The 71171-nt window shown below is 41.8% G+C and overlaps 4 protein-coding genes and 3 long non-coding RNA genes across 13 annotated transcripts; 5 read left to right on the plus strand and 2 right to left on the minus strand.

Moving 5' to 3' along the window:
• Positions 1–350: 350 nt before the first annotated feature.
• On the plus strand, positions 351–14679 carry meltf (melanotransferrin). 2 transcript variants are annotated; one of them, XM_086047436.1, is made up of 16 exons: positions 351–825; positions 3923–4077; positions 5302–5401; positions 5762–5947; positions 6047–6203; positions 6349–6416; positions 6516–6700; positions 8231–8396; positions 8613–8758; positions 8857–8953; positions 9033–9227; positions 9344–9497; positions 10978–11045; positions 11150–11310; positions 13560–13752; positions 13840–14679. In XM_086047436.1, the coding sequence occupies exons 1-16, from the start codon at positions 777–779 to the stop codon at positions 13899–13901; spliced, it is 2142 nt and encodes a 713-aa protein (XP_085903562.1). In that variant the 5' UTR covers positions 351–776; the 3' UTR covers positions 13902–14679. The 2 variants fall into 2 exon arrangements, with proteins under 2 accessions (XP_085903562.1, XP_085903561.1); XM_086047435.1 differs by having other exon boundaries at positions 11123–11310; positions 13840–14677.
• A 5070-nt stretch (positions 14680–19749) lies between these two features.
• LOC147138036 (melanotransferrin-like) lies at positions 19750–30606 on the plus strand. Of its 2 annotated transcripts, none has more exons than XM_086047438.1 (15): positions 19750–20005; positions 21230–21329; positions 21690–21875; positions 21975–22131; positions 22277–22344; positions 22444–22628; positions 24159–24324; positions 24541–24686; positions 24785–24881; positions 24961–25155; positions 25272–25425; positions 26906–26973; positions 27078–27238; positions 29488–29680; positions 29768–30606. In XM_086047438.1, exons 1-15 carry the CDS (start codon positions 19916–19918, stop codon positions 29827–29829), a joined length of 2028 nt encoding a protein of 675 aa, XP_085903564.1. In that variant the 5' UTR covers positions 19750–19915; the 3' UTR covers positions 29830–30606. The 2 variants fall into 2 exon arrangements, with proteins under 2 accessions (XP_085903564.1, XP_085903563.1); XM_086047437.1 differs by having other exon boundaries at positions 19751–20005; positions 27051–27238; positions 29768–30605.
• A 5519-nt stretch (positions 30607–36125) lies between these two features.
• On the plus strand, positions 36126–42035 carry LOC147138037 (uncharacterized). Its single transcript, XR_015088968.1, has 3 exons — positions 36126–37303; positions 39762–39860; positions 40009–42035. It is a non-coding gene; the product is annotated as an uncharacterized LOC147138037 (long non-coding RNA).
• LOC147138038 (protein NCBP2AS2-like) lies at positions 41179–42162 on the minus strand. Its single transcript, XM_086047234.1, has 2 exons — positions 42003–42162; positions 41179–41893 (listed from the first exon to the last, which is right to left on the minus strand). The coding sequence occupies exon 2, from the start codon at positions 41802–41804 to the stop codon at positions 41499–41501; it is 306 nt and encodes a 101-aa protein (XP_085903360.1). The 5' UTR covers positions 41805–41893; positions 42003–42162; the 3' UTR covers positions 41179–41498.
• A 1600-nt stretch (positions 42163–43762) lies between these two features.
• fkbp2 (FKBP prolyl isomerase 2) lies at positions 43763–57829 on the plus strand. Of its 5 annotated transcripts, none has more exons than XM_086047229.1 (3): positions 43763–43781; positions 45227–45705; positions 57466–57829. In XM_086047229.1, exon 2 carries the CDS (start codon positions 45263–45265, stop codon positions 45677–45679), a length of 417 nt encoding a protein of 138 aa, XP_085903355.1. In that variant the 5' UTR covers positions 43763–43781; positions 45227–45262; the 3' UTR covers positions 45680–45705; positions 57466–57829. The 5 variants fall into 5 exon arrangements, with proteins under 5 accessions (XP_085903355.1, XP_085903354.1, XP_085903358.1 ...); XM_086047228.1 differs by lacking the exon at positions 43763–43781 and adding an exon at positions 44075–44222; XM_086047232.1 differs by lacking the exon at positions 43763–43781 and having other exon boundaries at positions 45167–45699.
• On the minus strand, positions 51503–54499 carry LOC147138040 (uncharacterized). The gene is made up of 3 exons (XR_015088967.1): positions 54369–54499; positions 53551–53624; positions 51503–53200 (listed from the first exon to the last, which is right to left on the minus strand). It is a non-coding gene; the product is annotated as an uncharacterized LOC147138040 (long non-coding RNA).
• Positions 57830–66691: 8862 nt separating the features above from the next.
• On the plus strand, positions 66692–69631 carry LOC147138041 (uncharacterized). The gene is made up of 5 exons (XR_015089053.1): positions 66692–66764; positions 67193–67351; positions 67592–67741; positions 68296–68404; positions 68813–69631. It is a non-coding gene; the product is annotated as an uncharacterized LOC147138041 (long non-coding RNA).
• Positions 69632–71171: the final 1540 nt, after the last annotated feature.

Raw genomic sequence — 71171 nt, forward strand, 5'->3', positions numbered from 1 at the left:
ATGAGGCTATGAAGGCCCTTAACTTAATATTGACCTATAAGTGAAGCCCATGTACTATGTAGGTCACTCTACTGCTCTTTTGTGTGTAGTAAAGACAAAATGAAAATTTAGAAAGCAGGGTAAACAGTGTCAACAGTGTTGCCTATTCCCACACAGAGTGAGTCACAAATACATTTCCAGCCGTCAGTCTGTACGTTTATATGTGCTGCGTGAGTGGAAAAGCCCCACAGTCGCAGAGGTGAGGACTGTAAAAGACTTCTCTGTTCACACTCTGGTCTGCAGCTAGGCTACGCTGGCACTGTGAGGTGGCACATTTCTTGGAGTAATTTTGAGTCTGCTCATTTCTGATTAAGGGGAAAACGAACATCCATCATCAAGTCATTTTATTTAGGGGACCTTTCTATATTTCACTTGGCTTGTTATTGAACGTCCAGCGGACATCTTTCCATCCATCCATTGTCTGTGCCGCTTATCCTCATAGGGGTAGGTTGAAGGCAAAAAGTGAGGTTGTGAGCTACTGAATATTTGCCATGTTTGCCCCCGTCTGTAGTTAGTCAGCTTCAACTGCACAGCAGTAATAAACCAGACCTAGTGAGCTTGGCTGCCACTTATGTATCCTGCCTGTTACAACGCAGTGAAGTTGTGCAACATCATTTCAGAACATCATCTCAGGACTTTGACCAGGTTACAGATATATACCGAGATATAACTTGCACTTGGACTGAAGAGTCAGCACAGAAGACTTTGACACACTAAGAGGAAAGAAGTACGTGATCATGACCATGTGGAGCACAGCGGGAGCCTTCCTGTTAATTCTTCATGCTGGTAAGAGATACTGTATGTTTAGTTGCAGTAAATATACGTATATCCATTCAAATGACTCATATATCTGTTCACTAAGAATGCATCTGCATTTTTGATGAACTGGGGGGTAAAAACAACTTCTATCATGATAACAAAAAGTAACTTCATCCATGATTTGTTTTTGTGGTGGCCAAGACTCTGGGGGTCTGCATAACAAAAATTTGGAAATACATTATCAACAATCAAAATCCATTTTTATATTGGATAAAATTCACAGCTACTTATGCACACACACATTCACAGTTACTCATTTTCAGGATATGTTATTTCAAAGACTCAATGGCAATTCATTTGAAAGTTATGTAAAAAAAAAAAAAAAAAAAAGGAATGACAGAAATGGACAAATGTCCTATTACATTGACAATACAAGTGCACATTTAAATGTAAATATTGCTATTTTTTTGGTCTTAATGTCATTAAGCTTCTAATTTGTAAATTAGTCACACATTCAAAGAAAACTGAATGCGCATTTAAAATATTGGCAAGACCAATTACAAAAATTTGTTTTCAGTTTTAAACAGGTTTCAATAGCTGTAATTTCAAATAAACCGTAAAATACATCAAACTGTAATATATGTTGTTTCTCTTAAGAAGGCATTCTTCTTGAATGGTACAGAGGGCTCCATGAAATTGTGTTTTTTTCCCGCAAGATGCTCTGCATCCACTCTTGCCCTTTTTACTCATCTACTCCTTTTTTTTGTTACCTTTTAAATTTTTATATTGTCTATGGGTGGTGGTGGGGGGGATATTTTTCAAAATGTGAAGCACTTTGAGTTGCATGGTAATGTATGAATGCGTATCTCCCGAAAGGCGTAATGAATGTGGTTAACTCACTGCTTTGTGGATGGAGAGTTGTCTGCCAAAAACCTGAGGCCGCATCCAATGACGTAAACATGGTGGCGCCACACAGTTTTGCAGTGATTTCTTCAGCAGTTGGGAGGACATACCTCTCTCTCTTCACAGCCTCATTTAACTTTTTCAAATCCACACAGATGCGCACTTGGCCAGTTCGTCTCTGGACAGGCACCATAGGTGCGCACCAGTCTGTTGGTTTGGTTACTTTTTCAATAACCCCATTTTTCTCCATGCGCTGCAATTCCTCTTTTACTTTCTCCAAAAGAGGCAGGGGAATTCATCGAGCCGTATGGACTGCATATGGTTCTGCGTTATCTTTAAGTTGTATTTTGACTGGCTCTGTCTTGAGAGTTCCATGCTCACCAAATGCATTGTGCTCTTCCTCAATGTGTTTCACTAGTCCCATTGCACATGCTGTCTCTTTTTCTCGCAAGTTGTTCGATGTCTGGCTGTGGATCACATAGACTGGAAATGAATAGTACTTTTTCTTGTAATTTGCATTTGCTTGGAATTTTCCAACACAGTTTACCTAACCTCAAGGGCTGTTCATGGGCGGAATATTGGACTGCACAAATTTCTGCTCAGGGACTAACCTGCTGAATGTCTCTTCCTCCATGATGTTTAAATCTGCCCCGGTATCAATTTTAAATTTAACTGGTGTTGTGCCGATGACAATTTCTACAGTCCATTGATCATTCTCTCTGCTCGTGTCTGTGACAACCCCAAGGAAATATGGGCTCTGTGAAACAGTCTCTGCATCTGTCACTTCTCTGACAGATTTACTGTGGCACATTCTTTTTATTTTTCCACTGCTGTTTTCCTTTGTATTTGGTTTTAGCACTTGAGAACTCCTGCACCGCTGCGCACGCTTCTCCCTGCTCGTGCACTTGTCTTGTCACCTCCTCAGACTGGCATACTGCCTGAATAGTTTGGGCGAGTGTGAGCTGTGTCTCTAACTGCAGTTTACGAGACAACTCTTTGTCACTGATTCCCACCACTATGCGATCTCTGATGTGTTCCTCTCTGTGTGTTTCAAAGTCACAATGTTCTGATAGTTCATATAGAGCTCTAATAAACATTTAGACTTTCTCATCGGGTGTCCACTGATAGTGTAGTGGTACACACGCCTGAGTTGTGTGCGGGCAGCGTGGGATCAATTCCCGCTCAGTGACAGTGTCTATGTGTGCCCTGCGACTGGCTGGCGACCAGTTCGGGGTGTAGTCTGCCTTCGCCCATTGACGGCTGGGATAGGCTCCAGCAACTCCCCGCGACCCTGTATAGGATAAGCGGTTTGGAAGATGACATGACATGACTTTCTCATCGGGTAGCTGTACTCTCTGTTGGAAACACGCTCACTCGTGGATAACATTCCTTTTCGGGTAGAAGTATTCGTCCTATTTTCCTAACACGACGTCGAATTCCTCCTTGTCCGCCTTGTCCGCAAAAGTGAATGCTTTGAAAATATTTTCTGAAAATATTCCGGGCCCATGGCGTATATCAGAGAGCTTACTTGTACATCGCAATCCTCTTTATTCAGTTTCGTAGCCACTCGAAAACGCTGGAACCGCTGCTTCCAATCAGCCCAATCCGTCGGTCGGTCGAAGGGAAAGTTTCCCTTAAACTTTGCCATTTTCGCAAAGCTGCACGTCCGTTGCCAACGTCTGACACCACGTAAAGTAATTCAATGTCCGCACAAGTATTTCAAGCTGTCAACAAAGCTTTACGTGTCGCTTGGGAAAACAGTACAGTCCAGCATCAACGGTAACATCAAAAATAATAATGAGCCTGTTCGCGGGTGTTGCCCCGGTAACCCATTAGCATCTGTTTACGGCATGTCGTATTACTGTCGTACAGTCCAGTGCATATTGTCCTTATATGACAGATCTGAATTTCAAATTATTCAGTCATTTTATTTGAATATACGATGTGTCGGGACAGGAGGATTGTGCTCAGTGAGCAAAATCTTCAGGCCCACCCTGATTTTTCCAGGCCCACCCAATAGCCATGTCCTGATTCCGCCCCTGGATTGCAGTAGTTCAGTTTAATCACAATGTTGTTCCCATTCACCTCAAAATATTGCTTCTGTACCTTGTGACTTTTGATTTTGGTCAAACTCTTGACATTCCCTGCGAATTGGCAAAGGAAATGATGAGTGATATCCAATAAACGTGAGCAAAGCTGGTGTATATCTCTGTCTGCTCAGTGTGTGGTCAGAGCAGCATCAGGTGGTGCACCATCTCGGACGCTGAGCAGAAAAAATGTGAGGCCATGTCCTTGGCTTTTGCCGAATCCTCCATCCGACCATCGCTCAGCTGCGTTCGTGGAACCACAGTGGAAAACTGCGTGCAGAAGCTCCAGGTTGGATACTGACTTATCATCACGCTCAGGGCTTTAAATAACCCACTTAAGACAGAAGTCAACCCAAACATATTTTTTTCAATATGTTCCCAGCAGGCCCACTAGTTGGCATTCTGATTGATTTGGCATTTGTGGAATATGAGGTAAGCAGCAAAATGCACTCGTTTTTGCCATCTCTGGGGGCAGCCATTTTGTCTCCTGTTGACTGAAAATTACATCAAAACTGCTCACAACGACCAATCACGGCTGACCTGTTTTCTGAATCTGAGCCGTGATTGGTCATTGTGAGCAGTTGTGATGTCATTTTCAATCGACAGAAGACAAAATGGCCGTCCCCAGAGATAGCTAAAAACTAGTGGATTAACACTTATTCCACAAACGCAATATTTATCAGAATGCCCTGTTTCAACTAGTGGGCTTGCATAGAACATATTATTGAAAAAAAAATGTTTGTACTGACTTCCCCTTTAAGTCAACCCTAAAATTGTCTTTATGTTCTATGCAATCCCACTAGTCTAAACACAGCGTTCTGATTAATACTGTGTTTGTGGAATATGAGTTAAGCAGTAAAAGCCACGTGTTTTTGTTCATCTCAGGGGGCACCCATTTTGTCACTTCTGTCAACTGAAAATGACATCACAGTTGCTCAGGTAACTACCAATCACAGCTCAGCTTCAGAAAACAGATGAGCTGTGATTGGTTGTTACCTGAGCCCTGAGCATCTGTGATGTCATTTTCACTTGACAGAAAGTGGCAAAATGGCCAACCCCAGCGATGGCTAAAAACAGGTGGATTAATCCTTATTCCACAAACGCAATATTTATCAGAATGCTGTGTTTAGACAAATGGAGATGCATAGAAGATATTATTGTAAGGAAAATTTTTGTGACTTTCCTTTTAAGGAACCAGATACCAGGACTCCCTGTGTGATTTTGTGTCATCTGTGTGTGAATGTGGCAACTTTGTAAAAAGGTGCTACATACCTGATGAATACTTTTGACCGTTTGTCTCACAAAACTTTTCAACACATTTGGTAGTGTGTAAAAAGAAAGAAAGACAATTTGTAGCCTGATATGTTCCTTGCACTAAACAAGTCCTATGTTAATTTTCACCAACATGAAACAAATAAATTGTCTCCATAATATTTGCATTGGCTTGGTCTATCTATGTTGTTGCTGTTTTTAATTTTATTTATCTTTTTGTATTTCCTTGTTACGTCTGTAGGGAAAGGAAGTTGATGCTTTGTCCATGTTTGCCTCTGACATCTACAACCTGGGGAAGAGTGCCTCATTCAAGATAGCTGCCAGTGAATCAAAGGCTGATCGTAAGATTGTTTATCTCCAATGCATGCTCCCCTCATATAGTTCAATAGCCTCATATCATTTTCACAAGCTCAAAGTGTATAATGAACATGATGCATTTCAGTCCGTGCCCTCTTTAATAGTTGTGTTAAAAAAAAAGCACATGACTACAATGACAAGGTTCATAAGTGTTTTTTTAACAAAAGGTGAATAACCTCCATCCATCTTGAGTTACTGGATTATTTTTTTCCACTTATGGTTGCACATTTGTCACTCTTGTTGTTAGCCTTTGACTGGTGATAACGCGTTTGCCCTGAGTCATCTCGTCTTGCTTTTATATGCTTTTCCGGATCTCACTGTTTATACTGTATTTGTCACCTCAGGTACCGGGGCCTCTTACTTTGCAGTTGCGGTTGTGAAAAAGGCCACTTCTGGCATCAACATCAATAACTTGGAAGGGAAAAAGAGCTGCCACACTGGGAAAGGCCGAACAGCCGGATGGAAGATGCCCATTGGACATTTCATAGACCAGGGCTACATGTCAGTCATGGGCTGTGACTTCTCACAGGGTAGGAACCTTTTATTATTAAAGAGCCTTCAGAAACATGCCCTGAAACTTTCTTTGTATGTGTGTCTGTGTGCACTTGTGCGCGTGCGGGCATGATCAGGTGTGGCCAAGTTTTTTAGTAGCAGCTGTGTTCCGGGAGCAAATGAGGTGGGCGATCCCGCATCTTTGTGCCAACTGTGTGTTGGCGATGAAAGAGGACAACACAAATGTGAGGCGAGCATAAATGAACGATATTACAGCTATGAAGGAGCTTTCAGGTAACATACTGCAACTCTGCAACATTGAAATGGCTTGAGAAAGGGGTTTAGGAATACTAAGGATTCGTCTTACAAATGGATTTTACAAATTAATTTTGCAAAGAAATTATAAATGGATTGCTCCCACTTTGATTGTCCCCATTAGGTGCCTGGCTGAAGGTGCAGGAGATGTCGCTTTTATCAAACACACAACAGTTGAAGAGAATACAGATGGTAAGGATTTACCTAATTTCATCGCTAGCTATATCATAAGGACAAAGTACTGAAGGACACCATGAGTGACTTGGTCTGTAACCGCTTAATTTTCTCCAGGTAACGGCCCTGAATGGGCCCATAAATACATGTCAGCAGACTATGAGCTATTGTGTCGTGATGGAAGAAGACTTCCCGTCAGTCAGTGGAAGACTTGCAATCTGGTCCGCATTCCATTTCGAGGCATTGTGGTTGGCGATCACATCACTCCGTCTGTGGTGTTTAACATGCTTGCTGAGGGACTGGTAAGTCCAAATATCTCACCCATTTGAAGTTACAATCGCCTGAAACAACTTCATTTACTAAAAAAAATAGGTTTGGCATTCATATTGTATTGTTTATTGCATGTGTTTTTCACAAATGTGTACTTTTATTTGCTATTGTGGTGTTGTTATAATTTGGATTACAGATGAATATTTCAAATGTTGTTATACTCACTAACAGAAACATACACTCTTAAAACTGATGGGTCAAAAGTAACCCAAATGGGCTGAGTCGAAAAGAAACTGAGCTGGGTTATTCACAGTATAACGAGCGCATTCAGTTGAGAATTTGACCCAGCATGTTGGGTCAAGATTTTGATCCACCAAGGTGTAGAAACTGCCCATACTGATGAGGTAAAGCTACCAAGAAATGGGCTACCAGGTTATCAGTATAGCTGTGGCACAGAATTTTATTGTACAACGGATAATCTTCCTGATAAAATCCACAGCGACCCAACGAGTGTGTTAGGAAAACAGTTCAGCATTTTTTTGTGCAGCGATTAGCCACCGTGGGACCCACATCTTTCCATTGATACAGTTGCGACCCACTTTTATGAAAGTGAAGAACAATATTGTATTTCAGAGCTGGGCATTCCGTCTATGTGACGGAACGGTCCATCGGGCTGTTTTGCATTTTACTGACGGTGGACGAATGACGGGACGAATTTTAAAATAGACGGATTAAGGATCGACGGAAACCCTTTTATTCAGTTCGACATCCGTCATCAATCAGTCATTAGTCTGTTTTATGAGGCGAGGCTTCGATTGTTGCGGCGAGCGCGGTTAGGAAAATAGTAAGTTGTTGTTGCTTGGGAGACAGATTTGAGTGAGGGACCAGGCTGGGAAGAGGCTTCCAGAACGCAGTGAGTCACTATTTCTCTTCAAACTTCGTCCAGGGTGGGGAGGGGGTGTTCCACATCGCTTGTAGTAGTGAGTCTTCAATGACCGCTTATGCTTGTCTGACTGCGCTCCACTTGATTCTGCTGGGAATGTAGATGTAGAGCTTTTTGTGCCTTCGAACCACTTGTGTGACTAGGAGCCTCTCAGTTACACGGTGCTTATATAGAGAGCTGCGCTGTGCCAGCGCTTCTTTGTGATTGGTGGCCCTCGGCGGAAAAATGGCCATCCAATCAGTGTGTGCTGTGTGAGGGAGCTCTCCCATAAAGCACTGATTGGATGACCATTTCCCCGCCGCGGCCCACCAATCATAAAGAAGCGCCGGCACAGCACAGTTCTTTATATAAGCAGCATGACTGAGAGGCTCCTCTTTACACACAAGTGACTCGAAGGCAGAAAGAGCACATTCCCAGCAAAATCAAGTGGAGCGCAGTCAGAAAAGCGGAGCGGTCATTGAAGAAACACTGCAACAGATCCATGTAATTTTACACAAGGTGTCCATGTCCCACCCACAATGACTCAGCTGCACATTTTGTTTTAGTGTGTATTACTGAGTAATGGTGATTCATCATGACATTTGACAAAGTATTATTCATTAGTCCTTCCTATCTGCAGGAGAAGTCTGGATTCAACATGTTTTCCTCAAAGCCTTATGGAACAGGAACGTTGCTCTTTTCGGAGTCCTCCGTCATGTTTCAGAGCTCCGAGTATGATGACCCAAAGAAATGGATGGGTCAGCTCTATCATAATGCCATGAGTGCCATGGACTGTAAACCTCCAGGTACCGATTCCTTTTGTTTGCATCCATTTGCATGCAAACATACCGCCATGACCGACAGGAGAGGTAATAGGTAGGGGAGTGAAATGTGTCAAAAGAAGCAGCAGGAGAGGAGATATTTATGTACACCCACCTCCCCACTAGATCGACCCTATCATACCTAACATACCACAGTTTCTGCTTATCAACTTACCTGTTCACCTGTCAATCTATCAATAGAAAGCACTTTGCGGTGGTGTGTACTGTCGGCGGGCGAGCAGCAGAAATGTGCTGCGATGGGTTTTGCCTTTCAAGGTAAAGGGCTTACTCCGAGCGTCAACTGTATCTATGGCGACTCTGTGACAGACTGCATGGAAAAAATAAAGGTAAAGTGCTGGGATTAGCAACAGACATTTTTGTCATTTTAAAAAGGTCTTACAAATGTCTGAATTATAAACACAAACATGTACTACTTGCTTCTCAGAACCACAAAGCTGATGCCATCACTCTGGATGGAGGTTATATCTATACAGCTGGCAAGGACTATGGCTTGGTACCCGCTACTGGAGAGAGCTATACAGGTACATAGAAGACATAGAGTGACGCAAAAAGACATAGCCAAGGTACACCACAGACTGACATTTTTTTACATTCCTCCAGCGGATCGGGATGGCTCCAACTATTATGCAGTTGCGGTGGTGAAAAAGACTAGCTATGACATTAGGAGTCTTGATGATCTGAAAGGCCTTCGCTCCTGTCACACGGGATTCGGTCGCACAGCTGGTTGGAATGTTCCTGTATCAACCCTGATAGAGAAAGGCCTGATCAGCCCTAAACATTGCCATATACCCCAAGGTCAGTGTCTGTAATAGCAACTGACCTGTACAATGAAATAACTCATTGTGCACAAATCATCTCTGACCAAGTGAAAAATCACTGTCACTGAATAGTTTTCTTCCCATGGTACATAGCGGTGGCTGGGTTCTTCAAGCAGAGCTGTGTACCTGGTGCTAATCAGCCCGGTTTCCCAATCAACCTGTGTGGCTTGTGTTTCGGAGACAGCTCAGGGCAGAACAAATGTGAGAAAGGAAAGGACCTGTATGATGGATACGACGGTGCCTTCAGGTACAAAAATCATACCAAACCCGCTTCTTAATCAATACATTTGATTTCCTATCACTGAATATGGTTCTACACTATACGTTTGGTGGTTAACAAAGGTGGGCATTTTACTAAAGTTTGCCGGTCAGTCATTCGTCATCCGTCAGCAGCCTGGGTACCCGTCCGTTGTCTGTCAATCCGTCATTTTTTACAAGATGGACCAAACTGTAATGTTCTGTTGGTCAGTCAGTCATGTTATTTTAACCACGCTTCCATCAGTGAACGTCAATGGTCCGTCATTCCGTCAATTGTCAATCTGGGGAAAAAAAGGTCCAACAAATGAAAAATCCATCCATCCATCTGAACCGATTTGGTTAAAATGGTAAATGTAGTGCACTAGCTACATCATAATGTGTCGGCTTGCTGCTCAAACAGCTTTACACTCACATCTGACATCTCACATAGTCTACACTTATTTGCCAATCTATTGAACTATTAAGTTTGAGCCTGCCTTAAAATGTAACTCTTCAAAGTTTTACTTTAAAGTTTTTCTTACCTTAACCAGAATCCCATGTCACATTGTTTCCAAAGGTATAATCCTGGTGGATTAAAATGCTTCTTAGTCCTTGTGCAAAACGAAATAAGGTTGCCATGACAATAAATTAATGTTGTTTCTCAGACTTCAGCGTCTTTTTCTTCTTCTCCTTTTTCTTCTTTTCCTGTCTTTTAGAGGTTGGTAAACAACTTTAGGTGCATTACTGCCACCTACTGAAATGGAGTTTGGGCCTACAAAATACTGTTTCACAACCTCCTAACGTACTCTTTCCAAAAATAAAAATAGAAATGTAAAATTTAACTCATAAAAACTTCTCTGTAAAACTGTCTCTGTATACAAAGCTACTTTATTACCCTTTAGCTCATTTATTAGTTGTTGCTCTCAGCCTGACTAACTCATGATTCTCTGCCTTCAACACAACACAAGTGAGACAGGCGGGTCGCGTTTCCGTCTCTCGTCAGCAAAACGGGGGTCCGTCAATGATGGACTGTGAGTTCCGTCGGGACTTGACCAGGTTAGTGATGATAACAACTGAAGGACAAAAATCCACTTCCGTCTGTGCTTAGTCCATCTTTCTTTTATAAGTTTCCTGTCTAACGTCAGCAAAAACGGTGCCCGTCTTTGACGGACAGACGGCCCGGTCCGTCAGTCAGACGGAATGCCCACCTCTGTTGGTTAGCACGTCTACCTCAGTTTCGAATGTCTGCTCATGCCCCCCTGTGTGAAGTTAGCACCATCTCTCCGTGCTTGCGGGAGTTTTCTCAGAGTACTCTGACTTCCCCGCACTTTACAAAAACGTTCATGTCAGGTTAAATGAAGATTATAAATTGGTCATAGGTGTGATAGGTGTGATTAACCCTTATGAGAACAAGGGCTGTAAACAAATTTAGGTTCTCATGCCTAAAATGCCTAATTTTGAAAAAAATCATAAGAATTTGTTCCATTCAGGTGTCTGGCAACGGGAGATGGAGATGTGGCTTTCATCAAGCATTCTACTGTGTTCCAAAATACTGATGGTACAAGCAGAACCTCTATCACACAATTATTACATTTTAAATGATTCCTCACATGAAGCTGTTGTATGGTTACATAGGGAACTCTACTGAAACTTGGGCTACAGATCTGCTGTCAAAAGACTTCCAGCTGCTGTGTCCGCATAGCACCAAAGCCGAGGTCACTCAGTATAAATACTGTCATCTGGCGCGGGTCCCCTCTCATGCCGTAATGGTGCGGCCTGACACCAACATCCACGCAATCTATGGGCTCCTGGACCGTGCACAGGTACTATAGAGAGGAACTTTTCATATTCTCAAGGGAGTCTGTTTACTATGGACATACAATATATAGTACAACTCTGTGTGGCACTTAAAGGGACTGTCAGAATTGAAAATGGAGATACAGATGGGTTTTTTTTCAGTTCAGTGTTGTCTGACGTGGGGTTGGCGTTTTCCACCCATGCTTGTGTGCACACTGCTTCTTTGCTTAAAAAAAACAACAAAACACTGCTTCTGCTTCTTTGATCACGGTTAGGGCAAGCGAGGCATTTAAAACCAGTCAGAATATTTACAGAGACTGAAGTGGGAATGAGTAGACATTCACATTTATTTGGATGAGGAATGGCCACAGTTTTTCGACCGATGACACGCCGTGGAACTTAACAGCCGAAACGGTACGTTCCAATGCGGCCACACTCGGCTGTGCAGTCAGCCTCCTCGCTGGAACGTTTTGTTTGCTGAACATTGACGCTTGTGCGATGAGGTCTTACCTCACTCTCACGCCGCTTCACTTGCGGCGAAAATGGCGGCTGCAAGTGGTGTCGGACAACACACATGACTGCTTGGGAGGAAACCCCGCGACATGAAGACACAGGCTCATGATCACCTCCACACGCTGCGCGGACAGTAAGGAGCTAATGTTGTTGTGCGTTAGCCTTTTGTTTTAACGGCCTGAAGCTAGTTGTTGCTATTAGCTGTACTGTTATCCTACTGTTAGCTGGGGAGGGGAGGGGAGGGAAGGGGAGGGGATAAAGATCTGTGCTTGCCTGATTGCTTGTCCACTGCTAGTCGCCATCTGCCTCCCGAGAGTTGACACGAGTTTAGCATCGCTAAATGTCCGAAATATAAACCAGTCGGGGTTCGTGTGCGTATTCATGCTCTTGTCCGCTTCAGCCTGTGTAAGTGGAGAAGTGATCGCCACGGTATTTTTGATTTTGTGGAGGTGATCATGATGAGATCACGTTTTATGTGAATAAATCCAAACTATTGTGCAGAACACTTTTATATACTTTCACAGGTTGAAGTGGACAAGAGTAGTCATGTGCATTTGCATTTTGGTGCCGTTTTAGACAACAGAACTGACAAAGCGAGCAATATTACCACGCTTGGCTCTCTCCCGTGACGTAGACAGCCGAGACCGAAAACATAACATAAGCCACGCCCCCAAAAGGGGCGGGGAAATTTGTCATGAACCTAATCACAAAAAAAGCCCTTGAATCACTACAGAGTCTTTTGAGGTGGGCATTTTAGTACTGATGTCGTTTTTACATGCAAACCTATAATATAAGTGCCATTGTTAAGCTCATCCAAGTGTCCCTTTAAAGTGCTTCTGTCCTTACATTCTGTCGGTCCCCGCCCACATTAGAAAAAAAAACAAAAACCCCATGCACTCAAAGCTCATTAGCTGGCTAATTTCCTATGCACATCCACTTACCGGCTTGGAGTATCGTGAGTGGATTGAATTGTTTACAACTGTTTAACCAAGATAGCATTTAGCTGCCAACACAAGAGCGTCGTGATGTGATGATGATGCAGACCAGAGTAAGCCTGGGGACATCACGAAAACATTTAAGATTGCATAATAACGCAATACTATTGCCTTTTATTGGAAAACTGTTGTGTTTGATAAAAATAATCATTGCAACAAAACAAAATTGCTATCCAGCTTTTTCCTCGTCATTGAAATGGACGTACACTAGAGGGCAGACTATGCCTGTGAGAACAATACTGCAGGAGGGAACCCACATGAAAAAAAGCTGTGTTGTGGAGGCTTAGCATACCTGTCAACTTACACGTTTTCCGCGTATTTTATACGTTTTTTGATCATTTCAAATTGTGTACGCCGTATAACAATTTTTGTACGGCGAAAAAATAAAACAAAAACTCGTTTTTTGTTAGACCGATCTCATCTTGCCCGTTTCGGCTCTAATCCGGAGCGTCCGTTAGCGAATACGACTGCAAACTTCGGCCGACTTTCACGAGCAAATCACCCCCACACACGCACACATAACCCCACCGCCACCTGGGGTACTGGGATGTCTCTGGGCGGGATTGCCCATCTCTCTTCAAATCTGTGAACGATCACCCACCCGTCAGCAACAATAGGCCTCAACTTCCCTGATAAGATAGGTAATGAATGGATATCTTGACCCATTCCAACAGCACATTTCTGCCCCATTTTCAAAGAACCTGTCTCGCCTTATCACTTTTTTTTATCCTATGAGCTTCACTGTCCTTCTCATTGTTTCTTTACAGACATATTTTGGTAGTGACACAGGTACAGAGTTCCGGATGTTCGACTCGCAGGCCTACGAGGGCACAGATCTTATCTTCAAAGACACCACCGTACGCCTTGTTGGCGTAGGTGACAGAAAGACCTACCAGGAGTGGCTTGGCCAGAACTACTTGGACTCACTGACCAACATGGAGTGTAATGCATCGTGTGCAGGTAAATGTACTACATTGCTCCAGATATTGATAATATTTAATGGTGATGTGTTAAAGTGGATTTGTTCACCTTTTCTGTGTCTTGCAGTGATTTCCTCGCTGTGGTTGGTCACTGTAGCGCTGCTCTGCTCCATGATGACTGAAATCTGAAAGTCAACATAAGCAACTTCTTCTCCTGCTCCTTTCCCTCACCCTGTTCTCTTGTCCTAATCCCTCCGTCACATAGCATTGGTTAAATACAGATACATGCTCCCACTGATGTCAACTTTTAAAATGCTTTTATGGGGCCAAGAACAAAGACTGCCACTTGTAGCTGTGAAAGAAAATGAGTGTCTCTACCACCTTGTTTACAGAAGGTGAGCTGCCATATCAGAGCATATGCTGTCACCTGTTACATTTTCAAAGGTTGGTAGCCTTACCTTTATTTTTTTTCTCCAGTAGCTTCAAGGACAGTTCCTTATTACCTATCACTAATTACGCTCGGAAAAGTGGCAATAGGCACGCAATGCAAATGGAACTTCCAGATCAACACAATTAGTTTTACTATGTTGAAATACCCTTTGTGGATTGTCTCTTTTGTGAATCTCTCAATCTGTATCTCCTGTTTTAGAGGTCTTTTTTCCGTTAGAAATATATTGATGTGTATATTCTTCTACCCAGAGATTTATTTTTATATGATGTTCAGATGCCATATCAGTGTATATGTACTGACTCATACTGTCTGAAATTAGTGCATTCTTTTCTCTGAACAGAGATTTTATTTCAGTGTGAAATATAAACCGTAACTAATATTTAGTTGCCAGGCCAGTGAGTCTGCACGGGTATTAAAGATACTGTAGTCAGCTGTGTTGTGTATCTTGTTAAAATAAATTCTGAAGCATCGAAAGGCATTTGTGTGTCATGTTTTTCGTATCACGTGCATATTGATCATAGTGAACCGTGTTCACCTCCAGAGCTGTGCAATGATTGATTGTAATAAAGATTTAAGAGAAAGATTGGAATATATCTACCTTAATAAAACAGGGTGGCGCTTGTAACCCCCCCCCAAAAAAAAAAAAAAAAAATATATATATATATATATATATATATATATATATATATATTTTTTTTTTTTTTTATATATATATATATATATATATATAACAACGTCGTAAATCTCGATGTGAACTTGCAGGTCAATGGCGGCGGGGCCAGTGAGACATGAGAGCGTTTGTTCCAGCTAGGAGCTGCGATGCTCACCGCACAGCAAAGATTACCCAACTAATTTGTAAAATGACGCGATATGCTGCCGCTTTCTTTTGTTGAGGGAAAACGGTTCGAAAAAATGTATGCTGTATATCGAGCCTGAATAGGCTACGTGGTGCCAAGTTGCAAAACAATAACACCCCAACTCGAGAGTAGCCATAACCAAATAAAAGAGTAGATACTACGAGCGTTTGAGCGGGTCAGCTATGTGGCCAATGCCTTAACTACAGACGGATGGACGTCCATAGCCACCGAATCTTACATGACTATAACGTGTATAACGTATGTGGACGAAGGACATCTCCACAGCTGTGTGCTTCATGCGCCTTGGAGGAAAGACACAGCTGAAAATTTTGCTGCTCTCCTGCGGAGTGTGATGGGTACGTGGGCACTAGAAAATAAAGCCGTCGCCTGTGTGCATGATAATGCACCTAACATATGGCGAATGAGACCCTGCTGGACTGGGAGTCGGTATCATTACTCATTACATTATTCATAATAAATGCCATGTAATGCATTGGCAAATGTATTTCTCTTTCAATTGTTCACTTTTATTCAGTCAGTTGTTGTTACATGAATAGAATTTAAATTAACAAACTGTCCTGAATGTTTGGGCAAAAATAGCCCCTACTGTAAATACACAAAACATTTTCATTTTAAACTTTGGATTCAATGTATTAAATTTCAAGTTTTCTAGTCGACTAGTCGCAAATCAAATTCAAGACTAGTCGGCGGGCAAATTACGGTAGTCGAAATTCCCATCCCTAATATATATATATATATATATATATATATATATATATATATATATATATATATATATATATATATTAGGGGTGTAACGGTACGCTAACTCACATTTTGGTTTGGTACGGTTTGTTGGAAACTTCGGTTCGGTATATTTTCGGTACAAAAAACAGATTTTTTTTTTTTAACTACTTAATTACTTGTACCAAATTCAAATGAGGTGTAGAGAGAGCGAGAGGGAACCAAATCAACAATTAGAATTTATTAACAAGTGATTATTAATGACAAACAAATTTAGTTGGGCGCCCAAATTAATACTAATAAAATGTTCTGGCCAATGTTGCCGCGGTTAATGGAGGAGAGAGGCGGGGAAACTTTTATTCGCCGGCAAGTGAGTGAGTGCACCTGCTGCCGAACGTCGGGGAGGAGCTCCTCAAGTTTTTTAGCTAAACGTGGAAGCACTCGGCAGCTAGTAAACTCGCTGACTGTTAGTTTCCTTTGACTCACTCGGCTTTTCGTGGTGCTCCGTACGGTGGGGAAAAATGTCCAACCTTTTTTATCGCGCTCGTCGCGGGCGTACTAATACTGTACAGTACAGTCGCATGACGTAACACTTAAACACAATCACTTAACCATCCGCAGAACAAACTAGAACCTAGTAAACAAACAAGCGTAACAAACTAGAACCTATTTATACGAACACAATATGAAATATGGGAAATTATAATAAACCCCCACATAAATTGCAGACCCTTCAGTACAGCCGCCCCCTGATTAATGATTCCTATAGCTCTTTTTTGTACCTTAAAGACAGGCTGAGTATTTGTTTTGTAACCATTACCGCATATTTCCACACAATATGTCAGGTATGGCAGTAATAATGATCAGTAAAACATATATTGTTTATGGTTTGGTTTTACAAATAACAGATCCACAGCTCTGGCGTTGACTGATGTCATAGAAGAGATAACGGATAAAACAGAAAACAAAATGTATTCTGTCGGTATGTTCATAGACTTAAGAAAAGCCTTTGACACAATAGTTCACAATATACTTCTAAAATAAATTGCAATGACATGGAGTTAGAGGAATTGAACTGTTTGAAATCTTACTTAACTGTCAGACGACAGTATGTGCAGATGGGCAAGTATAGTTAAAGATGGAGGAACATAACCTGTGGTTTCTTTATTGTTCTTGTTATATATAAAGGATGTCAAAATTAGAATACAGTATATACTATTTGCTGACCTCACTACGATACTAGGCTCGGGCAAAAATCAGCAGCTACTTCACATCAATCAATCAATCAATCACATTTTATTTATATAGCACTTTTCATACATAAAAATGCAACTCAAAGTGCTTTAAAACATTCAAAGCAAAACATAGAATTATCTTCAATCAAAAGAAAAGATAATTTATTTAAAAGTTGTCGAAAGCCAAACTAAAAAGGTGTGTCTTGAGCTTCCTCTTTAAAATATCAACAGTCTCTGCAGACCTGACATCCTCTGGCAGGCTATTCCAAAGGTGAGGACCAAAACGGCTGAATGCAGCCTCGCCATGCATTTTGGTCCTCACCCTAGGAATAATTTAAAGGGCGGCGCCAGAGGACCTCAGGATCCGCGAGGGCTGGTATGATAAAAGCAAATCAGATAAATAAGATGGCCCAAGACCATTAACACATTTATAAACTAATAAAAGTACTTTAAAATCGATCCTGAAACACACAGGGAGCCAATGCAGCAATTTCAAAACTGGCGTAATGTGCTCCCGCCCTCTGGTTCTCGTCAGCACCCGAGCGGCTGAATTCTGCAGTAGTTGCAGTGGTGAAATGCTCTTTTTCGGGAGGCCAGAGAGCAGGGCATTACAGTAATCTAAACGACAGGAAATAAAGGCATGCATCAGCACTTCCGTGTTAGCCTGAGAGAGAAACGGGCGGACTCTGGCGATATTCTTAAGGTGATAAAAACCAATCTTGGTTACATTTTTAATATGAGGAATAAAACTGAGCTCAGAGTCAAAAATGACGCCAAGGTTCTTCACACAGTGTGAGGGATTAAAAATGTGTAGTTTTGGTAAAAGCTTCTCTCTCTGACCTTCGGGACCGATAACTAAAACCTCAGTCTTGTCCTGATTGAGCTGTAGGAAATTATCTGCCATCCATGACTTGATATCTAAAATGCAATTTAAAAGGGTATCAATGGGTCCTGTGTCATCAGGAGACACGGCAATATACAGCTGCGTGTCATCAGCATAGCTGTGAAAGCTGATGCCGTGTCCTCTGATGACATCCCCGAGGGGAAGCATATAAAGATTAAAAAGTAGGGGGCCTAAAATCGAACCTTGAGGAACCCCACATTTAATTTCATGAGTTTTAGAGGAACAAGTATCCATACTTACAAAGAAATATCGGTCTGTGAGATAGGAATAAAACCAGTCAAAAACAGTACCAGAGATGCCCACTAGATTTTTAAGTCTATTTAATAAAATTTGGTGATCTACTGTATCAAAAGCAGCGCTTAGATCCAGTAGCACCAAGACTGTGAGTTTTCTCACGTCTGCAGTGCACCTAATATCATTTAAAATCCTTAAAAGAGCAGTCTCCGTACTGTGGTTCATCCTAAAACCAGATTGATATTTCTCCAAAATATTATTTGTATTTAAAAAATGATTCAACTGGATGAAAACCAGTTTTTCTAAAATCTTACTTAAAAACGGTAAGTTGAATACGGGTCTGTAATTATTAAAAACGCTCGGGTCAGAACCGCTCTTCTTCAGAAGGGGCTTCACCACCGCCGTTTTAAAGGCAGCGGGGAAGACGCCTGTCTGAAGAGAGCAATTGACTATATTTAAAATTTGTTCTTCAAAAAAATCCATAAAATGTCTTAAAAAGAAATGTGGGAATTGGATCCAAAAGGCAGGTTGTTGGGTTTACCTGGGAGAAAACTCGAACAAGTGTCCTTGCATCAACCAGGGCAAAATTTTCCAGTGTTTCCTCATGTAAATATGATTGTCCGGGTTTATTAAAACTTGTGTTTTGACGGGCTAAAAGACTGGATCTTATGTCATCGATTTTACTTCTGAAGTGGTCTGCAAAGTCCTCACAGAGAGCATCTGTTGGTCTCTGTGGGGACTTATTAAAATCAGAACTAGTTAAAAGTTCAAAGGTGGAGAAGAGAACCCTGGGGTTGTTTTTATTGACTGTAATGAGGTTTGAGAAATAGGAAGATCTTGCCAGTTTGACTGTTTTATTGTAGGATTTCAGTTGTTCGCATAAAATTTCATAGTGTACTGTAAGTTTACTTTTTCTCCACCTCCTCTCTGCACTCCTGCATTTTCTCTTTGATATTTTGATAGCATTGTTTCTCCACGGGGGTACAGTCTTTGTTTTTGTTGTTTTAATTAAAAGTGGAGCTACTGAGTCTAATGATGATTTAAGATGTAGGTTAAAATTGTCAACAATAAGATCACAGGGTGCAGGTAAAATGTCAGCAGGAGTGCTTTTTAAGATCTCGATAAAATTTGCAGCCACCTCAGAGTATAGGTAGCGTTTCTTCACTGTTCTGACCGGGACTGCTAGATGGTTAAAACTGGCGATGTTAAAATAGACACAGTAGTGGTCTGACACTGCCAAGTCAACAACAGAGGACACACCAGCAGACAAGCCATAGGTTATAACCAAATCCAGGGTGTGTCCTCTGTTGTGAGTTGGCTGCAAGACGTGCTGTTTAAAATCCAAGCAGTTTAAAAGGTTTGAAAAATCTCTGGATAGTGGGTCCGAGATGTTGTCCATGTGTATATTAAAATCGCCAGTTATTAATATCCTGTTATAACGGGACAGGAGGATTGTGCTCAGTGAGCAAAAATCTTCAGGCCCACCCTGATTTTTCCAGGCCCACCCAATAGCCATGTCCTGATTCCGCCCCTGGATTGCAGTAGTTCAGTTTAATCACAATGTTGTTCCCATTCACCTCAAAATATTGCTTCTGTACCTTGTGACTTTTGATTTTGGTCAAACTCTTGACATTCCCTGCGAATTGGCAAAGGAAATGATGAGTGATATCCAATAAACGTGAGCAAAGCTGGTGTATATCTCTGTCTGCTCAGTGTGTGGTCAGAGCAGCATCAGGTGGTGCACCATCTCGGACGCTGAGCAGAAAAAATGTGAGGCCATGTCCTTGGCTTTTGCCGAATCCTCCATCCGACCATCGCTCAGCTGCGTTCGTGGAACCACAGTGGAAAACTGCGTGCAGAAGCTCCAGGTTGGATACTGACTTATCATCACGCTCAGGGCTTTAAATAACCCACTTAAGACAGAAGTCAACCCAAACATATTTTTTTCAATATGTTCCCAGCAGGCCCACTAGTTGGCATTCTGATTGATTTGGCATTTGTGGAATATGAGGTAAGCAGCAAAATGCACTCGTTTTTGCCATCTCTGGGGGCAGCCATTTTGTCTCCTGTTGACTGAAAATTACATCAAAACTGCTCACAACGACCAATCACGGCTGACCTGTTTTCTGAATCTGAGCCGTGATTGGTCATTGTGAGCAGTTGTGATGTCATTTTCAATCGACAGAAGACAAAATGGCCGTCCCCAGAGATAGCTAAAAACTAGTGGATTAACACTTATTCCACAAACGCAATATTTATCAGAATGCCCTGTTTCAACTAGTGGGCTTGCATAGAACATATTATTGAAAAAAAAATGTTTGTACTGACTTCCCCTTTAAGTCAACCCTAAAATTGTCTTTATGTTCTATGCAATCCCACTAGTCTAAACACAGCGTTCTGATTAATACTGTGTTTGTGGAATATGAGTTAAGCAGTAAAAGCCACGTGTTTTTGTTCATCTCAGGGGGCACCCATTTTGTCACTTCTGTCAACTGAAAATGACATCACAGTTGCTCAGGTAACTACCAATCACAGCTCAGCTTCAGAAAACAGATGAGCTGTGATTGGTTGTTACCTGAGCCCTGAGCATCTGTGATGTCATTTTCACTTGACAGAAAGTGGCAAAATGGCCAACCCCAGCGATGGCTAAAAACAGGTGGATTAATCCTTATTCCACAAACGCAATATTTATCAGAATGCTGTGTTTAGACAAATGGAGATGCATAGAAGATATTATTGTAAGGAAAATTTTTGTGACTTTCCTTTTAAGGAACCAGATACCAGGACTCCCTGTGTGATTTTGTGTCATCTGTGTGTGAATGTGGCAACTTTGTAAAAAGGTGCTACATACCTGATGAATACTTTTGACCGTTTGTCTCACAAAACTTTTCAACACATTTGGTAGTGTGTAAAAAGAAAGAAAGACAATTTGTAGCCTGATATGTTCCTTGCACTAAACAAGTCCTATGTTAATTTTCACCAACATGAAACAAATAAATTGTCTCCATAATATTTGCATTGGCTTGGTCTATCTATGTTGTTGCTGTTTTTAATTTTATTTATCTTTTTGTATTTCCTTGTTACGTCTGTAGGGAAAGGAAGTTGATGCTTTGTCCATGTTTGCCTCTGACATCTACAACCTGGGGAAGAGTGCCTCATTCAAGATAGCTGCCAGTGAATCAAAGGCTGATCGTAAGATTGTTTATCTCCAATGCATGCTCCCCTCATATAGTTCAATAGCCTCATATCATTTTCACAAGCTCAAAGTGTATAATGAACATGATGCATTTCAGTCCGTGCCCTCTTTAATAGTTGTGTTAAAAAAAAAGCACATGACTACAATGACAAGGTTCATAAGTGTTTTTTTAACAAAAGGTGAATAACCTCCATCCATCTTGAGTTACTGGATTATTTTTTTCCACTTATGGTTGCACATTTGTCACTCTTGTTGTTAGCCTTTGACTGGTGATAACGCGTTTGCCCTGAGTCATCTCGTCTTGCTTTTATATGCTTTTCCGGATCTCACTGTTTATACTGTATTTGTCACCTCAGGTACCGGGGCCTCTTACTTTGCAGTTGCGGTTGTGAAAAAGGCCACTTCTGGCATCAACATCAATAACTTGGAAGGGAAAAAGAGCTGCCACACTGGGAAAGGCCGAACAGCCGGATGGAAGATGCCCATTGGACATTTCATAGACCAGGGCTACATGTCAGTCATGGGCTGTGACTTCTCACAGGGTAGGAACCTTTTATTATTAAAGAGCCTTCAGAAACATGCCCTGAAACTTTCTTTGTATGTGTGTCTGTGTGCACTTGTGCGCGTGCGGGCATGATCAGGTGTGGCCAAGTTTTTTAGTAGCAGCTGTGTTCCGGGAGCAAATGAGGTGGGCGATCCCGCATCTTTGTGCCAACTGTGTGTTGGCGATGAAAGAGGACAACACAAATGTGAGGCGAGCATAAATGAACGATATTACAGCTATGAAGGAGCTTTCAGGTAACATACTGCAACTCTGCAACATTGAAATGGCTTGAGAAAGGGGTTTAGGAATACTAAGGATTCGTCTTACAAATGGATTTTACAAATTAATTTTGCAAAGAAATTATAAATGGATTGCTCCCACTTTGATTGTCCCCATTAGGTGCCTGGCTGAAGGTGCAGGAGATGTCGCTTTTATCAAACACACAACAGTTGAAGAGAATACAGATGGTAAGGATTTACCTAATTTCATCGCTAGCTATATCATAAGGACAAAGTACTGAAGGACACCATGAGTGACTTGGTCTGTAACCGCTTAATTTTCTCCAGGTAACGGCCCTGAATGGGCCCATAAATACATGTCAGCAGACTATGAGCTATTGTGTCGTGATGGAAGAAGACTTCCCGTCAGTCAGTGGAAGACTTGCAATCTGGTCCGCATTCCATTTCGAGGCATTGTGGTTGGCGATCACATCACTCCGTCTGTGGTGTTTAACATGCTTGCTGAGGGACTGGTAAGTCCAAATATCTCACCCATTTGAAGTTACAATCGCCTGAAACAACTTCATTTACTAAAAAAAATAGGTTTGGCATTCATATTGTATTGTTTATTGCATGTGTTTTTCACAAATGTGTACTTTTATTTGCTATTGTGGTGTTGTTATAATTTGGATTACAGATGAATATTTCAAATGTTGTTATACTCACTAACAGAAACATACACTCTTAAAACTGATGGGTCAAAAGTAACCCAAATGGGCTGAGTCGAAAAGAAACTGAGCTGGGTTATTCACAGTATAACGAGCGCATTCAGTTGAGAATTTGACCCAGCATGTTGGGTCAAGATTTTGATCCACCAAGGTGTAGAAACTGCCCATACTGATGAGGTAAAGCTACCAAGAAATGGGCTACCAGGTTATCAGTATAGCTGTGGCACAGAATTTTATTGTACAACGGATAATCTTCCTGATAAAATCCACAGCGACCCAACGAGTGTGTTAGGAAAACAGTTCAGCATTTTTTTGTGCAGCGATTAGCCACCGTGGGACCCACATCTTTCCATTGATACAGTTGCGACCCACTTTTATGAAAGTGAAGAACAATATTGTATTTCAGAGCTGGGCATTCCGTCTATGTGACGGAACGGTCCATCGGGCTGTTTTGCATTTTACTGACGGTGGACGAATGACGGGACGAATTTTAAAATAGACGGATTAAGGATCGACGGAAACCCTTTTATTCAGTTCGACATCCGTCATCAATCAGTCATTAGTCTGTTTTATGAGGCGAGGCTTCGATTGTTGCGGCGAGCGCGGTTAGGAAAATAGTAAGTTGTTGTTGCTTGGGAGACAGATTTGAGTGAGGGACCAGGCTGGGAAGAGGCTTCCAGAACGCAGTGAGTCACTATTTCTCTTCAAACTTCGTCCAGGGTGGGGAGGGGGTGTTCCACATCGCTTGTAGTAGTGAGTCTTCAATGACCGCTTATGCTTGTCTGACTGCGCTCCACTTGATTCTGCTGGGAATGTAGATGTAGAGCTTTTTGTGCCTTCGAACCACTTGTGTGACTAGGAGCCTCTCAGTTACACGGTGCTTATATAGAGAGCTGCGCTGTGCCAGCGCTTCTTTGTGATTGGTGGCCCTCGGCGGAAAAATGGCCATCCAATCAGTGTGTGCTGTGTGAGGGAGCTCTCCCATAAAGCACTGATTGGATGACCATTTCCCCGCCGCGGCCCACCAATCATAAAGAAGCGCCGGCACAGCACAGTTCTTTATATAAGCAGCATGACTGAGAGGCTCCTCTTTACACACAAGTGACTCGAAGGCAGAAAGAGCACATTCCCAGCAAAATCAAGTGGAGCGCAGTCAGAAAAGCGGAGCGGTCATTGAAGAAACACTGCAACAGATCCATGTAATTTTACACAAGGTGTCCATGTCCCACCCACAATGACTCAGCTGCACATTTTGTTTTAGTGTGTATTACTGAGTAATGGTGATTCATCATGACATTTGACAAAGTATTATTCATTAGTCCTTCCTATCTGCAGGAGAAGTCTGGATTCAACATGTTTTCCTCAAAGCCTTATGGAACAGGAACGTTGCTCTTTTCGGAGTCCTCCGTCATGTTTCAGAGCTCCGAGTATGATGACCCAAAGAAATGGATGGGTCAGCTCTATCATAATGCCATGAGTGCCATGGACTGTAAACCTCCAGGTACCGATTCCTTTTGTTTGCATCCATTTGCATGCAAACATACCGCCATGACCGACAGGAGAGGTAATAGGTAGGGGAGTGAAATGTGTCAAAAGAAGCAGCAGGAGAGGAGATATTTATGTACACCCACCTCCCCACTAGATCGACCCTATCATACCTAACATACCACAGTTTCTGCTTATCAACTTACCTGTTCACCTGTCAATCTATCAATAGAAAGCACTTTGCGGTGGTGTGTACTGTCGGCGGGCGAGCAGCAGAAATGTGCTGCGATGGGTTTTGCCTTTCAAGGTAAAGGGCTTACTCCGAGCGTCAACTGTATCTATGGCGACTCTGTGACAGACTGCATGGAAAAAATAAAGGTAAAGTGCTGGGATTAGCAACAGACATTTTTGTCATTTTAAAAAGGTCTTACAAATGTCTGAATTATAAACACAAACATGTACTACTTGCTTCTCAGAACCACAAAGCTGATGCCATCACTCTGGATGGAGGTTATATCTATACAGCTGGCAAGGACTATGGCTTGGTACCCGCTACTGGAGAGAGCTATACAGGTACATAGAAGACATAGAGTGACGCAAAAAGACATAGCCAAGGTACACCACAGACTGACATTTTTTTACATTCCTCCAGCGGATCGGGATGGCTCCAACTATTATGCAGTTGCGGTGGTGAAAAAGACTAGCTATGACATTAGGAGTCTTGATGATCTGAAAGGCCTTCGCTCCTGTCACACGGGATTCGGTCGCACAGCTGGTTGGAATGTTCCTGTATCAACCCTGATAGAGAAAGGCCTGATCAGCCCTAAACATTGCCATATACCCCAAGGTCAGTGTCTGTAATAGCAACTGACCTGTACAATGAAATAACTCATTGTGCACAAATCATCTCTGACCAAGTGAAAAATCACTGTCACTGAATAGTTTTCTTCCCATGGTACATAGCGGTGGCTGGGTTCTTCAAGCAGAGCTGTGTACCTGGTGCTAATCAGCCCGGTTTCCCAATCAACCTGTGTGGCTTGTGTTTCGGAGACAGCTCAGGGCAGAACAAATGTGAGAAAGGAAAGGACCTGTATGATGGATACGACGGTGCCTTCAGGTACAAAAATCATACCAAACCCGCTTCTTAATCAATACATTTGATTTCCTATCACTGAATATGGTTCTACACTATACGTTTGGTGGTTAACAAAGGTGGGCATTTTACTAAAGTTTGCCGGTCAGTCATTCGTCATCCGTCAGCAGCCTGGGTACCCGTCCGTTGTCTGTCAATCCGTCATTTTTTACAAGATGGACCAAACTGTAATGTTCTGTTGGTCAGTCAGTCATGTTATTTTAACCACGCTTCCATCAGTGAACGTCAATGGTCCGTCATTCCGTCAATTGTCAATCTGGGGAAAAAAAGGTCCAACAAATGAAAAATCCATCCATCCATCTGAACCGATTTGGTTAAAATGGTAAATGTAGTGCACTAGCTACACCATAATGTGTCGGCTTGCTGCTCAAACAGCTTTACACTCACATCTGACATCTCACATAGTCTACACTTATTTGCCAATCTATTGAACTATTAAGTTTGAGCCTGCCTTAAAATGTAACTCTTCAAAGTTTTACTTTAAAGTTTTTCTTACCTTAACCAGAATCCCATGTCACATTGTTTCCAAAGGTATAATCCTGGTGGATTAAAATGCTTCTTAGTCCTTGTGCAAAACGAAATAAGGTTGCCATGACAATAAATTAATGTTGTTTCTCAGACTTCAGCGTCTTTTTCTTCTTCTCCTTTTTCTTCTTTTCCTGTCTTTTAGAGGTTGGTAAACAACTTTAGGTGCATTACTGCCACCTACTGAAATGGAGTTTGGGCCTACAAAATACTGTTTCACAACCTCCTAACGTACTCTTTCCAAAAATAAAAATAGAAATGTAAAATTTAACTCATAAAAACTTCTCTGTAAAACTGTCTCTGTATACAAAGCTACTTTATTACCCTTTAGCTCATTTATTAGTTGTTGCTCTCAGCCTGACTAACTCATGATTCTCTGCCTTCAACACAACACAAGTGAGACAGGCGGGTCGCGTTTCCGTCTCTCGTCAGCAAAACGGGGGTCCGTCAATGATGGACTGTGAGTTCCGTCGGGACTTGACCAGGTTAGTGATGATAACAACTGAAGGACAAAAATCCACTTCCGTCTGTGCTTAGTCCATCTTTCTTTTATAAGTTTCCTGTCTAACGTCAGCAAAAACGGTGCCCGTCTTTGACGGACAGACGGCCCGGTCCGTCAGTCAGACGGAATGCCCACCTCTGTTGGTTAGCACGTCTACCTCAGTTTCGAATGTCTGCTCATGCCCCCCTGTGTGAAGTTAGCACCATCTCTCCGTGCTTGCGGGAGTTTTCTCAGAGTACTCTGACTTCCCCGCACTTTACAAAAACGTTCATGTCAGGTTAAATGAAGATTATAAATTGGTCATAGGTGTGATAGGTGTGATTAACCCTTATGAGAACAAGGGCTGTAAACAAATTTAGGTTCTCATGCCTAAAATGCCTAATTTTGAAAAAAATCATAAGAATTTGTTCCATTCAGGTGTCTGGCAACGGGAGATGGAGATGTGGCTTTCATCAAGCATTCTACTGTGTTCCAAAATACTGATGGTACAAGCAGAACCTCTATCACACAATTATTACATTTTAAATGATTCCTCACATGAAGCTGTTGTATGGTTACATAGGGAACTCTACTGAAACTTGGGCTACAGATCTGCTGTCAAAAGACTTCCAGCTGCTGTGTCCGCATAGCACCAAAGCCGAGGTCACTCAGTATAAATACTGTCATCTGGCGCGGGTCCCCTCTCATGCCGTAATGGTGCGGCCTGACACCAACATCCACGCAATCTATGGGCTCCTGGACCGTGCACAGGTACTATAGAGAGGAACTTTTCATATTCTCAAGGGAGTCTGTTTACTATGGACATACAATATATAGTACAACTCTGTGTGGCACTTAAAGGGACTGTCAGAATTGAAAATGGAGATACAGATGGGTTTTTTTTCAGTTCAGTGTTGTCTGACGTGGGGTTGGCGTTTTCCACCCATGCTTGTGTGCACACTGCTTCTTTGCTTAAAAAAAACAACAAAACACTGCTTCTGCTTCTTTGATCACGGTTAGGGCAAGCGAGGCATTTAAAACCAGTCAGAATATTTACAGAGACTGAAGTGGGAATGAGTAGACATTCACATTTATTTGGATGAGGAATGGCCACAGTTTTTCGACCGATGACACGCCGTGGAACTTAACAGCCGAAACGGTACGTTCCAATGCGGCCACACTCGGCTGTGCAGTCAGCCTCCTCGCTGGAACGTTTTGTTTGCTGAACATTGACGCTTGTGCGATGAGGTCTTACCTCACTCTCACGCCGCTTCACTTGCGGCGAAAATGGCGGCTGCAAGTGGTGTCGGACAACACACATGACTGCTTGGGAGGAAACCCCGCGACATGAAGACACAGGCTCATGATCACCTCCACACGCTGCGCGGACAGTAAGGAGCTAATGTTGTTGTGCGTTAGCCTTTTGTTTTAACGGCCTGAAGCTAGTTGTTGCTATTAGCTGTACTGTTATCCTACTGTTAGCTGGGGAGGGGAGGGGAGGGAAGGGGAGGGGATAAAGATCTGTGCTTGCCTGATTGCTTGTCCACTGCTAGTCGCCATCTGCCTCCCGAGAGTTGACACGAGTTTAGCATCGCTAAATGTCCGAAATATAAACCAGTCGGGGTTCGTGTGCGTATTCATGCTCTTGTCCGCTTCAGCCTGTGTAAGTGGAGAAGTGATCGCCACGGTATTTTTGATTTTGTGGAGGTGATCATGATGAGATCACGTTTTATGTGAATAAATCCAAACTATTGTGCAGAACACTTTTATATACTTTCACAGGTTGAAGTGGACAAGAGTAGTCATGTGCATTTGCATTTTGGTGCCGTTTTAGACAACAGAACTGACAAAGCGAGCAATATTACCACGCTTGGCTCTCTCCCGTGACGTAGACAGCCGAGACCGAAAACATAACATAAGCCACGCCCCCAAAAGGGGCGGGGAAATTTGTCATGAACCTAATCACAAAAAAAGCCCTTGAATCACTACAGAGTCTTTTGAGGTGGGCATTTTAGTACTGATGTCGTTTTTACATGCAAACCTATAATATAAGTGCCATTGTTAAGCTCATCCAAGTGTCCCTTTAAAGTGCTTCTGTCCTTACATTCTGTCGGTCCCCGCCCACATTAGAAAAAAAAACAAAAACCCCATGCACTCAAAGCTCATTAGCTGGCTAATTTCCTATGCACATCCACTTACCGGCTTGGAGTATCGTGAGTGGATTGAATTGTTTACAACTGTTTAACCAAGATAGCATTTAGCTGCCAACACAAGAGCGTCGTGATGTGATGATGATGCAGACCAGAGTAAGCCTGGGGACATCACGAAAACATTTAAGATTGCATAATAACGCAATACTATTGCCTTTTATTGGAAAACTGTTGTGTTTGATAAAAATAATCATTGCAACAAAACAAAATTGCTATCCAGCTTTTTCCTCGTCATTGAAATGGACGTACACTAGAGGGCAGACTATGCCTGTGAGAACAATACTGCAGGAGGGAACCCACATGAAAAAAAGCTGTGTTGTGGAGGCTTAGCATACCTGTCAACTTACACGTTTTCCGCGTATTTTATACGTTTTTTGATCATTTCAAATTGTGTACGCCGTATAACAATTTTTGTACGGCGAAAAAATAAAACAAAAACTCGTTTTTTGTTAGACCGATCTCATCTTGCCCGTTTCGGCTCTAATCCGGAGCGTCCGTTAGCGAATACGACTGCAAACTTCGGCCGACTTTCACGAGCAAATCACCCCCACACACGCACACATAACCCCACCGCCACCTGGGGTACTGGGATGTCTCTGGGCGGGATTGCCCATCTCTCTTCAAATCTGTGAACGATCACCCACCCGTCAGCAACAATAGGCCTCAACTTCCCTGATAAGATAGGTAATGAATGGATATCTTGACCCATTCCAACAGCACATTTCTGCCCCATTTTCAAAGAACCTGTCTCGCCTTATCACTTTTTTTTATCCTATGAGCTTCACTGTCCTTCTCATTGTTTCTTTACAGACATATTTTGGTAGTGACACAGGTACAGAGTTCCGGATGTTCGACTCGCAGGCCTACGAGGGCACAGATCTTATCTTCAAAGACACCACCGTACGCCTTGTTGGCGTAGGTGACAGAAAGACCTACCAGGAGTGGCTTGGCCAGAACTACTTGGACTCACTGACCAACATGGAGTGTAATGCATCGTGTGCAGGTAAATGTACTACATTGCTCCAGATATTGATAATATTTAATGGTGATGTGTTAAAGTGGATTTGTTCACCTTTTCTGTGTCTTGCAGTGATTTCCTCGCTGTGGTTGGTCACTGTAGCGCTGCTCTGCTCCATGATGACTGAAATCTGAAAGTCAACATAAGCAACTTCTTCTCCTGCTCCTTTCCCTCACCCTGTTCTCTTGTCCTAATCCCTCCGTCACATAGCATTGGTTAAATACAGATACATGCTCCCACTGATGTCAACTTTTAAAATGCTTTTATGGGGCCAAGAACAAAGACTGCCACTTGTAGCTGTGAAAGAAAATGAGTGTCTCTACCACCTTGTTTACAGAAGGTGAGCTGCCATATCAGAGCATATGCTGTCACCTGTTACATTTTCAAAGGTTGGTAGCCTTACCTTTATTTTTTTTCTCCAGTAGCTTCAAGGACAGTTCCTTATTACCTATCACTAATTACGCTCGGAAAAGTGGCAATAGGCACGCAATGCAAATGGAACTTCCAGATCAACACAATTAGTTTTACTATGTTGAAATACCCTTTGTGGATTGTCTCTTTTGTGAATCTCTCAATCTGTATCTCCTGTTTTAGAGGTCTTTTTTCCGTTAGAAATATATTGATGTGTATATTCTTCTACCCAGAGATTTATTTTTATATGATGTTCAGATGCCATATCAGTGTATATGTACTGACTCATACTGTCTGAAATTAGTGCATTCTTTTCTCTGAACAGAGATTTTATTTCAGTGTGAAATATAAACCGTAACTAATATTTAGTTGCCAGGCCAGTGAGTCTGCACGGGTATTAAAGATACTGTAGTCAGCTGTGTTGTGTATCTTGTTAAAATAAATTCTGAAGCATCGAAAGGCATTTGTGTGTCATGTTTTTCGTATCACGTGCATATTGATCATAGTGAACCGTGTTCACCTCCAGAGCTGTGCAATGATTGATTGTAATAAAGATTTAAGAGAAAGATTGGAATATATCTACCTTAATAAAACAGGGTGGCGCTTGTAACCCCCCCCCAAAAAAAAAAAAAAAAAATATATATATATATATATATATATATATATATATATATATATTTTTTTTTTTATATATATATATATATATATATATAACAACGTCGTAAATCTCGATGTGAACTTGCAGGTCAATGGCGGCGGGGCCAGTGAGACATGAGAGCGTTTGTTCCAGCTAGGAGCTGCGATGCTCACCGCACAGCAAAGATTACCCAACTAATTTGTAAAATGACGCGATATGCTGCCGCTTTCTTTTGTTGAGGGAAAACGGTTCGAAAAAATGTATGCTGTATATCGAGCCTGAATAGGCTACGTGGTGCCAAGTTGCAAAACAATAACACCCCAACTCGAGAGTAGCCATAACCAAATAAAAGAGTAGATACTACGAGCGTTTGAGCGGGTCAGCTATGTGGCCAATGCCTTAACTACAGACGGATGGACGTCCATAGCCACCGAATCTTACATGACTATAACGTGTATAACGTATGTGGACGAAGGACATCTCCACAGCTGTGTGCTTCATGCGCCTTGGAGGAAAGACACAGCTGAAAATTTTGCTGCTCTCCTGCGGAGTGTGATGGGTACGTGGGCACTAGAAAATAAAGCCGTCGCCTGTGTGCATGATAATGCACCTAACATATGGCGAATGAGACCCTGCTGGACTGGGAGTCGGTATCATTACTCATTACATTATTCATAATAAATGCCATGTAATGCATTGGCAAATGTATTTCTCTTTCAATTGTTCACTTTTATTCAGTCAGTTGTTGTTACATGAATAGAATTTAAATTAACAAACTGTCCTGAATGTTTGGGCAAAAATAGCCCCTACTGTAAATACACAAAACATTTTCATTTTAAACTTTGGATTCAATGTATTAAATTTCAAGTTTTCTAGTCGACTAGTCGCAAATCAAATTCAAGACTAGTCGGCGGGCAAATTACGGTAGTCGAAATTCCCATCCCTAATATATATATATATATATATATATATATATATATATATATATATATATATATATATATATATATATATATTAGGGGTGTAACGGTACGCTAACTCACATTTTGGTTTGGTACGGTTTGTTGGAAACTTCGGTTCGGTATATTTTCGGTACAAAAAACAGATTTTTTTTTTTTAACTACTTAATTACTTGTACCAAATTCAAATGAGGTGTAGAGAGAGCGAGAGGGAACCAAATCAACAATTAGAATTTATTAACAAGTGATTATTAATGACAAACAAATTTAGTTGGGCGCCCAAATTAATACTAATAAAATGTTCTGGCCAATGTTGCCGCGGTTAATGGAGGAGAGAGGCGGGGAAACTTTTATTCGCCGGCAAGTGAGTGAGTGCACCTGCTGCCGAACGTCGGGGAGGAGCTCCTCAAGTTTTTTAGCTAAACGTGGAAGCACTCGGCAGCTAGTAAACTCGCTGACTGTTAGTTTCCTTTGACTCACTCGGCTTTTCGTGGTGCTCCGTACGGTGGGGAAAAATGTCCAACCTTTTTTATCGCGCTCGTCGCGGGCGTACTAATACTGTACAGTACAGTCGCATGACGTAACACTTAAACACAATCACTTAACCATCCGCAGAACAAACTAGAACCTAGTAAACAAACAAGCGTAACAAACTAGAACCTATTTATACGAACACAATATGAAATATGGGAAATTATAATAAACCCCCACATAAATTGCAGACCCTTCAGTACAGCCGCCCCCTGATTAATGATTCCTATAGCTCTTTTTTGTACCTTAAAGACAGGCTGAGTATTTGTTTTGTAACCATTACCGCATATTTCCACACAATATGTCAGGTATGGCAGTAATAATGATCAGTAAAACATATATTGTTTATGGTTTGGTTTTACAAATAACAGATCCACAGCTCTGGCGTTGACTGATGTCATAGAAGAGATAACGGATAAAACAGAAAACAAAATGTATTCTGTCGGTATGTTCATAGACTTAAGAAAAGCCTTTGACACAATAGTTCACAATATACTTCTAAAATAAATTGCAATGACATGGAGTTAGAGGAATTGAACTGTTTGAAATCTTACTTAACTGTCAGACGACAGTATGTGCAGATGGGCAAGTATAGTTAAAGATGGAGGAACATAACCTGTGGTTTCTTTATTGTTCTTGTTATATATAAAGGATGTCAAAATTAGAATACAGTATATACTATTTGCTGACCTCACTACGATACTAGGCTCGGGCAAAAATCAGCAGCTACTTCACATCAATCAATCAATCAATCACATTTTATTTATATAGCACTTTTCATACATAAAAATGCAACTCAAAGTGCTTTAAAACATTCAAAGCAAAACATAGAATTATCTTCAATCAAAAGAAAAGATAATTTATTTAAAAGTTGTCGAAAGCCAAACTAAAAAGGTGTGTCTTGAGCTTCCTCTTTAAAATATCAACAGTCTCTGCAGACCTGACATCCTCTGGCAGGCTATTCCAAAGGTGAGGACCAAAACGGCTGAATGCAGCCTCGCCATGCATTTTGGTCCTCACCCTAGGAATAATTTAAAGGGCGGCGCCAGAGGACCTCAGGATCCGCGAGGGCTGGTATGATAAAAGCAAATCAGATAAATAAGATGGCCCAAGACCATTAACACATTTATAAACTAATAAAAGTACTTTAAAATCGATCCTGAAACACACAGGGAGCCAATGCAGCAATTTCAAAACTGGCGTAATGTGCTCCCGCCCTCTGGTTCTCGTCAGCACCCGAGCGGCTGAATTCTGCAGTAGTTGCAGTGGTGAAATGCTCTTTTTCGGGAGGCCAGAGAGCAGGGCATTACAGTAATCTAAACGACAGGAAATAAAGGCATGCATCAGCACTTCCGTGTTAGCCTGAGAGAGAAACGGGCGGACTCTGGCGATATTCTTAAGGTGATAAAAACCAATCTTGGTTACATTTTTAATATGAGGAATAAAACTGAGCTCAGAGTCAAAAATGACGCCAAGGTTCTTCACACAGTGTGAGGGATTAAAAATGTGTAGTTTTGGTAAAAGCTTCTCTCTCTGACCTTCGGGACCGATAACTAAAACCTCAGTCTTGTCCTGATTGAGCTGTAGGAAATTATCTGCCATCCATGACTTGATATCTAAAATGCAATTTAAAAGGGTATCAATGGGTCCTGTGTCATCAGGAGACACGGCAATATACAGCTGCGTGTCATCAGCATAGCTGTGAAAGCTGATGCCGTGTCCTCTGATGACATCCCCGAGGGGAAGCATATAAAGATTAAAAAGTAGGGGGCCTAAAATCGAACCTTGAGGAACCCCACATTTAATTTCATGAGTTTTAGAGGAACAAGTATCCATACTTACAAAGAAATATCGGTCTGTGAGATAGGAATAAAACCAGTCAAAAACAGTACCAGAGATGCCCACTAGATTTTTAAGTCTATTTAATAAAATTTGGTGATCTACTGTATCAAAAGCAGCGCTTAGATCCAGTAGCACCAAGACTGTGAGTTTTCTCACGTCTGCAGTGCACCTAATATCATTTAAAATCCTTAAAAGAGCAGTCTCCGTACTGTGGTTCATCCTAAAACCAGATTGATATTTCTCCAAAATATTATTTGTATTTAAAAAATGATTCAACTGGATGAAAACCAGTTTTTCTAAAATCTTACTTAAAAACGGTAAGTTGAATACGGGTCTGTAATTATTAAAAACGCTCGGGTCAGAACCGCTCTTCTTCAGAAGGGGCTTCACCACCGCCGTTTTAAAGGCAGCGGGGAAGACGCCTGTCTGAAGAGAGCAATTGACTATATTTAAAATTTGTTCTTCAAAAAAATCCATAAAATGTCTTAAAAAGAAATGTGGGAATTGGATCCAAAAGGCAGGTTGTTGGGTTTACCTGGGAGAAAACTCGAACAAGTGTCCTTGCATCAACCAGGGCAAAATTTTCCAGTGTTTCCTCATGTAAATATGATTGTCCGGGTTTATTAAAACTTGTGTTTTGACGGGCTAAAAGACTGGATCTTATGTCATCGATTTTACTTCTGAAGTGGTCTGCAAAGTCCTCACAGAGAGCATCTGTTGGTCTCTGTGGGGACTTATTAAAATCAGAACTAGTTAAAAGTTCAAAGGTGGAGAAGAGAACCCTGGGGTTGTTTTTATTGACTGTAATGAGGTTTGAGAAATAGGAAGATCTTGCCAGTTTGACTGTTTTATTGTAGGATTTCAGTTGTTCGCATAAAATTTCATAGTGTACTGTAAGTTTACTTTTTCTCCACCTCCTCTCTGCACTCCTGCATTTTCTCTTTGATATTTTGATAGCATTGTTTCTCCACGGGGGTACAGTCTTTGTTTTTGTTGTTTTAATTAAAAGTGGAGCTACTGAGTCTAATGATGATTTAAGATGTAGGTTAAAATTGTCAACAATAAGATCACAGGGTGCAGGTAAAATGTCAGCAGGAGTGCTTTTTAAGATCTCGATAAAATTTGCAGCCACCTCAGAGTATAGGTAGCGTTTCTTCACTGTTCTGACCGGGACTGCTAGATGGTTAAAACTGGCGATGTTAAAATAGACACAGTAGTGGTCTGACACTGCCAAGTCAACAACAGAGGACACACCAGCAGACAAGCCATAGGTTATAACCAAATCCAGGGTGTGTCCTCTGTTGTGAGTTGGCTGCAAGACGTGCTGTTTAAAATCCAAGCAGTTTAAAAGGTTTGAAAAATCTCTGGATAGTGGGTCCGAGATGTTGTCCATGTGTATATTAAAATCGCCAGTTATTAATATCCTGTTATAACTGGAATATAAAATGGATAAGAATTCTGAAAATTCTGTAATAAAAGAAGTGGAATGATGGGGAGGTCTATAGACGGTAATGCAGAGAATAGGGGGACTGCTAAAAACAAAGGCATGGTGTTCAAACGATAAATAGCTGCTAAAAATGAGCTCCTTTGATAAAAGAGTATTAATAAAAATTGATGCAGTCCCGCCTCCTCTTTTGCCATCCCTTGTAGAAAATAAAAAGTTAAAATTCGGTGGGCAAGCCTCGTTGAGAGCAACTGGAGCATCTGTACCAAGCCATGTCTCAGACAAAAGTATACCATGTAAATTATTGTCTAAAATCAGGTCGTTTATGATAAAAGTTTTGTTTAAAAGGGAGCGAACGTTCAGCACGGCCAGATTAATTATTGTGCTGGACGTGCGCTCATGGTGGTACGAATGAGCAGTATTAACATATACTAGATTACCACTGTTAAAACCACGTTGTTTGTGTGTGCAAGGGAAGCGTCTGCCGGTGATGGTTTCAATGGGAAAATTGGGCGATAGTGGTAATGATAATGAGGGCCTGCAGGGGGAGCTAGTGAGGGTGGTGGTACTGTGAGCAGCTGGTATTGGCCTGTAAGTGATGGTAGTGACATTGTCCTTGCAGCGTTTATGAGTAGAAGAAGAAATATGATTGGTAAACAAGAGTCAGCTGGGAGTGGAATTGGTTACGACATGGTGGATGTTAGCGGCTAAAATCTTGCTACCAAGAGAGTTCGGATGAACACCATCCGGCTGGTAAAAAGACGGGCGATTCCAGAATAGGTTAAAATTGTCAATAAAAGCAAAGTCAAGGTGGCCACAAGTGCGTAGGAGCCACGTGTTCAAGCTTAAAAGGCGGCTGAAGCGCTCGGCTCCGCGAGACAATGCCGGCAAAATGCCACTCACCCAGACCGACAGACCGCAGGTTCTTAACAAGGCAAAGAGGGCGTGAAAGTCTCTCTTCGTCTGCTCAGACTGTCGGCGTATTGTCTCGTTTGTCCCAACGTGAACGATGAGCCGGGTAATGGATGATGGCAGAGAGTCAAGAACACCCGGCAGGATGTTAACTATGTCCATGACTTTCGCTCCGGGAAAACAGCGGGTGACGCAGCCGGGATAGTGAGTACGCCTAATGGTGCTGTCGCCAATTATAACGGTGGTCGGTGGGTGACGTGAGGAGGGAACGCCAAGGGACTCACCACCGGCGGGAGATTCACGACCCCACTGTCCAGGATGGCTCCGCCGAGGCCGAGTGAAGACGGTGGATGACACCGATGAGTGTCGCCGATGATGCTGGTGATGACGACCACCCTTGTACCGGGACACCGCGTCCCGGAGCAGCCCGACGCGTGAGTGGACGGCCGTGTCACCGGCGGACCCGCCCAACATGGGGTTCCCGGCCGAGGTCGTCGCCGTGGGTGGCGGGGAATCCGAGGGAGCCCCTGGGAGCACAGCCCCAGCGTCGGACGCAGCAGTCGGTGTCTCCGACTGCTGTAGTGCAGTGATGGGAACAGGAGACTCACTCGCCTCCGGCCGCGGGACACCACCTTGACCCAGGGGTCACTCTGCAGCGGTGTCGAGCAGGATGGCCCCGGGCAGGCAATTGGATCCCACTTCGCCGTGTCCGAGAGGCCAGCCGCCTCAGCCGTCATTGTCGCCGACAGGATTTCACGAGCGCGCCTCCTCATGACCACCGCGGAGAGTTCGGGGAAACGGGTCGCGAAGCAAGAGATGACCGATTCCTTCTCATGGAGCTCCTCTGAGAGACGACGAATATCCCTTCTTAGGTCAGAGATTGTCTTATTTGCCTTCTCCAGCAGGCCATTGTGTTCGTCGCTGTCGTCTGAAGGCATTTTAATACACTAGCTCCAAGCTAGCCCCAAGCTAGCCCGTTTCCGTCTCAAGCTAGCTGTATGCTAGTCCGCGAGATCAAGCGACCCAGAGATTAACAAAAATTTAAATAAATAAATAATAATAAAAAATAAGATAAAAATAGTCTCCAAAAATTAAAAAGAGTAAAAACGCAACGCGCAGGTGAGGTAGATTCGAAGGCGAAAGTGCAGAAGTGCAATCGATACCATCCACGTCCAAACTTGTAACAGAGATCACGGCAGAACTTCACAAACTCAGTGATTTCATAAAAATAAATAAATAAATTAATTAAAAAAATTATATATATATATATATATATATATATATATATGGCGGCACGGTGGTCGACTGGTTAGCACGTCTGCCTCACAGTTCAGAGGTCGTGGGTTCGATCCCAGCTCCGGCCTCCCTGTGTGGAGTTTGCATGTTCTCCCCGTGCCTGCGTGGGTTTTCTCCGGGCACTCCGGTTTCCTCCCACATTCCAAAAATATGCATGGTAAGTTGATTGGACTCTCTAAATTGCCCCTAGGTGTGATTGTGAGTGCGGATGTTTGTCTCTGTGTGCCCTGCGATTGGCTGGCAACCAGTTCAGGGTGTCCCCCGCCTACTGCCCAAAGACAGCTGGGATAGGCTCCAGCACGCCCCGCGACCCTTATGAGGAGAAGCGGTACAGATAATGGATGGATATATATATATATATATACATATATATATATATACAGGTTTACTGGGTTTACTTCCTCTTTATGTGTATTTGGGTTTATGTGTATTTAGTGATATTTATATATTTATTTGAGATATATATATATATATATATATATATATATATATCTCAAATACATCTCAAATAAATATATAAATATCACTAAATACACATAAACCCAAATACACATAAAGAGGAAGTAAACCCAGACACATTTTTTTCAAGAATATATCCTAGGCCTGCACCATGTGTCGTTTGAACATCACGATTGCGATGTGCGCATGCGCGATAGTCACATCGTAGGACGTGCGATGTTTTCAATGTTTTGTTTTTTTTAGAACGCGCAAACTTTTCTTTTGCTTCATACGATCAGCAAGCTACTCCGTGCTCTTACACAGCCTGTCTCGCTCACCCCCTCTCTCCTGCCAATCAGTCACCGGCCCCTCCCCCTCCACTCTCACAAGCCACTGCTGTCTGCTCTGAAAACACTAACAGGCAACATGGAGGAGGAGACGACGGCAGAAGCGGCAGTGGATTTAGTCTCCAAAAGAAAGTCAACATCCAAAATATGAAAGTATTTCGGCTATAAAAAGGAAGATTCAGAATAAAAAAAACATCCTTTGCCAGCAGTGCCTCACCGTTGTTGCTGCAATCGCCGTCACAAGCCCCTGTATGAGTTCAAACTAAGAAGTGGGACCCGAGGTGAAACTTCATCGACTCAAAAAACAATTACAGACGCCTTTGCCAGCATAACTCCTTATGATAAGAAGTCCAAACAGCACCGACAAATCACGGATGCAATATGTTTTATAGACCGTTTTAATTATTGTTATATTTTTGTGAACAACTCAGGGGACTAATGCACCTGCTCTTCAATTTTTAATATTTTTGTTATTTGTTTACAACTTTGCTGCAGTTTCACAAAGTTTTTTTTATCTTAATGTTATATTTTTGTGAACTCAGGCGCTAGTACACCTGCTTTTTAATTTTTTAATATTTCATAGTTTAGTTTAAAGGTGTTTATAACTCTGCTGCTGCTTTAGAGGTTTTTTATTTTCTTCTATTTTTTTAAACGAGTCAAGGGTCTAGTGCACCTTCTCTTTTTATTTTTTTGTTTAAAATGTTTAATATTTTGCTGCTGTTTACAAAAAAGTGTGAAATACAATGTTAAATAATCTATTATGTTACAGAGACATGACCGCTGTGATACCTTTTATATACAGCAATCATCATTCACAGATGAAGTTAGTCTGGATTAAACGATATTATATGAATACAATGATGTCATGGTGAGTTAACCAAATGATTCCCAAACAAATCTATTCAAGTCATCTGGTGAAAATTCTATTTTTAACATCGCAATATATATTGCAAACCCCCCAAAAATCGCAATGTAATTTTTTTCCAACATCATGCAGCCCTAATATGTTCTATGCAGGCCCACTAGTTGAAACACGTCATTTTCAGTCGACAGAAATGACAAAATGGCCGCCCGCTGAGATAGCTGGATTTTGCTGCTCACTCATATTCCACAAACGCAATATTTATCAAAATTCCTTGTTTCAACTTGTAGGCCTGTATAGAACATATTCTTGAAAAAAATATTTGGGTTGACTCCCTCTTAAGACAAAAGTCATCCATCCATTATCTATACCGCTTGTTCTCACTAGGGTCGCGGGCGTGCTGGAGTCTTCGGGCAGTATGCGGGGGACACCCTGAATTGGTTGCCAGCCAATCACAGGGCACACAGAGGCAAACAAACATCACAGGTCAGCTGTAATTATTAAAAAATGTTATCCCTAAAATGCCACTGGGTATTGACTTGCACATGCGCAAGCTTAAAAAAAAAAAAGCTGTTTTATCTTCTTAAACATCCACACTCACAGTGTCCAATCAACTTACCATGCATGTTTTCAGAATGTGGGAGGAAACCGGAGTACCCGGAGAAAACCCGCGCAGGCACAGGGAGAACATGCAAACTCCACACAGCGAGGCAGGAGCCAGGATCGAACCCACAACCTCTGAACCGTGAGGCGGACGTGCTAACCAGTCGGCCACCGTGCCACCTGACAAAAGTCACGTTTTTGGGTAATTTCAAAGAGGACATTCATATCCAATTATGTTTAAATTGAGAGAGCAAAAGAACAGAAGCCATTTTGAGAGTTTATTTAGACATCAGAAAAAAAGCAGTCAGGATTGTTCACAATGTTGGGTTCAAGGACTATGCAAACACACTGTTCCTAAAATCTAACTTTTTAAAGCTTGAAGAGCTAGTAAAACTTCAATGTTAATATTATACAAAGTAAGTAACAGAGACTGTCAATATACAGTATACAGTATATACAATACAATATATAGGGTAATGTTTAATTTTAAGGTTCAGTGTGTTCGTATGACCCTCTAGAGTAAATACATCACTCAACGGTACGCTTTAGATAATGACTCAAAAAAGAGTGCTGCTAATATATATCAATGTAAAAAACGATATAAGTATTCTTTATAGATAAATAACGATAAATAATACAAATAATAATAAATACACTATGGACACATAATATATATGCCAAGGGTTGTTCCCGGTCAAAGTGTCTCAGCGATTTGTGTTATGGCTTGCAAGATTGAGCAGCTGTACTTCAGGGATGACAAAATTATTTATTATTGTATTATCTTATTTTTATTGCTTGCAATATTTTCTTTTCATGTTAATATGCGTAAAGAACGCCTATAGTTGAAGAGATTTTTCTTTTGACATTTTCTAAATCTTCAGGTATGCAACAAAAACAAAGGAATTTACCTTGCCATTCCAATACTTTTGGAAGGGACTGTAACCCCTGATGAAAAAGAGTTTGACACCCCTGGTTTTTGAGTCTTCAGTTGAACAAACACAACAGTAGTACTCCACACAGGAAGGCCAAAGCCGAGATTCAAACCCCAACCCTCAGAATTGTGAAGCAACCAGTGTACACCACTTGGTTACACGTTACAGCATGTGTTCTGTTTAGCAAAACATTTACTGACGCTCCTTTCCAAACAATCTATCATGTTTATGACAAACTGTACATATACTGAAAATGGATGAAGCACACATCAGTTTTAATGATGTTAATTTAATCTCATCACAAAATTAAATCATCTCCATAAACTATATACTACCGACATATACTATACATTAAAATGATTCTCATACTCATTTGCAATAATGGTCTAATATTAAAATGACATTGGTTTGGCTGAAAGAGAAACATTTTCCGTATGCTCCATGGTTGGAGGTCAGTTCGTTTTGACAGGACTTTCCAGCACGTCTGCGTGGACCCAGCAGCCACACTTGAATCAATAGTCAGCAGCGTTGACACAAAATGATTACATTTCATTTTCTCATTTGATGTCCATTCATCCATCTTGAGAGATTATTTCTTAACCTCTCGGGATCCATCTTTCCACCCATCCCTGACTTCATTGACGAACGTCTCTCGTACTCTTTTGAGTCGCCTGCCGACGTCCTCCACACCACCGGGCACTCGACCAGTTTCTTCTCGGACCTGCCGCAACGTCTGGGAGCGTAAGACCCGCTCCGAGGCATCCCGGCCGACTATCTGAGCCTTGGTGATGGCGTAGGCTGTGATCTGCGCTGCCCTACGGATCGGTCGAGACTCCGCTAGCTTCTCGACAACATGGAGGTTGTTGAGCAGCGACAGCAACATTCGAGACAACATGTTTTTGGTCACCTCCGCGCTGCTCGAGGAGCTGGTCGTTGGTATATTTTAGCAGGGGAAGTAAAGCATGAGAGTCCCCTAGTTTAGCTCTGAAATAACAATATTCAACGTTAGTTTGAGGCATAAATCAATTATTGGACGACTATTTTGCTGTTCTTCTAATCGGTAGTTTCAATAAATAGAACAAAGGTGACTTACTTCTGTTGTAAAGGTGTCGGTGACCGCCTGAAGCACGCGTCACAGATAAAGCAACAGACGAGCCTAAAGTTGACTTCCGGCACTTCTTTTTTCTTTCTATGTTAGCGGCGGTTTGCAAACTGACAGTGCTGCATTATCGCCACCTATTGATTAACAACGATAACTGCTTTTACTTATACGGTACAGCGCAGCAGGGGTCACCAAGCTTTTTGAAAATGGTAGCTACTTATTGGGAATGATTAATCATCTGATTTCCTGACAAAAGGTTTAAGTATCAGAACAATGACATATACCCTGTATGATTGTGATTTAACAAGGTAGGAAACTGATGTATCACTTTATTTCAAATAAAATAAATTAAAATTCTCTGCAACGGTTTACATTTTCAAATGAACCAACCATGGCTCAGCTTCAGAAAACAGGTGAGCCGTGATTGTTTGTTACCTGAGCCCTGAGCAACTGTGATGTGTGTGGTGTCATTTTCAATCGACAGAAGTGACAAAATGGCCGCCCCATGATGTCAGCCTTAAAATTACCCCCCCTGAAAAACTCAGTAATTTAAATCGTTTTATGACTACACTTGGCACACCTACTGCCACTGTGTGCAGGTTAGGAGTGGAATGTTCACAAAATCCTCAGTTCGGTTCACTTCGTGGTTTTGTGCTTACGGTTTTCGGTTAGCTTCGGTCTTGGAAAAATCAATTATATCTCGTAGTTTATAGTGAAAGCTATAGTCACAGCATTATTTTTAATTACGGTGATGATTGTATTATTAAACAGTGGATAGTTGATGAATTATATTATTTGAATTATTATTTTATTAATCAATCTATGCTGGTGGCATATAACATACCTGTCAATTTATTCCTTTTCCCAGTATTTTATACGTTTTTTGATCATTTCAAATTGGGTATGCCGTATAACAATTTTTGTACTGGGGGAAAAACATTAAAAACTCTTTTTTGTTAACCCAATCTCGTTTTGCCCATTTTGGCTCTAATCCGGAGCGTCCGTTAGTGATTCCGACTGCAAACTTCGGTCGACTTTCACGAGCATAGCGTCCCCCCCCACATTATTATTATTTTTTGATTATTTTCTGTCAAGAGGGGGTGCTGTACATTAATGAGAAATAAAATGAACTTTTTTTATTTCGGCAAATGGCTGCAATGACACAGAAAGTGAAGCATTTCAAGGGATCTGAATACATTCCGTACCCACTGTATATTGCTGGTGTCGGGCCAAAACCTCATTAGTCACATTTTGGTGAATTTCTTGCTCTCGTTCATGGTGCAATGCCAATGGGTGAACAAACAAGGTCCGTCCATCTGTCCACAAAGTCCAGGACGGACGGACTGACCTTTCTGTCCCTGGGGCGAAATGCCCATTTCTGGTAATCGGCCACTACTTATGTTCATTTTGATGTACAGTAGTTTCATCTATGTATTAGCATGTGAGTAAGTAGCTCAGTTTTATAGCTGGTATTGTGTACATTGAAGATAATGCACTTTCATGGGAATTATTGATGTTGCCGCCCATTTATTATTCAGCCAAGCAATGTGCGGAGGACGAGAAGTCTTTTAAAAAGGACGGACTAAGCAAGGACGGAGGTGGGGTTTTGTCCGTTCGTCGAATCAGGTCAAGTGCCAATTGACCTGTTGTGTTGGTTTCTTTTACAAGCAAGACCACTGTTCTCTTCTACCACGAAGCCGCCTTTAGCTGCCCGCACAGTGCCCAACACTGAAGGTTCTCTGCAACAACCAACCCCGTAAGATTGCACAGGTATAGTCTACCCTCTAACGGTTCAAAACATGTAATACCATTTTGTTTTGTTTACTAACTGTTAATATTTACATACAGTACCTATCCCTTCGCATGCGAAGTATGTCCTCATCTGGGACTGCGACATCTCTTGAGCGTAAAATCTCTGCCAGCGCCGTCACGACCCGGACGTGGAAGTCTTTTCGTTTCCTTCTAAAATAACTTAATAACTGTGTTATTTTTCAATAATTATAATTATATTATTATCAGAGCTGGGCACTTTACCCTTTTTTTGGCCGCTCCGGCGACCTGGGTAATCTCCCGCCCTCGTCCCTGCGTCCTTATTCATAAAAATGATCATCCTCTGACCCCGTCCGTCCTCGTCCTTTTAAAGCGCAGCCGAATGCTATATTTGGTTAAACAATTGTAAACAATTCAATCCACTCACGATACTCCCAGCCGGTAAGTGGATGTGAATAGGAAATTAGCCAGCTATATTGACCTTTAAATAATGCTTATCTATCATGAAACCTTTACCGTTAGTATCTCTCCCACGGCATGCCCAACCTCTGCTATTTTTCTTTCATAAAATGCATAACAAAAAACACGGAAAATAATATTGGTGTTTCGGGGGCTTCTGGGATAGATTAATGGCATTTCAATTCATTACAATTAGGAATTGTTTGTTATACAAGTTAACTGAGTTATGAGCTTGATCATCATAGAATAGATTAAGCTCATAAATAAAGTTGCCCCTGTAATGATTCCCTTGTCGTGGTTATAGTAAGTGTACAGTAAGAGATCATCAGTGCGAGAAATTATCCAATTTGTTCTAATTTGTCTGAAAATTATTCTTTACGCATTACAAATACATCATTGCTCAGCTGTAGCAGAACAATGAAATGCTCTTCCATTAGATGGCATCATGGCAGAAGGTAACAATGAACCTGTGTGTTAGCAAGGCTAGTCCTGGCTTCCAGTGAGGATCAGCTTTGTGTCCACTTAAACATGATCCCACATGATTTCACACTGAGAGACGAGTTATTATTATTTTGGTGTGTTTGATCCATCATCCAAGGTTAACCTAAATGATGATAAGTATAGTCCACCTGTGTGCTATAAATCTCTCTGCTATTAATGCACCTGCACTCTCCGAGGTCTATGTTTAAAGCCCAAATAGCATTATGAAAACCAACCAGGCAGGTCCGAGATACTGTTGTGGTGGTGTATCGTGAGATTTTTCTTGGTAAAAAAAAAAAAAGGGGTGCCTTCGGTCAATAAATGTTGGGAAACACTGTTGTTCTGTCGTGAAAGGAAAATACAGTACAGTACATCATTTTAATTGCAGGTCAACTCCTATTCAAAAGGTGGCGCTGTTTGTGAACGGCAGAACTCGTTTAAAAAATTGCTACTTCCGTTTCCTTCTTCATTGAGCTCACGCATTTATGTGCTGATTAACTGTGTAGGCTGCCGTGGGTTCAAAAACCAAGTCGACTCCAGCCATGCGGGCGTTTCTACTGTTAGCGATGACGGCGCTGTCACTCAGCCCGATGCTAGTCTGCGGGTCCGAAAAGAAGAAGCTGCAGATCGGCATCAAGAAGCGAGTGGACAACTGCCCGATGAGGTCCCGCAATGGAGACGTGCTGAACATGCACTACACTGGCAAGCTGGAGGACGGCACCGAGTTTGACAGCAGCATTCCCCGCGAACGACCCTTCACTTTCACGTTGGGAAGTGGCCAGGTGATTAAAGGTTGGGACCAGGGTCTGCTCGGCATGTGCGAGGGAGAAAAGAGGAAGCTCGTCATCCCCTCCGAGCTGGGCTACGGAGACCGGGGAGCGCCGCCGAAGATCCCCGGGGGTGCCACTTTGATATTTGAGGTGGAGCTGCTCAGCATCGATAGGAGAGCCGAACTTTGATGAAAGAGGGATTCTCAAAGGTAGTGGTAAGTTATCGGAACACGTACCTTTGCTACTTTGGGTATGTAGGGGTACGAGGATCAAATTACTTTCCGGTATATTGCCATGTGTGAGTACATATACAGTATATGTACACACATATGGCAATATGTGTATAATACTCTACGGGTGTATGAGAATGTACATTTGTTGTATATATGTACATTTCAAACCGTTCATTATGTGAGTCTATATAGTATACAAGGGTCTACAAGTTAAGATATAAGATTATCTGCACATGTGTATAAAGAGGCATGTGTTTGTTTTCTTATTTTATACACAAAGTACAGAGTGAAAGTGTTCTGCTTCCTTGAACTTTTTCACCGCCACATTACAGGCTTCAATAATTAAGATTAAAAAAAAGTAATGGATGAATCAACACCAAATAGGACGCAATCGTGAGTGGATTTATTGTCACTCCATTTCCCTGAGGATTTCTGGAAAGGTCAAAGGTTAACCTAAATGACTGATGATGATAAGTAGAGTCCACCTATGTGCTATAAATCTCAGTATTAATGCACCTGCTCTGTCATACTCTCCGAGGTCTGTTTGAAGCACAAATAGTATTGTGAAAACTAGGGATGGGAATTTCGACTAATTTGCCCGCTGACTAGTATCAAATTGTATTTGCAACTAGTCTATAAGGAAGAAAATTTTAATTTTAATACATATTGAATTCAAAGTTTAAAATGCAAATGTTGTGTGTATTTATGGGCTATTTTAGCCCAAACATTCAGGACAATTTGTTAATTTAAATTCTATGGATGGAACAACAACTGACAGAATAAAGGTGAACAATTGAAATAAAAATACATTTCTGATACATTTTCCAATGCAATGCATGGCATTTATTATGAATAATGTAATGAGTAATGGTACCGACTCCCAGTCCAGCAGGGTCTCATTCGCTAGCACCATTTTAGCTGCATTATCATGCACACAGGCAATTGCTTTATTTTGTAGTGCCCACGTACCCATCACACTCCGCAGGTGAGCAGCCAAGTTTTCAGCTGTCTGAAGCACACATAATGACACGTTATAATCATATAAGATTCGGTGGCTATGGACGTCCATCCGTCTGTAGTTATGGCCACATACAGTAGTTGACCCGCTCAACATAACCAGCTTTTATTTGGTTATGGCTACTCTCGAGTTTGGACGTGATTGTTTTGCGACTTGGCACCGCGTACTCAGGCTCGATATACAGCGTTAATTTTTCAAACCCTTTGCCTTCAACAAAAAGCGGCAGCATATCGCGGGCAGTCATTTCACAAATTATTTGGGTAATCTTTGCTGTGTGGCGAGCATGCAGCGCCTGGCTGGAACAAACACTCTCAATCAATCAATCAATCAATCACATTTTATTTATATAGCACTTTTCATACATAAAAATGCAACTCAAAGTGCTTTAAAACATTCAAAGCAAAACATTAAAAAAAAAAAAATTATAATAAAAAATAGATAATTAGAAAAAGAAAAAAAAAAAAAAAAAAATCTGTTCATGCCCTCCGTCCCAACAGACCCAAGACAGATATCCATTAGTACATCAGCAATCATTCACGCACACCCACACAAAGTGCACAACCTGATAAAATGTGTTAAAAAGACATGACAAGGCACAGAGAAACCATATGAGGAAAGGGTACCCAATGGGAGCTCTCCGCGCCGAGGGGAATGACAGCCCACGGCCACAGGGGCGCCACCACCATAGAGGCCTGGATTAGACAGGCGGACCCCACACAAAGTGTAGAGGCCGCCGGCCACCCAGACCCAAGGAGTCCCTGCGATGACAGCCCCCGCGGGAAGGGCATTCACCCCTCCCTCAAAGCGGAGGCGCCCCCATGAGGAAACACTGGAGCTAAAAGCTGACAACGGCAGAGAGCAACAAAACTAAAAGACAGAACAGTAGTATAGTCTAAGAACTAAAATCAGTAAGATAAGATAAAAAAAAAAAAATCTTCAATCAAAAGAAAAGATAAATTATTTAAAAGTTGTTGAAAGCCAAACTAAAAAGGTGTGTCTTGAGCTTCCTCTTAAAAATATCAACAGGCTCTGCAGACCTGGCGTCCTCTGGCAGGCTATTCCAAAGGTGAGGACCAAAATGGCTGAATGCAGCCTCGCCATGCATTTTGGTCCTCACCCTAGGAATAATTTAAAGGGCGGCGCCAGAGGACCTCAGAATCTGCGAGGTTTGGTATGATAAAAGCAAATCAGATAAATAAGATGGCCCAAGACCATTAACACATTTATAAACTAATAAAAGTACCTTAAAATCGATCCTGAAACACACGGGGAGCCAATGCAGCAATTTCAAAACTGGTGTAATGTACTCCCGCCCTCTGGATCTCGTCGGCACCCAAGTGGCTGAATTCTGCGGTAGTTGCAATGGTGAAATACTATTTTTCGGGAGGCTGGAGAGCAGGGCATTACAGTAATCTAAACGACAAGAAATAAAAGCATGCATCAGCACTTCCGTGTTAGCCTGAGAGAGAAACGGGCGGACTCTGGCGATATTCTTAAGGTGATAAAAACCAATCTTGGTTACATTTTTAATATGAGGAATAAAACTGAGCTCAGAGTCAAAAATGACGCCAAGGTTCTTCACACAATGTGAGGGATTAAAAATGTGTAGTTTTGGTAAAAGCTTCTCTCTCTGACCTTCAGGACCGATAACTAAAACCTCAGTTTTGTCCTGATCGAGCTGTAGGAAATTATCTGCCATCCATGACTTCATATCGAAAATGCAATTTAAAAGGGTGTCAATGGGTCCTGTGTCATCAGGAGACATGGCAATATACAGCTGCGTGTCATCAGCATAGCTGTGAAAACTGATGCCGTGTCCCCTGATGACATCCCCAAGGGGAAGCATATAAAGATTAAAAAGTAGGGGGCCTAAAATCGAACCTTGGGGAACCCCACATTTCATTTCATGGGTTTTGGAGGAACAAGTATCCATACTTACAAAGAAATATCGGTCTGTGAGATAGGAATAAAACCAGTTAAAAACAGTACCGGAGATGCCCACTACATTTTTAAGTCTATTTAATAAGATTTGGTGATCTACTGTATCAAAAGCAGCGCCTAGATCCAGTAGCACCAAGACTGTGAGTTTTCTCACGTCTGCAGTGCACCTAATATCATTTAAAATCCTTAAAAGAGCAGTCTCAGTACTGTGGTTCATCCTAAAACCAGATTGATATTTCTCCAAAATATTATTTGTATTTAAAAAATGATTCAACTGGATGAAAACCAGTTTTTCTAAAATCTTACTTAAAAACGGTAAGTTGGATTCAGGTCTGCAATTATTAAAAACGCTCGGGTCAGAATTGCTCTTCTGCAGAAGGGGCTTCACCACCGCCGTTTTAAAGGCAGCGGGGAAGACGCCCGTCTGAAGAGAGCAATTGACTATATTTATAATGTGTTCCTCAAAAAATCCATAAAATGTCTTAAAACGAAATGTGGGAATTGGATCCAAAAGGCAGGTTGTTGGGTTTACCTGGGAGAAAACTCGACCAAGTGTCGTTGCATCAACCAGGGCAAAACTTTCCAGTGTTTCCTCATGTAAGTATGATTGTCCAGGTTTATTAGAACTTGTGTTTTGACGGGCTAAAAGACTGGATCTTATGTCATCGATTTTACTTCTGAAGTGGTCTGCAAAGTCCTCACAGAGAGCGTCTGTTGGTCTCTGTGGGGACATATTAAAATCAGAACTAGTTAAAAGTTCAAAGGTGGAGAAGAGAACTCTGGGGTTGTTTTTATTGACTGTAATGAGGTTTGAGAAATAGGAAGATCTTGCCAGTTTGACTGTTTTTATTGTAGGATTTCAGTTGTTCGCATAAAATTTCATAGTGTACTGTAAGTTTACTTTTTCTCCACCTCTCTGCACTCCTGCATTTTCTCTTTGATGTTTTGATAGCATTGTTTCTCCACGGGGGTACAGTCTTTGTTTTTGTTGTTTTAATTAAAAGTGGAGCTACTGAATCTAATGATGATTTAAGATGTAGGTTAAAATTGTCAACAATAAGATCACAGGGTGCAAGTAAAATGTCAGCAGGAGTGCTTTTTAAGATCTCGATAAAATTTGCAGCCTCCTCAGAAGATAGGTAGCGTTTCTTCACTGTTCTCACCGGGACTGCTAGATGGTTAAAACTGGCGATGTTTAAATAGACACAGTAGTGGTCTGACACTGCCAAGTCAACAACAGCTCGTCTGCCTGGTCCCGCCGTCATACCCACTGTCATATGCTGCATCAAAACGGTGCTGGGTTTTTTTTTCGTGGTAGCTTCGACATGTTCAGAATTTACTTTTCTAAATATTCTTCCCCGATCTTAGTGTCCCCGCCCCCTACTATGTTTGAGTGGGTGCGGGGGTGGGGGGATTTGGCGGTTAGGGGTGGAGGGAGCAATTCTCTCTTGGTGCTCAGCATGTTTACTGAGGCCGTGGCAGAGGCGTGTATAACAAGATGCGTGATACTTAATTCCGCGTTTAACCGACTAGTAAAATACATAACGTTTAATGAATCGTAAACGGTTAAACGACTAGTCGCGCACATCCATAATGAAAACCAAGGAACACACCAGGCAGGTCCAAGATACTGTTGTGGAGAATTTTGAAGCAGGATTAGGATATAAAATAAAAATATGTCACAAACTTTAAACATCTCATGGGGCACTGTTGAAGGAGTCATATTGTGAAATAGAAAGCGTATGAGATCACACCATGACCCGGCCACCCCTCTAAACTTTCTGCCCAAACAAGGAGAGCACTGATGAGACAAATGAGCCTCTCTATCTATGGAGTAAGATCGCTGTCAAAAAGGCATATCCGTGATTAAAGATTTGTATCCGTAATAGTTATAATTTGTGAGTACAAATCAAAATTGTGAGTGCCATTGTTTTGTGAACAACAACAACTCTCACTTCTACTACTACGAATCTTCACTACGCACGAATTGCCAGTTTACGACTAATCACTTTTGTGAGGACGAATCTGCACAACATGCAAATTAGGATGACGCCACGCAGAACACAGGCAGGTCCGAAAGGGAGCTATCCGATCCGCGATTCCTCTCCCTGCGCATGTGTAGAGAAGAAAACAAAGATGGCGAACGCGAGCGGATCAGACGGCGCTTCCAGCAGCTTAGGAGACGCATCTTCACAGCAGGTAAAGTCAGCAACGTGTATATCCAATTTATTAATATGTATTTCATAACGTCGTTCTGTCTGAAATAATAGCTTTGAACTCAGGCTTACGCCGATTGATTGCAGTCTAATGATGCGTTTCACTGTTGGCATTAGCACTTGGCTAATGTAGCTCTGTGTTCAACGTATCTGTCACCATACTGTAGTTTAGTCACTTACTTACAATTCAGCTCGTTAACAGAAATGTATGTATTGTGTGGATGCTGTTAATAGCTCTTGCTAAATTGGGCGCTCCATTTTATTAATTTAAGTAGTCTCACAGAACTCCAAAAAACAAGGACATTATAGTACGTTAATGTAAAAGAAAAAATGTTGCGCATAATTTCTTGTATAGTGAAGACATCACAAAGGGCTATTTTGTTATTCTGCAAACTAGTTTAAACTGAAATGTAGTGACACAAGTGAGGTTTATCCGCTTTAACATCTTACTGAGTGTTGTTGTCCTTACATGTTTTTTGGTACAAATATTACATATAAGTACAGTATACCGTGTTTGTAGACACTGAGATAGTGTGTGTTGTTTATATTTTATATGAGTTGGTAGTGTAATATCTTTGGATATTAATAAATATATGCACACACGTCAGCTTCATCGGAGTTGGTTTTAATGCAGGTGACTTAACATTAAAACAGGGCTGGCTGGGAGTTCACTCTGTCTCCTCGGTAACTCTGGCATATCCAAACCACCACCAGCCTTTATTGGTACCTAGTTGTAGAACAGTGGAGTCTCTATATAACATCTAGTATGCATAATAAGAGCAAATTATGAATCTGCCCCATGGAGCAAACCTGTGATTGTGTATTCCTATAAAAATATATGAAATGTCACTGTGTGTTTTATATGTATCAAATTATAGTTTGTCAGTACACTGAAAAAAAAAAACGTGGAATTTACTCAATTTTAAGTGGTTGCATGATATAAAACTATCTGAATCCTATTAACAATGATCTCTTTTTCTTTTGTAGTTTCTTCATTTGAAGCAAATCAGCCCAGCTGCAGCACTTTGTAAACCACCCCCGAAGTCCACTGCAGTATCATCAGGACCTCTACCTGTTCAGCATACCCCATTACGTTTTCTACTGAAATTATTTGAATAGATCCACTGTAAATGTCATGGATGTAACGATTTACTCCAGCCCAGATTCAAGTGTCAAATAGGGCTGTCACAAATGATTATTTTGCTAGTCGACTATTCACCAACAGGAGTTGCGATTAGTTGACTAATCGGATCATATGTAAATTGCGGCATAATCGCACCAGCAAGCTGCTGCTCTTATGTGACTATCAGTAGCTTACAGCTAGATCTCTTTACGGTATCGTACAAAAGAATAAAGACAAGATAATAGTATATTCAACTTGTACTAAACTCTGCAGGTTGTACCAGCATTCCTGACTTGTTTTCAGTGGAGTACCAGTAATTGAAATTGAATTGTGACCGTAAATATTTTATTGCTTAATGTTTAGTGCATTTTAAAATGGAACTAAAAAACAATACACTAGTTGAGTTGCACTAATACTATGAAACTACCTATAAATACTAAAGGAAATACCGCATTTGTAAACATATTTCACCCTTCCTTGGCACTAATCATTTTTTCTCCAGCGGGAGATGAGGCATTTTTGAGAGAAAAATTTGCAGAGTGGCTATTGTTAACATGGTGTTGCGTATCGATTCTATTCTCATTCATTTATTTATTTTTTACATCAATACATATTTTATGCAGTTTAAATTGATTTTTATCTGAATCGTTACATCCCTAAATGTATCAAACAGTGTAAATTCTTCATGTGTGGTGTCAGAAATCAGATTTCAACTGATTAAAACTCATGTACACAAATACAATTTCACACACAAAAAGTATTGCCTGTTCATCGCGTCCAATGATACTGAATAATAAATGTTATGCCTACCTACAAATAATATACTCAGTGAAATAATTTCTATTATACTCTGATGTGTTGCATAATTATGCAATTTAGTCCTCATGACTTTGTCAAGTATTTTAATTTCTATGTTGTCATTTTCTGGTGGCTCTGTTTCAATCTCCACGTCGTCATTGACATCGTCCCCCAAGTCAGGCGGTCCATCTGAGGGCATAGTTCATCGTCGATCTAGATTGTCATCAGTGTTTGCCTCCATCGCCAACTCTGCTGTTTTTTTCAGCCCACTCCAGATCTCAGCTGTCACCAGTGACTTGCAGTTACACTTCAAGTCAGCATGCAGGGTCAGAGTTGCGACCGTCACCAAAGAGATCATCCTGGACATGACTGGCTACATTTCTGAAAATATGATTACATAAAAATATTTATCAGGCAAAGTATACCGTTTGAGATGATGGTAACTTCGATATGTAATCAAAATAAATTATTCAACTAAATGATAACATCGATAAATGTCGGTCTGAATTAAAAATGTATATTGTTAGCTGCATATCGTCGCTGCCATGTGAAAAACACTTATCTCCATTTTTTTCAATTTTATTATTTTTACGTGAATAGAATTTCTGCTTTACAGACATCGCATTAACATGAAAATGAAAAAAAAAAAATCAAAAATTGGACATAAGTGTATTTCACAGGACAGAGATGACGATATGCTGTATGTTGAAAAGAAAATGAATTAGTGTTACCTGCGTCTTTTTGATAGAATCAATACTGCTACTGTTCTCCAGGCATGACATGAGCCATCATCTTGTTGTTACTACTATAAAAGAAAAAAAAACAAATTTCATTGAAACTAATATTTTCAATTAAAATTTGCACAACTTTGTTGGCTTGTGCATGAAACCTTCAAAATAAATATCCTGACAGTCAATAATAATTTTGCAGTACAGCATTGTAAACTGGGATTTTGGGGGAGTGTAACTCAAAATCCAATTAAATACTTGGTTAATGTGTGCTGATATATAATGATTTGCTCTTTTTGTTCATATACAATCAATAATTTGTTAGAATATACAATACAATACAATTATATAAAATATTTATAAAACCTCACTACCCTTTTGTGTCACTCCATTTCTATTAAAGATAGCTCAAAGACAATCGGACTCAATGACGTCACAAAGTAGAAACAAATTATGGGACATTTTGCTTACGTTTTTTCTTTTACATTAACGCACTATAATGTCCTTGTTTTTTGGAGTTCTGTGAGACTACTTAAATTAATAAAATGGAGCGCCCAATTTAGCTAGAGCTATTAACAGCATCCACACAATGCATACATTTTTGTTAACGTGCTGAATTGTAGGTAAGTGACTAAACTACAGTATGGTGACAGATACGTTGAAAAGAAGAGATGCATCAGCCAAGTACGAATGCTAACATTGAAACGCATCATTGGATTACAATCTATCGCCGTAAGCCTGAGTCCAAAGCTATTATTTGAGACAGAACGACGTTATGAAATGCATATTAATAAATTGGATATACACGTTGCTGACTTTACCTGCTGTGAAGATGCGTCTCCTTAGCCGCTGGAAGCGCCGTCTGATCCGCTCACGTTCGCCATCTTTGGTTTCTTCTCTACGCATGCGCGGGGAGAGGAATCGTGGATCGAATAGCTCCCCTTCGGACCTGCCTGTGTTCTGCGTGACGTCATCCTAATTTGCATGTTGTGCAGATTCGTCCTCACAAAAGTGATTAGTCATAAACTGGCAATTCGTGCGTAGTGAATACTCGTAGTCGTAGAAGCGAGAGTTGTATTCACAAAACATGGCACTCAGATTTAATTCGTACTCACAAGAAAAGAAGTCAAACCATCACAATTTTGATTCGTACTCTCAAGAAAAGAAGTCAAACCCTCACAATTTTGATTTGTACTCACAAATTATTACTATTACTGATATGAATCTTGAATCACGGATATGCCTTTTACTATTATGGATATGAATCTTTAAATCACGGATATGCCTTTTTGACAGCGATCTCACTCTATATCTATCTACAGTATGCATGTGTGTATATAGGATAAGGGTCTACAAGTCAGACTCATGCATAAGATTGTATGACCGCTGGTCCTTCCATTTAGAATGACTTCCTATTGGATGTTAGGCCACTTTTAAAACCTGGTTGAAGACACATTTGTATTCTCTGGCTTTTGATCAGACCTGAAATTTTCAGCTCTTTTCCGGTTATTATTGTTTATTATTTATTGTTTTGTAAAGTGCTTTGTTACAGCTCTAGCTGGTATGAAATGTGCTATATAAATAAAATTGTATTGTATTGATTGATTGACTGACTGTCGTGCCCGCAAATCATTCTGTTACAGAATTAAAAAAACCAAACAAACTATCATTCGCTGAGTTGGTTGACACATTTTTGTTCATTTTAATTTCGATGTTTAAAATAAAAAGTAACTCAAGAAAACACATTGAGTTGACTGTCTCTGTCAACTGGTTCAACAATCAATTTTTGATAGTTCAGCAAACCTCCCAATTCTATGACAAAAATAAATAACATTTTGCAATATGACGGTAACATAATAAAATGGGACTTTGTGAATAATTTTTGGATGCATTGTACACTGAAAAAATTTAGTTTTTGGGTTAACGTAATACAATTATGCAAAGAATTTCCATCTAAATAAAATGCTGTCATTTAGTGAGATACAATTTTGTTGAACCAACTAATCGTAAATGTGTTGAGTGGACATAAAGTATTCCTGTTGTTTGTACGTATTTTCAATGTTTGATTCCAACTTAATTTGTTCATGTTTTAACACATTCACCGTACTACGCTTCAATCTAACTAAAATGCTGTCATTTGGCGAGATACAATTTTGTTGAACCAACTAATTGTAAATGTGTTGAGTGGACATAGAGTATTTGTGTTGTTAATACTTATTTGCAATGTTTGTTTTCAACTTCATTTGTTCAGGTTGTATTAACACATTTACTACGCATTTTACCCTTTGGTCAGATTAACTTCTATAATAATAGTACGGGTCTGCGATTGGCTGGCAACCAAATCAGGGTGTCCCCGCCTACTTAACCAAGTATTTTCAAGGAAAGGTGGTCCATATATATGCACTCATGTTTAGTTGTTCAAATGCTTTATTTAGGTCTGTTGGTCACTCCACACAGGATGACTTGCGTAAAAGCGTGGTTTTCAATGTTTGATCTTTTCTTGGGAGTCTGTTTCTACCAAGCTCCATGATGATCTTCTGCAGAACTTCAATGTTGTGTCTTAACTCTGAAGGGTATCTTAGGTTGAGTGCGTAGACCAGAGCGAACAGCATAACAACAACAAATGGGACATTCCCCAGTTCATCCAGAACATTGACAGCATCTATGATGACAACCACATCATCTGGGTTATCCTCTGACTCTGCCCCATCTTTTCGAATGGCATCAATTCCAAAGACCACCTCCTTAATTTCAGCTTGGTTGCTTTCGACAGCTGCACCCACTAAGAACAAAAACATTCATGACTCATCGCTTTAAACAAATAGGAACATAACTACTGTGACGGATTGTTCATTGACATTTCAAAGTTAAATACTATATTTGAAGTGCACAATTTTTAGTGAATGACAAATTCCATAGGATAAAAATGTAATTCTATACCCATACCATGTATTCTTTCACCAGCTTGTCTCCTTGAGGTACATGCACAGGGTGTTGAGGATACACTCTCTTCTGACATCAACAATGTTGGTCTGAGCAGTGTCAGTCAGTTTGCCACAACAACTAAAATAAATAAATGGAAAAAAAACTAAAAAGCACATTTTAAATCATGAGGAGCGTAGGTATCACAACACATACATAAGTATGGGTAAGTCACTCTAGTGTCTCACATTTAAACTCATTCACTGCCATTGAAACATTTACATTTCTTTTAAGTCCAGCCATTCAATCACAGGAACATATTTATATATTTTTTTCAAACGTGAAGATTAAAATAGGGTCTGAAAATGTGGCAGTGAATGACTTGAAGACTAAATCCAAACTTCAAATTTTAGATTTGTGCAAATCTGTAATTTAATCAATTGAATCTGTCACCTATCAGAGATGGATTTTGTTGTAATCAAATTTCTTCTTTTCAAATGTTAGCCTTTTTTTTTTTTTTTTTTAAAGATATATAGGTTTGACAGGCTATTTCCCATTAACATACCAGAGATACGGGAACCAAGATGCTCATAATATTTCTTCCTTGAGTGCCACCTTTCTCGCCAAACACCCTGATCAACTCTTGTGAATTTTACAGGCATGTGAACAACAAATTGTTCCACCTACTGCTCTGTAGCGGTATTGCATATGGGTTTCCTATTTAAGACAATTCGGTTGTGTTGACATAAAGCAGTCATGCCGTTTTAAGAATTTTGCCTGTCAGGTTAAAACTACATGATTGAAACATGTTTAAAGCACTAAACATGAATAAATAAAGCAGAAGCTACATGTCACAATTTTGTTGATAAAACAGACACCCATGTTGAATTTTTTGGAGTGTATGTGCCTCGTGATTAATTGATGTAACTAACTGACATACAAAATAATATGCAGTAAATTGTTCAGTAACCAAATGTTTGTTCTTTCGATTTCTAGGAGATGCCCCTCGTGATGGAGACCACATCTGCCATCAGTGAAGAAGGCAACGTGACAAATTTGGGATGGGACTCTTCCAGCAGCAGAGCCACTACTTTTGCCTAATTTGCTCTGTTTTACTGGATCCAGGTTGCTACAATAAGAACTGATCCACAATAACACTGCACCATTCCAAATAAATAAAAATTTGTATTTTTCTGTTATTAGCAGGTATATATATGTCTGCTCTTTTTTTTTTCTTCCCCCCAATTACAATAAGTTAGGCAGATAATTGCACCTATTGTGATAATGGGCAACAAATTAATGGCTATTGTTGACTTTGTTTGTAAATTGATCATTAAAAAAATACCTTTGGGAAAAACAACTTTTTGTCTGCTTGTAAAATAATCAATATTTCAAATAACTCTTGTGTGCTAGTAGGCAGTCACAGACCACTCCTAGTTTTCTATGCTGACTAATCGACCACCTGTTGGTTTCAGCGAGGCATCATTGTTGTTAAAGAGGAAGTCTACCCAAACATATTTATTTCCAGAATATGTTCTATGCAGGCCCACTAGTTGAAATACGACATTCTGTTTAATATTGTGTTTGTGGAATATAAATTACGCAACACCCAGAATGCCGTGTTTAGACTAGTGGTCCTGCATAGAATGTCAAATATGTTTGGGTTGACTTCCTCTTTAAAACGGAAGTCAACCCAAACATTTTTTTTTCAAGAATATGTTCCCAGCAGGCTCACTAGTTGAAACACTGCAGTCTGATTAATTTTTAGTTTGTGGAATATAAGTTAAGCAGCGAAATGCACTCGTTTTTTGGTAACGAAAAAAACGTTTATTACAATTTACAATATACAACAATGTCACAAATCAAAAAGTGAGAGTATACACTGAAATGCACAGGGTAATTTTCACGCTGGACGGATGCAAGATTCACAAAACAGGTCAGCCGTGGTTGGTCGTTGTGAGCTGTTGTGATGTAATTTTCAGTTGACACAAGACAAAATGGCCGCCCCCAGAGATGGCTAAAAACAAGTGGATTAACATTTATTCCACAAACGCAGTATTTATCAGAATGCCCTGTTTCAACTAGTGGGCTTGCATAGAACATATTCTTGAAAAAAATAAGTTTGCGTTGACTTCCCATTTAATGACACAACGTGATTGGCAATTAGTTGTCTTTAAGATATAATTGTCAACCCCCAGCGTGTGTATATAGAGGTAGGCAATTGATTTTGCAAAAGGGCCACATGAGGAACTGTAACGCTTACTGATGGCCAAGCCAACATGCTAACCTCAACGTGCTAAATTGTTACTTGCTTTTGATATGGTATCAATTATATATAGGAGATACAAAATTATTAGCTCAGAGCTGGGCAGTCCGGGGACTTCTGGCCGTCTGTTGGACCCAAATAATTATACATACAATACGACAAATCCAACCCCGGGGCTCGCAATGCAAGTAAGTACACGCAGTTGGGTAGTACTACTGTTGCATTTGAAGCGTGTCCACAGCCGGTTCAAATTGTAAATTAGCCAGCTAATGATCTTTAAAAAGCCTCTGCCGTTAGCATCTCTCCCGCGGCGACATCAATCATGGACGCTTTTTTTTTTTTGGGAGGGGGGGGCGACAATGTTTATGAATATGGCTGGCGGGTCGCGGTCAGAAGGGTACCCAGGTCAAGGGTGGAGGGTCGCGGCCGGACCGCCAAAAAAGGGTCACGTGCCCAGCTCTGGCAGTCATTAAAATTACATCTTTACACTTTCAAACGTATATCATTTTCCATCCATCCATCCATTATCTCCCGCTTATCCGAAGTCGGGTCGCGGAGGCAGCAGCTTCAGCAGGGAAGCCCAGACTTCCCTCTCCCCAGCAACATCCTCCAGCTCTTCCGGAAGGATCCCAAGGCGTTCCCAGGCAAGCCGGGAGACATAGTCTCTCCAGCGTGTTCTGGGTCGTCCTCGGGGTCTCCTGCCGGTGGGACATGCCCGGAACACCTCACCAGGGAGGCGTCCAGGAGGCATCCTAATCAGATGCCCGAGCCACCTCAACTGGCTCCTCTCGACGCGGAGGAGCAGCGGCTCGACTCTGAGTCCCTCCCGGATGGCCGAACTTCTCACCCTATCTCTAAGGGAGAGCCCGGACACCCTGCGAAGGAAACCCATTTCGGCCGCTTGTATCCGAGATCTTGTTCTTTCGGTCATGACCCACAGCTCATGACCATAGGTGAGAGTAGGAACGTAGATCGACCGGTAAATTGAGAGCTTCGCCTTTCGGCTAAGCTCCTTCTTCACCACGACAGACCGATACAGGGTCCGCATCACAGCAGACGCTGCACCGATCCGCCTGTCGATCTCCCGTTCCATCTTACCCTCACTCGTGAACAAGACCCCAAGATACTTGAACTCCTCCACTTGGGGCAGAATCTCATCCCCGACCTGGAGAGGGCACGCCACCCTTTTCCGACTGAGGACCATGGTCTCAGATTTGGAGGTGCTGATCTTCATTCCGACCGTTTCACACTCGGCTGCGAACCGCTCCAGCGAGAGTTGGAGATCGCGGCTTGAAGAAGCCAACAGTACTACATCATCTGCAAAAAGCAGAGATGCAACACTGAGGCCACCAAACCGGACCCCCTCGACACCTCGGCTGCGCCTAGAAATTCTGTCCATAAAGGTTATGAACAGAATCGGTGACAAAGGGCAGCCTTGGCGGAGTCCAACGCCCACAGGAAACGAATCCGACTTACTGCCGGCAATTCGGACCAAACTCTGGCATCGGTGGTACAGGGACCGGACAGCCCTTATCAGGGGGCTCGGTACCCCGTACTCCCGAAGCACCCCCCACAGAACTCCCCGAGGGACACGGTCGAACGCCTTCTCCAAGTCCACAAAACACATGTAGACCGGTTGGGCAAACTCCCATGCACCCTCGAGGACCCTGCTGAGGGTGTAGAGCTGGTCCACTGTTCCACGGCCAGGACGAAAACCACATTGCTCCTCCTGAATCCGGGATTCGACCTTCCGACGGACCCTCCTCTCCAGCACCCCTGAATAGACCTTGCCGGGGAGGCTGAGGAGTGTGATCCCTCTGTAATTGGAGCACACCCTCCGGTCCCCCTTCTTAAAAAGGGGGACCACCACCCCGGTCTGCCAATCCAGAGGCACTGTCCCCGATGTCCACGCGATGTTGAAGAGACGTGTCAACCATGACAGCCCCTCAACATCCAGAGCCTTTATGAACTCCGGGCGGATCTCATCCACCCCCGGGGCTTTGCCACCGAGGAGCTTTTTGACTACCTCGGTGACTTCAACCCCAGAGATAGGAGAGCCCACCTCAGAGTCTCCAGGCTCTGCTTCCTCAGTGGAAGGCGTGTCGGTGGAATTGAGGAGGTCTTCGAAGTACTCTCCCCACCGACCCACAACGTCCCGAGTTGAGGTCAGCAGCACCCCATCTCCACTATAAACAGTGTTAATGGTGCACTGCTTCCCCCTCCTGAGACGCCGGATGGTGGACCAGAATTTCCTCGAAGCCGTCCGGAAGTCATTTTCCATGGCCTCCCCGAACTCCTCCCACACCCGGGTTTTTGCCTCAGCAACCGCCAGAGCCGCATTCCGCTTGGCTTGCCGGTACCCGTCAGCTGCCTCCGGGGTCCCGCAGGCCAAAAAGGCCCGATAGGACTCCTTCTTCAGCTGGACAGCATCCCTTACCGCTGGTGTCCACCAGCGGGTTCGGGGATTGCCGCCGCGACAGGCACCGACCACCTTGCGGCCGCAGCTCCGATCGGCCGCCTCAACAATGGAGGCACGAAACATGGTCCACTCGGACTCGATGTCCCCCGCCTCCCCCGGGACGTGGGAAAAGTTCTGCCGGAGGTGGGAGTTGAAACTCCTTCTGACAGGGGATTCTGCCAGACGTTCCCAGCAAACCCTCACAATACGTTTGGGTCTGCCAGGTCGGACCGGCATCTTCCCCCACCATCGGAGCCAACTCACCACCAGATGGTGATCAGTTGACAGCTCCGCCCCTCTCTTCACCCGAGTGTCCAAAACATGCGGCCGCAAGTCTGATGATACGACTACAAAGTCGATCATCGAACTGCGGCCTAGGGTATCCTGGTGCCAAGTGCACATATGGACACCCTTATGCTTGAACATGGTGTTCGTTATGGACAATCCGTGATGAGCACAGAAGTCCAGTAACCGAACACCGCTCGGGTTCAGATCGGGGGGGCCGTTCCTCCCAATCACACCTCTCCAGGTCTCACTGTCATTGCCCACGTGAGCATTGAAGTCCCCCAGCAGAACGATGGAGTCCCCAGGTGGAGCGCCCTCCAGCACACCCTCCAAGGACTCCAAAAAGGGTGGGTACTCTGCGCTGCCGTTTGGTGCATAAGCACAAACAACAGTCAGGACCCGTCCCCCCACCCTCAGGCGGAGGGAGGCTACCCTCTCGTCCACCGGGGTAAACCCCAATGTACAGGCGCCAAGCCGGGGGGCAATAAGTATGCCCACACCTGCTCGGCGCCTCTCACCCTGGGCAACTCCAGAGTGGAAGAGTGTCCAACCCCTCTCGAGAGGACTGGGACCAGAACCCAAGCTGTGCGTGGAGGTGAGCCCGACTATATCTAATCGGAACCTCTCAGCCTCACACACCAGCTCAGGCTCCTTCCCTGCCAGAGAGGTGACATTCCATGTCCCAAGAGCTAGTTTTTGCTGCCGGGGATCGGACCGCCAAGGTCCCCGTCTTCCGCCGCCGCCCAGCTCACACGGCACCCGACCCCTTTGGCCCCTCCCACCAGTGGTGAGCCCATGGGAAGGGGGACCCACGTATCCTTTTCGGGCTGAGCCCGGCCGGGCCCCATGGGTGCAGGCCCGGCCACCAGGCGCTCGCCGTCGAGCCCCACCTCCAGGCCTGGCTCCAGAAGGGGGCCCCGGTGACCCGCGTCCGGGCGAGGGAAAACGTGGTCCATTAATTTTTCTCATCATAAGGGGTCATTTTGAGCCGTGCTTAGTCTGGTCCCTCACCTAGGACCTGTTTGCCATGGGTGACCCTATCAGGGGCATAAAGCCCCAGACAACGTAGCTCCTAGGATCATTGGGGCGCGCAAACCCCTCCACCACGATAAGGTGACGGCTCACGGGGGGCGTATATCATTTTGTGCACTAAAATTCAGGACTCCCAAATAAGTGGGACCAGTGATGTGCTGTGATGTCATAATACACCCAATATGTACAGTATATGAAACTGGATATTTGCATAGAGCATGCATCAAACTTGGGTCCTCGAGGCTTGCTATCCTGCATGTTTTAGATATTTCCGTCCTCCAACACCCGATTCAACCGATCAGGATTGTTATCAGAGTCCTGCAGAGCTTAGTGATGAGCTGACCATTTGAATCAGGTGTGTTGGAGGAGGGGAAACATCTGAAACATGCAGAATAGCGGCCCATGAGCACCAGAGTTTTAACATCTGTGGCATGCAGAATTATCAGGCCAAATCTTGGCCTTCTTCCTTGCACTGTGCAGTAAATAAGAATGTTGCTAACATTAGGACCACTTGCTGTCATTTTTGCTAGGCTAGGTGAAAATGTCCCCACTGTGGGATCAATAAAGGCCTTCTTAATCTTATTGGTTGGCAACACTGCAGACACTAATCTTAGGTCTTGCTTGCTACCTTGGTTGAACTAGAGTCCACTGGCCACACTTGTGCACACAAAATAAAAGCACATTTTACATTATACTTTGACTTCATGGTCACTGTGAGGGCTCGTCAGAGACTGTGGGCGGGCCGGATGTGGCCCCTGGACATACTTTGCCTAGGGCTGTTTGCCCTTTATTTAACCCAAACAAAGATATAAAATGTCTAGCGACAGATCTGATCACAAATTTTCAGACAACATTAAAGAGAGAGCTGGGCATTCCGCCTATGTGAGAACCGGTCCGCCCAACCGCCCATTTTTAAAAAAAAATTTCGTCTGAGTAGTCTATCATCTCTTTTCGTCTGGTAGACTCTTGATACTGAATTTATTGAAAACAGCCACAATCTCTTAGAAAACTAGGCCAGCACATTAGTTTTGTATTTCAGTGAAAAAATATGCCAATTTCAACTTGTCCTGGAAGAAACTGTCAATGTTATTTTTCTTTGCTATAGTCTAAATTTTAGGAATGCGCTGGAAAGGGCACACAAAGGTCATGGCGAGGGGTGCATTCTGACACCTAACACAACTTTGAGAGTGGTGTGTTCGGAGAGGCAGAGCGCATTATTTCAGAAAGCATCTGAGACTGCGGCCACAGATCTGCCGCCATCTTCTGGTGGAATATAAATAACTACTTTTTTTACATGTGTATTTCGTGCTGTGGTCAACAGTACTGATGGGCACATTATTAATTTTATGCCAGAGACTTCAATACTTGGCCCCCGCGCTAGACTTTGGACTGCACTAAATTGTCCCAAGATGTGAATATTTGTTTGTCTATCTGTGCCCTGTCATTGGCTGGCAACCAGAGGGTGTATAAAATAATAAAATACTTCTACTACAACAACTGTTTCAGAACAAAAGTCAAGAGAGTCAAACCAAAAAAAGAAGCAATGTAACGAAAATACAAATAACAATGTCAACATAACAACTAAAATCTAATTGCAAAATGTTTTGAAAATAAAGTCAGTCGTTTAGATAGTGTAAACAATAGTGTTTTTACACTGTATTGTTTACACCACTAATGTCAAAGTCAAGGCCCGCGGGCCACATCCGGCCCGCTAGAAGGTTTTCTACGGCCCCTGAGATGATATTGCTTTATTATTAGATCCGACCAGCAGCAAGCCGGTGTGGGTAGAAGATCTGATCGGGTCCTTCGCGACGTCACGCTTTAAAATATATTTAAAATATATATATTGTAGCGACTTCAAAGAACACACCGTCAGACGTAGTTTTATTATCATGTTTTTATTAGTCCAACCGGCTAATAAGGGCCGCAGCCAACGCCAATACAGTACGACAACCGTTCAGTCAAAAAATTGCAACGGCTCTCCTGTTCGTCCTCCGCTACTCTCGCTCTCATGCCCTCCCATCCAGCGAGCTGCACGATGCATTTATTAACCTCGGAAACAAAACAACTTGGCAATACACAAATTCGACCACAACACAGATAACCCAATTCGTTACACTATTTCTGTAGTATATTTCTTTGCATCAATGTTTGCCACCCCATGGCTGTTCTACATGCTGACTGAAGACTTCACGTCATTTTTCGTGGCTTTCAGAATCGGATTGTGGTGAAAAGTTATTTGGAGTAAAACACACTTTATTAGAAATGCTTCATGTTAGAAATATTACGTTTAATATTATTATTGTTTTGTTATTAGTAATTGTTGGCATTTGATAAATTCATTGAGTTTCGACGTAGTGCTGAGATGTCCCACACTGTGAGCAGGCATTGGACGCTATTCAAGTGCAAAGTGTTGATAATGAGTGACTTTTTTTTCTCTTTCCTCCTTCGACACAGCTCGTAGTTTGTTCGTGCCAGCAAACTCAGTAGTTGCAGATTGCCCGTGTTTCACCACGTTTGTTGTTGTGTGTAAATGTTAAAAGGTGAGTTTAATAATTTAAGTTCGTGTCAGGTAACTGCTGTACATAATAGCCTAGATATGTTCTCGTGAGTGATGTCACGTTGATGAACACTAGTTAGTTATTTTGGCTCATATGCTAATTACTCTAGTGATGAAACGTGTGAATGTGTATTGTATGTATTGTTTGGCTGATTATTTTTTTAATACAGTGAATTGTAATGTTTAGGCATATTGTTAACAAATGGATATGCATTGGATGATGTTGCTTGGTTATTCTTTGTGTTGTTGCAGACCACAATAAATAGACGTGTCAAGTGGAATACGGGCCTGTGTTCTCTGACAGGAGCACCACATCCATACCTTGCCACTCTAAAATAGGGTCAGCTGGAGACATCATACCAGTCATATGATCCTCTCCGTTTTACTTCACATTATGTACAGTTCATACAAACTTGCAGCCCGAGTCAACCAGAAAAGTGTTTCCAGTTTGGCAGGAGAAACGCAAACGGAAGTGACGTACGAGCTGCCTCGCAAAAGTAGCAGTAATGTACTTTATTTTATTTTTTATTTAGTAACTCCGAAGATAAAAACACAACAGCCAGGGGGGTGACAAACATAGACGTAAAGAAATATATTACAGATATATAAAGCGTGACATCATCAGCAGGCGCGAAGGACCCGATCCAATCTGGACATTTTTAAAAATTTCAATGAACATTCTATCAGTCCGGCCCTCGGCTTGTCGCAAATTTTTTTATTTGGCCCTCCGTCCATTTGACTTTGACACCCCTGGTTTACACTATTTCAACGACTATTTTAACACTATAAAAAATAAAATACTTCTACTACAACAACTATTGTATATTTTTTGGGCTGAAAAGCCTTTGCCAGAGTATGTTGTCTCTGTGTCCGTTCTGTTCTGGCTTGGGGGTCTCCCCCCTCCTTCTCCTCCCTCAACTTCGCTTGTAGCTCGTTGCTCTCTGTAGGTAGGGTGAGCTTTTTTCATATGTTTATGTAAATTTGTGGTGTTACCACAGCAGCGGAGCACTTTATTACACAAATCACACTTGGCACTGTCAAGTCCACACCGCGTTCCAGTTCTTGTTTGGCTCTATATTGCTTTAGGTTCCGGCCGCTCTCTCACTCTCCCGTCACCCTCTCTGCCAGGGAGGGGCTAAAAGTGTGCCTGAGTCACTCACTCAGGCAGAGAGTAGCAGGAGGCGCTGGGCGGGAGAGAGAGGGGGGGCGAAGCGGCGCTCTGAGCGAAGTATCGATCTCAGGCCAATAGTATCGATCCGATCCAATTACTTGCCTAGTATCGATAATATCGATATTTGGATCGATCCGCCCACCCCTAGCTGGGATAGGCTCCAGCACGCCCGCGATCCTCGAGAGAGTAACAGCTCAGTTAATGGATGGATAAGAAATAAATAAACAGAGAGAGATACATATACGTTTATTTATTTATTTGTAGACGTCTGTGGTTCATGGACGTACATTATTTATATAAGAATATAAGAATTAGGAGAGGTATCTGGCCGGAGGAGGGGTATCTCAGACAGGGGTATTGTCAGACCGGAAACGGTATTCTCAGAAAGGAAGAGGGGGGGTTTCTTTTCTTTTTTTTTTAACTCCTCCCTGTGACCTAACCTACCTGCAAACAGAAGCGCGTCACTTTTTCAGTATCAGCGGTCAAAGAGCCTTGCCTTTTACTACGACGCCCTGAGAGAACGGTGATGCTTCGTTATCTGTGAAAATATGTTGTATATTACATTTAAATCAAGCAAATTATAAAAATGACTGTTTATGATTGTAACGTTATCGAAAATAACTTAATATTATATAACTTCATTACCTGCGTATATTTCATCCTGTTTCCGTGAGAATACCGTGTTGTCGGCAAAGGACATATGTACAGTATAACTTTTATGCTTAGTTATTGTAATGTCATTCTATATGTAGTAATCACTACAATCATTTGTCATCAGGACCTCAAACAGGTAGTTGTTTTATTCGAAGTGTAAGTTCCTCGGACGTCAATTATTTCCACATTGGTGTCAGACTTCATGTCTGTAATTCATGTCGTTTACCAAACGGGAAAATGCAATGACCACGTTATATATTTTTATATTCACTATATTTTAACATTCACTCTTTGCAGATGCATCACTCTATCATTCAGGGAAATGTTAAGTTTCCAGTGCAGCACTGCACTCAATGCTGCAAATTATATCACTGTCCGCTTTGACCGAAATTCAAACCGGCTCGTCTCCCTTAAGTTGTCCAGCACCTGGAAGTGCATATGTCATCATGTTTCAAGGTAATGCCTGTTTGTGTATTTCTAGCTAAAACGCATCTGTCTTTGCACGTTTACCCATATTTGTATATACATTGGTGTCTGTGTGTGGTTGACGTTTTTTCTTTTTTTTTTTTTTGTTGGGGTTGGGGGCGTTCTAGATTTTTAAAAAATGCAAGTGTAATCTATCCTACAGAAATTGTGCTCATTTTTATTATATTTATATTTTTATTTTCACTGTATTTTTACATTCACTCTTTGCAGATGCATCACTCGATCATTCAGGGAAAGTGAAGTTTGCAACGCAGCGCTGCACTCAATGCTGCAAATACACTGCCCGCTTTGCCCCTAATTTAAACCTACTCGTCTCTGTAAAGTTCTCCAGCACACAAAAAAATGCAATTACGTTTAAAGGTAATGCCAGTTTGTGTATTTCTTGCTAAAATGCATCTGTGGACACTTCATGGAGACTAGAATTACATTCTGCCCAACGGCAGCTGTTATGTATTATTGAATAGTATATTGAAGCCATCCATAAGGTACCTGGTAAGATTGTACATTGATTGTACATTGTATTTTTTTGTAAAAATATTTTTTTGTGTGTACGTGTGTTTTAATCATCTTGACTATGTTTTGGACATTAAAAACCCAGGAAAAGAACTGATAGTGAAAATGCAGACAGCTACCCTGATGCGTGCCAACCTTTGGATGGACAATGAAATGAAATAAACGGGAGGTCTCCCACAGATGGATGTTTTTGCATTAGGTTCAAATTGACATATAAAGAAAAAGCCAAATAATTTCAACCATTTTTTCAATTGCTGATTGGAAATACTTGCTTTGACCTCATTAGCAGATTGCCCATTCACAGGCGAAAAAAATAATAGAACATGTGTTCTCTAAATGTGCTTTGTCTTATACTTTATGTAATTGAGTGCATGATATCCTGTCTACAATATGTTACACAGGGAAAGACCATATATGTTGCAGACCTTTATGTTGTTCCAACATGGAGTCCATCATGTGACCCCTTCCTAAGTTTACCAAGTCCTGGATGCTGCCTATGACTTCACCATTGTAAGTTAACCATCTTTTTTTTTTGTTTTTTTAAATTATTTTAAGTAAACTCTGGAAGACTTCGTTGACAATGACTGTACTTTTTGATGACTCTCTTTATCACTTGCACAGCAGTAATTATTCAGTACTGCAGCTCCTGTCAAGTCCCAAATATTCTTTTAGTTATAGTTGCTTGTAACTTCAATACTTGTGTAGCTCAAAACTAACACACATTCCTTGTGTGTTTCCACATGGCTAATAAAAATAAATGCAGGTATTATTATTATTTTTTTTAGACTGACATGCCTGGATTGAAGAAATTGTGGTGTGTACTACTAATGGAAAACTTCATCCTTGGCACGTTGGCATGGTGCAACTGTATAATTTGTTTGAATGAAAAATGGTATGTAATGTTATGTCTTATTTCAGCTATGGGAAATTATTTGCACGCTGGACGGATGCTTCAAAGGCATTTCTGTGAGGTGAAATCCTTTCTGTGTTCTGACTTTGGAAGCACCAGCTGGACAACACTTCTAAGGTTGATCAATCAATCAATCAATCACATTTTATTTATATAGCACTTTTCATACATAAAAATGCAACTCAAAGTGCTGTAAAACATTCAAAGCAAAACATTAAAAAAATAGATAATAAAAAATAAATAGATAATAAAAAAAATTTAAAAAATCTGTTCATGCCCTCCCTCCCAACAGACCCAAGACAGATATCCATTAGTACATCAGCAATCATTCACACACACCCACACAAAGTGCACAACCTGATAAAATGTGTTAAAAAAACATGACAAGGCACAGAGAAACCATATGAGGAAAGGGTACCCAAGGGGAGCTCTCCGCGCCGAGGGGAATGACAGCCCACGGCCACAGGGCCGCCACCACCATAGAGACCCCAGCCCGGATTAGACAGGCGAACCCCACACAAAGTGTAGAGGCTGCCGGCCACCCAGACCCAAGGAGTCCCTGCGACGACAGCCCCCGCGGGAAGGGCAGCCACCCCTCCCTCAAAGCGGAGCCCCCCCCATGAGGAAACACTGGAGCTAAAAGCTGACAACGGCAGAGAGCAACAAAACTAAAAGACAGAACAGTAGTATAGTCTAAGAACTAAAATCAGTAAGATAAGATAAGAAATAATCTTCAATCAAAAGAAAAGATAAATTATTTAAAAGTTGTTAAAAGTCAAACTAAAAAGGTGTGTCTTGAGCTTCCTCTTAAAAATATCAACAGTCTCTGCAGACCTGACGTCCTCTGGCAGGCTATTCCAAAGGTGAGGACCAAAATGGCTGAATGCAGCCTCGCCATGCATTTTGGTCCTCACCCTTGGAATAAATAAAAGGCCGGCGCCAGAGGACCTCAGGATCCGCGAGGGTTGGTATGATAAAAGCAAATCAGATAAATAAGATGGCCCAAGACCATTAACACATTTATAAACTAATAAAAGTACCTTAAAATCGATCCTGAAACACACAGGGAGCCAATGCAGCAATTTCAAAACTGGCGTAATGTGCTCCCGCCCTCTGGTTCTCGTCAGCACCCGAGCGGCTGAATTCTGCAGTAGTTGCAATGGTGAAATGCTCTTTTTCGGGAGGCCAGAGAGCAGGGCATTACAGTAATCTAAACGACAGGAAAAAAAAGCATGCATCAGCACTTCCGTGTTAGCCTGAGAGAGAAACGGGCGGACTCTGGCGATATTCTTAAGGTGATAAAAACCAATCTTGGTTACATTTTTAATATGAGGAATAAAACTGAGCTCAGAGTAAAAAATGACGCCAAGGTTCTTCACATAATGTGAGGGATTAAAAACTTGTAGTTTTGGTAAAAGCTTCTCTCTCTGACCTTCGGGACCGATAACTAAAACCTCAGTTTTTTTCCTGATTGAGCTGTAGGAAATTATCTGCCATCCATGACTCGATATCTAAAATGCAATTTAAAAGGGTATCAATGGGTCCTGTGTCATCAGGAGACACGGCAATATACAGCTGCGTGTCATCAGCATAGCTGTGAAAGCTGATGCCGTGTCCCCTGATGACATCCCCAAGGGGAAGCATATAAAGATTAAAAAGTAGGGGGCCCAAAATCGAACCTTGGGGAACCCCACATTTAATTTCATGGGTTTTGGCGGAACAAGTATCCATACTTACAAAGAAATATCGGTCTGTGAGATAGGAATAAAACCAGTTAAAAACAGTACCGGAGATGCCCACTAGATTTTTAAGTCTATTTAATAAAATTTGGTGAGCTACTGTATCAAAAGCAGCGCTTAGATCCAGTAGCACCAAGACTGTGAGTTTTCTCACGTCTGCAGTGCACCTAATATCATTTAAAATCCTTAAAAGAGCAGTCTCCGTACTGTGGTTCATCCTAAAACCAGATTGATATTTCTCCAAAATATTATTTTATTATATAAATGATTCAACTGGATGAAAACCAGTTTTTCTAAAATCTTACTTAAAAACGGTAAGTTGGATACAGGTCTGTAATTATTAAAAACGCTCGGGTTCAGAATTGCTCTTCTTCAGAAGGGGCTTCACCACCGCCGTTTTAAAGGCAGCGGGGAAGATGCCTGTCTGAAGAGAGATTGATTTCATCAATGGTTTCATTTATTTTTGAAGTCCACTTTTATAACAATGTTTCTTTTCACTGAGAAATCCTTCCTTATGATTAAAAAAGAAACATCAAAAAACTTTGATGCTATTGACTTTAAAAAAATTGTATCTGAATAATGGGAAAGACATGTTGAAGCAAGAGGAGCAACAACAACTTATATTGGC

Source organism: Filicampus tigris, chromosome 12 (assembly GCF_054856515.1).
Source record: "Filicampus tigris isolate MCC_2025a chromosome 12, RoL_Ftig_1.0, whole genome shotgun sequence".
In the NCBI taxonomy this organism is placed as follows: domain Eukaryota; kingdom Metazoa; phylum Chordata; class Actinopteri; order Syngnathiformes; family Syngnathidae; genus Filicampus; species Filicampus tigris.

Bases quoted from the DNA above. Each gene is read 5' to 3' on its own strand.
- meltf (XM_086047435.1), top strand. From the start codon at position 777: ATGACCATGTGGAGCACAGCGGGAGCCTTCCTGTTAATTCTTCATGCT. The intron at 6,701-8,230 runs GTAAGTCCAAAT...TCCTATCTGCAG, and splicing joins ACATGCTTGCTGAGGGACTG to GAGAAGTCTGGATTCAACAT. The intron at 9,228-9,343 runs GTCAGTGTCTGT...CATGGTACATAG, and splicing joins ACATTGCCATATACCCCAAG to CGGTGGCTGGGTTCTTCAAG.
- LOC147138036 (XM_086047437.1), top strand. From the start codon at position 19,916: ATGTCCTTGGCTTTTGCCGAATCCTCCATCCGACCATCGCTCAGCTGC. The intron at 22,345-22,443 runs GTAAGGATTTAC...AATTTTCTCCAG, and splicing joins AGTTGAAGAGAATACAGATG to GTAACGGCCCTGAATGGGCC. The intron at 25,156-25,271 runs GTCAGTGTCTGT...CATGGTACATAG, and splicing joins ACATTGCCATATACCCCAAG to CGGTGGCTGGGTTCTTCAAG.
- LOC147138038 (XM_086047234.1), bottom strand. From the start codon at position 41,804: ATGTTGTCTCGAATGTTGCTGTCGCTGCTCAACAACCTCCATGTTGTC.
- fkbp2 (XM_086047229.1), top strand. From the start codon at position 45,263: ATGCGGGCGTTTCTACTGTTAGCGATGACGGCGCTGTCACTCAGCCCG.